The sequence below is a fragment of the Schistocerca piceifrons genome, chromosome 3 (assembly GCF_021461385.2).
Source record: "Schistocerca piceifrons isolate TAMUIC-IGC-003096 chromosome 3, iqSchPice1.1, whole genome shotgun sequence".
Lineage (NCBI taxonomy): Eukaryota > Metazoa > Arthropoda > Insecta > Orthoptera > Acrididae > Schistocerca > Schistocerca piceifrons.
In genome coordinates this window covers 932,567,528-932,639,616 of record NC_060140.1, presented here as the reverse complement: position 1 = coordinate 932,639,616, position 72,089 = coordinate 932,567,528, and positions in this window count along the sequence as shown.

The following is a 72,089-nucleotide window of genomic DNA, read 5'->3' as shown; positions in this document are numbered from 1 at the left end:
TAGTGCTCAGAGCCATTTGAACCATTTTTTTGTCATCTGCAACCGCTTAAACCTTAAAGTACATAAATTGTTTAAGCCAAAATTACGATTTGAAAAGTTGTTATTTCTATTCCTGAAATTATTTAATTCTCTATCTCTGTCTCTCTACCGAGCGAGGTGGCGCAGTGGTTAGCACAATGGACTCGCATTCGGGAGGACGACGGTTCATTCCCGTCTCCGGCCATCCTGATTTAGGTTTTCCGTGATTTCCCTAAACCGCTTCAGGCAAATGCCGGGATGGTTCCTGTGAAAGGGCACGGCCGATTTCCTTCCCCATCCTTTCCTCACCCGAGCTTGCGCTCCGTCTCTAATGACCTCGTTGTCGACGGGACGTTAAACACTAATCTCCTCCTCCTCCTCCTCCTCCTCTCTCTCTCTCTCTCTCTCTCTCTCTCTCTCTCTCTCTCTCTCTCTCTCTCTGTGTGTGTGTGTGTGTGTGTGTGTGTGTGTGTGTGTGTGTGTGTGTGTATGTGTGAAAAAAGAGAGAGAGAGAGAGAGAGAGAGATATGAAGAGAGAGAGAGAGAGAGAGAGAGAGAGAGAGAGAGAGAGAGAGAGAGAGAGAGAAACTGTAGTATTTAGGTTTATTTGTGAGTGTGTGTGAGGAGGGGGGGGGGGGGAGAGGGGCTGGGGTGGTTGGATCTAATACTGACACAACACGCACAAAGTAAGAAAAACTGGTAGTATTACTCTATTATTACTAGTAAAACCAACGTGATAATTTCTTGAATGATGCGTGGGCTTAATAATATTAGTAAGAATCTGTTAACAACACGTCTTAGGATTAGGTTTTCGTAATAAATCACGGAGAACCATAGACTTACATTTTGGGATCAATCCTGTTCCTTTCATGTGCGAGTAACCCTCCAGTCATTGGGTGTCACTAATCCCATTAGAGAGAAAACAAAAAGACGTAAATGTTAATGATGTTTTCAAACTATTTTTAAGTGAAAATAATTCGCAAATTGCGATTACGGTTCCGCATCAGCTGCGAAATGTTTCATACCAAATAAAATTTAGTGCCGGACCGGGGTTCGAACCTGGATTACCTTACCACTTCGGCTATCCAGCAGACTTTCACGAACGGCCCAAACTTGCTGTTGTCCTAGTGTCTGTATTCCCTACTTCTCGCACTATACTACAGTGATTTCTTCACAGGTTGAAGCACTGTGTTTCGATCGTCACATGCGATGGCCTTGCTGTGCTGGTACTGCGAACGGCTGAAAGCACGGGGAAACTACAGCCGCGAATTTTCCCAAGGGGATGCAGCTTTACTGTATGGTTAAATGATGGCGTCCTCTTGGGTAAAATATTCCGGAGGTAAAATAGTCCCCCATTCGGGTCTCCGGGCGGAGACGTCGTTATCAGGAGAAAGAAAACTGGCGTTCTACGCATCGGAGAGTGGAATGTCAGATCCCGTAACCGGGCAGTTAGGCTAGAAAATTTAAAAAAGGAAATGGATAGGTTAAAGTTAGATATAGTGGGAATTAGCGAAATTCGGTGGCAGGAGGAACAACACTTCTGGTCAGGTGAATACAGGGTTATACATACAAAATCAAATAGGGGTAATGGAGGAGTAGGTTTCATAGTGAATGGGAAAATAGGAGTACGTGTAGGCTACTACAAACAGCATAGTGAACGCATTGTTGTGGCCAAGATAAATACGAAGCCCACGCCTACCACAGTAGTACGAGTTTATATGCCAACTAGCTCCGCAGATGATTGATAAAATGTATGATGAGATAAAAGAAATTATTCAGATAGTGAAGGGAGACGAAAGTTTAATAGTCATAATAGTCATGGGTGACTGCAACTCGACATTAGGAAAAGGAAGAGAAGGAAACGTAGTACGTGAATATGGATTGGGTTAAGGAATGAAAGAGGAAGCCGCCTGGTAGAATATTGCACAGAGCATAACTTAATCATAGCTAAAACTTGCTTCAAGAATCATAAAAGAAGGTTGTATACATGGAAGAAGCCTGTAGATACTGGAAGGTCTGAGATAGATTATATAATGGTAAGGCAGAGATTCAGGAACCAGGTTTTAAATAGTAAGACATATCCAGGAGCAGATGTGGACTCTGACCACAATCTATTGGTTATGAACTGTAGATTAAAACTGGAGAAACTGCAAAAAGGTGGGAATTTGAGAAAATGGGACCTGGGTAAACTGAAAGAACCAGTGGTTGTAGACAGCTTCAGGGGGAGCATAAGGGAACAATTGACAAGAATTGGGGAAAGAAATACAGTAGAAGAAGAATGGGTAGCTTTGAGAGATGAAATAGTGAACGTAGCAGAGGATCAAGAAGGTAAAAAGACGAGGGCTAATAGAAATCCTTCAGAAACAGAAGAAATATTGATTTTAATTGATAAAAGGAGAAAATATAAAAATGCAGTAAATGAAGCAGGCAAAAAGGAATACAAACTATCAAAAATGAGATCGACAGGAAGTGCAAAATGGCTAAGCAGGGATGGCTAGAGGACAAATGTAAGGATGTTGAGGTTCATATCACTAGGGGTAAGATAGATACTGCCTACAGGAAAATTGAAGAAACCTTTGGAGAAATGAGGACCACTTCCATGAATATCAAGAACTCAGATGGAAACCCAGTTCTAAGGAAAGAAGGGAAAGCAGAAAGGTGGAAGGAGTATATATAGAGTCTATACAAGTACAATGTTCTTGAGGACAATAATATAGAAATGGAAGAGAATGTAGATGAAGATGAAATAGGATTACGATACTGCGTAAAGAGATTGACAGAGCACCGAAAGACCTGAGTCGATACAAGGCTCCGGGAGTAGACAATATTCCATTATATCTACTGACAGCCTTGGGTGAGCCAGGCCTAACAAAACTCTACCATTTAGTGAGCAATAGGTATGAGACAGGTGAAATACCCTCAGACATCAAGAAGAATATAATAATCTCAATACCAAAGAAAGCAGGCGCTGACAATGTGAAAATTACCGAACTGTCAGTATAAGAAGCCACGGCTGCGAAATACTAACACGAATTCTTTACAGACGAATGAAAAAACTAGTAGAAGCCGACCTCGGGGAAGATCAGTTTGAATTCCGTAGAAATGTTGGAACACGTAAGGCAATACTGGCCCAACGACTTATCTTAGAGAAAAAATTAAGGAAAGCTAAACCTACGTTTCTAGCATTTGTAGACTTAGAGAAAGCTTTTGACAGTGTTGACTGGAGTAGTCTCTTTCAAATTCTGAAGGTGGCAGAGGTAAAATACAGGGAGCGAAAGGCTATTTACAATTTGTACAGAAACCAGATGGCAGTTATAAGAGTCGAGGGGCAGGAAAGGGAAACAGTGGTTGGTAAGGGAGTGAGACATGGTTGTAGCCTATCCCCGATGTTATTAAATCTGTATATTGAGCAAGCAGTAAAGGAAACAAAAGAAAAATTCGGAGTAGGGATTAAAGTCCATGGAGAAGAAATAAAAGCTTTGAGGCTCGCCGATGACATTGTAATTCTGTCAGAGACAGCAAAGGACTTGGAAGAGCAGTTGAACGGAATGGACAGTGTCTTGAAAGGAGGATATAAGATGAACATCAACAAAAGCAAAACAAGGATAATGGAATGTAGTCAAATTAAATCGGGTGATGCTGAGCGAATTAGATTAGGAAATGAGACACTTAAAGTAGTAAAGGAGTTTTGCTATTTAGGGAGTAAAATAACTGATGATGGTCGAAGTAGAGAGGATATAAAATGTAGACTGGCAATGGCAAGGAAATCGTTTCTGAAGAAGAGAAATTTGTTAACGTCGAGTATAGATTTAAGTGTCAGGAAGTCGTTTCTGAAAGTATTTGTATGGAGTGTAGCCATGTATGGAAGTGAAACATGGACGATAACTAGTTTGGACAAGAAGAGAATAGAAGCTTTCGAAATGTGGTGCTACAGAAGAATGCTGAAGATAAGGTGGGTAGATCACGTAACTAATGAGGAGGTATTGAATAGGATTGGGGAGAAGAGGAGTTTGTGGCACAACTTGACAAGAGGAAGGAACCGGTTGGTAGGACATGTTTTGAGGCATCAAGGGATCACAAATTAGCATTGGAGGGCAGCGTGGAGGGTAAAAATCGTAGAGGGAGACCAAGAGATGAATACACTAAGCAGATTCAGAAGGATGTAGGTTACAGTAGGTACTGGGAGATGAAGAAGCTTGCACAGGATAGAGTAGCACGGAGAGCTGCACCATACCAGTCTCTGGACTGAAGACCACACACACATGGGATGGTGAGGGATTAAATACTGTACGGTACTGTAGTATAATGTCTGTGTTGTATTATATAGTCTGTGGCAATGTTCCTTTGGACTATATGATACAAACTAGACATCGTGCTACGCTACAATTTTTATGTGGTTGTCTAAAAATGATCCCTGTCAAAGTTCTGAGAAAACTTAATGCATTCAGTTGTGTACTGAAATTTAATCATACCAACAGTTTACGTAGCACATGAACAGGAGTCAGCAGACTCGGTGAAATATTCCAAATTTTTGGGTGTATATATTGATGAGAACTAAAACTGAAAGTATCATATAATGGACAGTTAAAAAAATCGACTGCTAACCTTGACAGCAAACTAATAAGCCTTTTAATATATTTATTGCTCTGGGGTCGGGTATCTGTAGCATATGGGACGCACTGTACGAACTCATTTCTGGCTTCGTGGATGATGATGATGATGATGATGATGATGATGATGATGGATTTGTGGGGCGCTCAACTGCATGGTTATCTGCCCCGTGCAAATTCCCAAACTTTGCTCAGTCCAATCTCGGCACTTTCATGAATGGAAACCGGTTACAATTAATTTAAAATATGTCCATGCTGCCTTTTCTTTTGTTTACATTTTGTCCACAAAGTTGCTATCTGTCATTAGTTTTCTAATGTCTGGACCGCCAAAGATTCCTTCCTTTAGCTTTGCCTCGGATAAACTAGGAAACTGTCCACAAAGATATCTGAAACACTCCGCTTCTTTTGGCAATGCCTTAACGAATTGTTTCATCAATCCAAACTTAATGTGAAGTGGTGGAAGTAACAGCTTTTTGGGTTCCACAAGGCTTTCCCTTTCAACATTTTTAACCTCTACGAGTAAGGTTTTTCTCAAGAGCTAAGCTTTTTTTATGTAGTGTTGCTTTCTGTCTATTCTCCCACTCACAGAGAAAGCAAGGGAACTTTGTATAGACACTTCGTTGACCAAGCAGCATTGAAATCACTTTTAAATCACCACTTAGTGTCTATTTGTGGTCTGAATAGCAGAGTTTGCTTAAAACCAGTTCAGGGTTTTCGTTACACTCTTTTAAGTGAACCGAGTTTCCAACTGGTATAGAAGCATACTTATTGCCATTGTGTAGAAGCACTGCTTTAAGGCTTCTTTTTGAAGAATCAATCAAAAGTCTCCACTCGTGAGGAGCATATTCCATTTTGAAACGTGCCGTAAGTCCAGGAACATCACTGCAAAACACTAGAGAAGGAAGATACAGACTCCTTTTCCCTCGATCGATACCAAGAAAAGGATGTACCCAGAGCCAACATATGTTTATCTTTCAATCTATATCCTAAAACCTCTGTAGATTCTTTAAAATGGCCTAGGTCCCTAACTAAATAGTTCAATTCTGGCTGTGAGAATAAAATGGGATCGGTTGTGCCAGGATCGTAGCAATCTCTGTGTTCTTCACTATCGCCTTCCTGAGCCAATGGCTCGTGATCATCTATATCATCCAAAGAATCTGGAGGAGAAGGTATTGGTACTTCAGGCCCATGAGGAACAGAGCTAATGGCTGATTGAATGTTAGGTAAGAAATATCCTTTTTGCTTTTCAAAATGAAACCTCGTACGTTGCAAGAACAAAAATAGCAGTCATCACTATGATTTTGCCTCCTCCCCCCCCCTCCCCTCAAAACCATTGGTATTCCAAAACGTAAGGACTGCTTCTTACGTTGAAACCATTGCTTCAGTTCTTCAACACACACTGAACAAACTTTGTGTGGGGGCCCAAGGCTTATCTTAATCGCCTAACTTTATACAAAAATAGGCGAAATACACTTTTTCCACAAAATCTGAAATGTTTCTTTGTTGCTGTTTAACGATATAGTTACCTCAAATGTTGTTGTTGTTAAGGTCTGCAGTCCTGAGACTGGTTTGCAGCAGCTCTCCATGCTGCTCTATCCCGTGCAAGCTTCTTCATCTCCCAGTACCTACTGCAACGTACATCCTTCTGAATCTGCTTAGTGTATTCATTTCTTGGTCTCCCTCTACGATTTTTTCCCTCCACGCTGCCCTCCAGTACTAAATTGGTGATCCCTTGATGCCTCAGAACATGTCCTACCAACCGATCCCTTCTTCTGGTCAAGTTGTGCCACAAACTTCTCTGTAATGTATTGCGAATACATAGAAAGAAGGATCCTTTATTGTATGATTATATGATAGCAGAACAAACACTGGTAGCAGTTGCTTCTGTAAAATATCTGGGAGTATGCGTGCGGAACGATTTGAAGTGGGATGATCATATAAAATTAATTGTTGGCAAGGCGGGTACCAGGTTGAGATTCATTGGGAGAGTCCTTAGAAAATGTAGTCCATCAACAAAGGAGGTGGCTTACAAAACACTCGTTCGACCTATACTTGAGTATTGCTCATCAGTGTGGAATCCGTACCAGGTCGGGTGACAGAGGAGATAGAGAAGATCCAAAGAAGAGCGGCGCGTTTCGTCATAGAATTATTTGGTAAGCGTGATAGCATTACAGAGATGCTTAGCAAACTCAAGTGGCAGACCCTGCAAGAGAGGCGCTCTGCATCGCGGTGTAGCTTGCTGTCCAGGTTTCGAGAGGGTGCGTTTCTGGATGAGGTATCGAATATAATGCTTCCCCCAACTTATACCTCTCGAGGAGATCACGAATGTAAAATTAGAGAGATTCGAGCGCGCACGGAGGCTTTCCGGCAGTCGTTATTCCGGCGAAGCATACGCCACTGGAACAGGAAAGGGAGGTAATGACATTGGCACGTAAAGTGCCCTCCGTCACACACCGTTGGGTGGCTTGCGGAGTATAAATGTAGATGTGTTGAAACCACATCGCCGGCCGCGGTGGTCTAGCGGTTCAGGCGCTCAGTCCGGAACCGCGCGACTACCACGGTCGCCGGTTCGAATCCTGCCTCGGGCATGGATGTGTGTGATGTGCTTAGGTTAGTTAGGTTTAAGTAGTTCTAAGTTCTAGGGGACTGATGACCACAGATGTTAAGTCCCATAGTGCTCAGAGCCATTTGAACCATTTTTTGAAACCACATCCTTTCGCGGTCAACAAGGGATTCATCCTCCAAGAACTGTGGCAGCACACTCGCAGGAATCCAGGTAACATGGACTAGTCAAACGGGGAGGTAGTAAATGAGATTAAGCTCCGTTGTTATTATGCGGTGTATTCTGTGTATGTCAGTAACACAATGAATATGCGTTTCCCTTCCACTGGTTCCTTGTCTCAGTATAATCAGTTGAGGACCCACTATCATATGTTTCAATCTTATCCAAAAGGTTAGGGACACTGTATATACGTATTCTAAAGCGTTTTTGCATTTTAATCCATTTTCTTTTCAATTTTACATGATTTTCTTAGCTGTCTTGTTCAATCAGTTCAATCATTTCACTGCCTTTCCGGCTAGAAAGTCCAGAATCACACGCAAATAACTGTGCTTCACGGTCCATATCGAGCACCTAGCTGAGTTTGGAGAATCCAAAGTTGCAATGACAGAAAGTTAACAAGTTCCTGTGTATCAGTGCCGCTGAGTTTCGCGAGAGAAAGATGTCAGTTTGGCTACAAAACGTGGTTGACGTTTAAAACATTTATGGCAGTTCTCGTAATCATAGAGAATTTTTGTATCGCCCAATTGGAAATAATTTTCTAGTAATGATGTAAACACATACATTATTTTCAGTACTACACACTTCACATAGAGAGGAGGGGTCGTTTGTCTCTATATTTCTTAACAAGATTATGGTTGGTTTCCCAATATGATGTCGCAAATGACCCTAATAGCAGTGTTTGTGTATAAAATCTTCGCCTGTGCATTTCTCCAAACTTGTGATCAGTTTATGTGACGATATTTGACAGCGACTGGATGCTTAACACCGCCTTGGATTAAACGTTCATAGACGCTTGATGAATATCGCCTAAGTGTGTCTTATGGTATGCAGCTTGTTCCTATGTAATAGATATGAATACATCTTAAATTTTGTTAAAATCGTAGCCTCAAATCTGAGAGGAAACATTTCGCAGATCTTTTCGGTTATGCTTCTTGCGCTTTCCCTGACTAGCTTGCTTGTTTATTTCCGCTGTACTGTCATGCAATATTGGTACAGATTTCTCGAGTGCTATCAGCTGTGTTGAGCGAAGACAATTTGAACTAATATATGTATACTTTACAGGCTCGGTCATGTGACTGCGGTCTTATCTATACCTGAAAAATACGCGACACAAATATTTTCAGTTGTGCCGTGGCATCCCGGGAGATTCACTCTAAGACAGAAAACATGCAGTTGGACAGAAACGGTCATGATATCCCTCAGGATGGCACCCAATTACTATTAATGTGTGCCAAGCAGAACAACTGCTTGCATTAAGGGCAGAGGTAAAACAATGCATTGTTGGCTTGGCCAGTTTGTGAAGCTCTTTATCTTGAATAAATCATCATAATTTGGAATTGTAATCATTTGTTTGTACATGTACATCACATCTACCGATTTTTTCATGGGTGTACAATTGAACGAAAAAACTACAAGCCTGAAGGGGAAACCAGATGGCGCTATGGTTGGCCCGCTAGATGGCGCTGCCATAGGTCACATGGATATCAACTGCGTTTTTTAAATAGCAACCCCCATTTTTTATTACATATTCGTGTAGTACGCAAAGAAATATGAATGTTTTACTTGTACTACTTTTTTCGCTTTGTGATAGATGGCGCTGTAATGGACACAAACATATGGCTCACAATTTTAGAGGAACAGTTGGTAACAGGTAGCTTTTTTGAATTAAAATACAGAACGTAGGTACGTTTGAACATTTTATTTCGGTTGTTCCAATATGATACATGTACCTTTGTGAACTTATCATTTCTGAGAACGCATGCTGTTAAGCGTAATTACCTGTAAATACCTCATTAACGCAATAAATGCTCAAAATGATGTATGTCAACCTCAATGCGTTTGCAATACGTGTAACGACATACCTCTCAACAGCGAGTAGTTCGCCTTCCGTAATGTTCGCACATGCATTGACAATGCGCTGACGCATGTTGTCAGGCGTTGTCGGTGGATGACGATAGCAAATATCCTTCAAATTTCCCCACAGAAAGAATTCCGGGGACGTCGGATCCTGTGAACGTGCGGGTCATGGTATGGTGCTTCGACGACCAATCCACCTGTCATGAAATATGCTACTCAATATCGCTTGAACTGCACGCGAGCTATGTGCCGGACATCCATCATGTTGTAAGTACATCGCCATTCTGTCATGCAGTGAAATATCTTGTAGTAACATCGGTAGAACATTACGTAGGAAATCAGTATACATTGCACCATTTAGATTGCTATCGATAAAATGGGGGCCAATTATCCTTCCTCCCCATAATGCTGCACCATACATTAACGCGCCAAGGTCCCTGGTGTTCCACTTGTCGCAGCCATCGTGGATTTTCTGTTGTCAAAAAGTGCATATTATGCCGGTTTACTTTACCGCTGTTGGTGAATGACGCTTCGTCGCTAAATAGAACGCGTGCAAAAAATCTGTCATCGTCCCGTAATTTCACTTGTGCCCAGTGGCAGAACTGTAAACGACGTTCAAAGTCGTCTACATGCAATTCCTGGTGCATAGAAATAGTGTACGGATGCAATGTATGTTGATGTAGCATTCTCAACACCGACGTTTTTGAGACTCACGATTCTCGCGCAATTTGTCTGCTACTGATGTGCGGATTAGCCGCGACAGCAGCTAAAACACCTACTTGGGCATCATCATTTCTTGCAGGTCACGGTTGACGTTTCACATGTGGCTGAACACTTCCTGCTTCCTTAAATAACGTAACTATCCGGCGAACGGCCCGGACACTTGGATGATGTCGTCCAGGATACCAAGCAGCATACATAGCACACGCCCGTTGGACATTTGGATCACAATAGCCATACATCAACACGGTATCGACCTTTTCCGCAATTGGTAAACGGTCCATTTTGACACGGGCAATGTATCACGAAGCAAATACCGTTCGCACTAACGGAATATTACGTGATACCACGTACTTATACGTTTGTGACTGTTACAGCGGCATCTACCACAAAGCAAAAAAAAAAAAAAAAGTGGTCCAACTAAAACATTCATATTTCTTTACGTACTACACGAGTATGTAATAAAAAATGGGGGTTCCTATTTAAAAAATCGCAGTTGATATCAGTTTGACCTATGGCAGCGCCATCTAACGGGTCAACCATAGCGCCATCTGGTTTCCCCCTTCAAGCTAGACGAGTTTCCGTTCTTTGTAGTTTTTTCGTTCAACGGTCCATCCATGAAAATATGGGTAGACGTGATATACATGTACAAACAAATGATTACAAAATGGTTCAAATGGCTCTGAGCACTATGGGACTTAACTGCTGTGGTCATCAGTCCCCTAGAACTTAGAACTAGTTAAACCTAACTAACCTAAGGACATCACAAACATCCATGCCCGAGGCAGGATTCGAACCTGCGACCGTAGCGGTCTTGCGGTTCCAGACTGCAGCGCCTTTAACCGCACGGCAAATGATTACAATTCCAAATTATGATGATTTATTCAAGAGGAAGAGCTTCACAAACTGACCAAGCCAACAATGCATTGCTTTACCTCTGCCCTTAATGCAAGCAGTTATTCTGCTTGGCACACATTAATAGTAATTGGGTGCCATCCTAAGGGATATCATGACCGTTTCTGTCCAACTGCATGTTTTCTGTCTTAGAGTGAATCTCCTGGGATGCCACGGCACAACTGAAAATATTTGTGTCGCGTATTTTTCAGTTACATGACTGAGCGTGGAATGTATGTAAAAACTGATGCCGTATGTCACTGGTACTCTGTCTCTAAATTCGAATATTTTAACATCTTAGTGTGCTTTTGACTGATTGCACTCACTACTTCTGATAGAGTTCATATGCCGTGTTAGGAACTTGCTGCGAAATCAACGATATCTTCACTTCCGATTTGACCGAAGTTAAAGCCTGGTAGAGAAACAGAAGCTGAATGAAGCCAGAATGAGTGGGGGAGAGCGATTCAAGGAGCATTCAATGAATTTCAAAGTAAAATTCGGTCAAACGGTCTAACTAAATATCCTAGGTACTTTGACCAGATCTAAAGTGAGAAAGTGGACCGAAATCGTGACTATACTGGCACCGAAACACAAGGTGACAGAGAGAAGTCCGAAATACTGGATTTGGATTTCTGAAACTTTCTCTGTAGAAGATCGTCATATATCTCCTCCTTTCAGCTATCGCACGAATAGCGAAATGGCTTAGAGTGATATTAGTGATCGCTCTGTAAAGGAAAATTCCATTAATAGTTTCTCGTGGGTCAATGGTGCAACCAAGGATACACTGCGACCGGGAAAAATAGCAGATTCACTCCCCGATGCTCATAATTATTGACATATGTCGCTGAAATGTCAGCCTCCTTTGCTGATTTGTTGCCAGTATGGTAGCTCAGCGTATTCGGCCAGGGGACTAGCCACCCTCTGTAATAAAAATCTGGGAGAATTGCTTGTCGAGAGAATTTGAAAGACGTCATGCGCTACCCATAAAGAACCGCAGACGACATAATGACAAAAAGGCAATATAATGACAGAAGATAAAGTAATCAGCGTAGCTGATTGCCATACGGAGGGACAAGGTTCGATTCTTAGCATTGCCAGGGATTTTTCTCTTTGTGAGAGGAATGGAACGGGATGTGCTGACGCTCGAGGGAGCTACCTGACCGAAAAGTAGCAGGATCAGCCCTGCTTACTCGACAGCGATCGTGAGGACAGCTACCGTAAAACACCTAGGAGTAACCATCCGGAGTTACCTGCAAAAGGAATGACTACAGAAAACGAACAATAGGAAACGAAGGCGCCAGACTGTGATTTATTTGGAGAATCTTACGGAAACCAATTCAGCGACTGAAGAAGTGGCTAACAAAGATTCGTTTCACAAATTCTTGAGTACAGATCATCAGTCTGGGATCCTAATCACGTACGACTAACAGAAATTAAAGATAAGAGCGAACGGAGAACGCCGCTTTTTGTCACGTAATCGTTTAATAGGCGGGTGTGCATTATGAAGATTCTCAACAAACTCCATTGACAGACGCTAAGATAGAGGTTTACTGTTGACATTTCGTGAGGCTATGTTCCAAGAAGATCCTCGCAACATATTATTTCCTCCCACCTACGTCTCGCGAAATGTTCACGACGAGAAAATTAGAGGAATTTGAAGTCAGACGGAGCTTTAACGACAGTCATTTTACGCATGCGTCACTTGTGAATGGCCGGCCTATGTGGCCGAGCGGTTCTAGGTGCTTCAGTCCGGAGCCGCGCGACTGCTAGGGTCGCAGGTTCGAATCTTGCCTCGGGCGTGGTTGTGTGTGATGTCCTTAGGTTAGTTAGGTTTAAGTAGTTCCATGTTCTAGGGGACTGATGACCTCAGAGGTAAGTCCCATAGTGCCCAGAGCCATTTGAACCACTCGTGAATGTAAATACCCAAGCACCACTGACAACTTTTGACGTCACAACAGCCCTTTCGCCTGTACCTCTTTTATAAAAATCGATGAAGTTCTCCCACATGTTTTGCGGTATGAAATATGCTTCCCGGCTAATACACAAAGTTGAAATATGCTCACATTCTTTTTATTTACTTAAATTTGGCATATTTCGTGACAGTACCTTTTCCGTTAGATGTTTACGAGGCGGAATTGGTCTTGGCTTCAGTTGTCTATTGAGAGTATGATTCCACAATGCGTCTTTGTCGGCTGCAGAAATGACCTGGTTCAATGTGTTTGCCTCATTTTTTGTTGCTTCAGAATACCATTTCTTCGAATGTAGTTTCTTCTTATAGTTTGTATAAAAAAATAGTAACATAATTCAAAATTATTTATGACGGCGACCTGCACATTCTTCTACCGTCAGCACACACCAAGAGTTAACTGCCGACTGACTATAGTCAAAGACGACTCCAGCGTCAAAGACATTTTACACAACACACAAGCTTCCACTTTTAATCAGTCTCTTTGCTATTCTTCGACACATTTACTAATAGTAATCAATATGCTTTCACTCACAAAAATATAAGTAAATTAACATATAATAAGGCAAATCATAATAAAAAAATTCTGACAAAAAATATAAGAAAACATTTACAATTTGGTATCGACAAATCCAGTAAAAAAAATAACAGATCTCCCAGATCCATTACAGGTACTAGCACTCCCCCAGAAACTATATTTCCACAGCGTAGGAGACTGTTTCTCGAATAAATTTTAACTTTTCAGCAAAGAGTGCACCAGTTTGAGACTTCGTAGCAAATGAAAACCGCGTACCGGACCGGAGCTCGGAAGGAAAACGTCTCACGTTCGAGTCCCAGTTCGGCACACTGTTTTCATCTTCCAGCAAAAATCGGCGCACACTCCGCTGCATAGTGGAATTCCATTAATTATGAGAATGTTTACAGGCCTGAAGCCATGAAAATTAATCTACTCTGTACATATATTCTGCTCTTTTCACACCCCTAACCGTGAGCTACCGTATATGAGTTATCTTTGGGAAATCGTCAGTTTTGTGTCCTGCTCAACATACCCTGCAGATGCATGTGCATTGGCAAATAGAGTGCATAATAAATTAGAATACTGAACACAATGCGAAGAGTCTTTGGCACCACGGTATATAAATTATGGTTCCCACAACACCGAAGCTACACATTTGCACTATGAGTATCCACTTGAAGCATTTCCAGTTTACCGTTGTGTACAACATACTCTGAGGTAACGGGCGAATTGTGGCGCAGTGGAAAAATTCTGAGTTCAGAGTTGACGTGGCCGAGAAGGGCAACCACGTGGTACCGAACATTTTAGCTGAGCATCAGGTTTAGCCCGAGCGCGTGGTCCATCGGCCACGTGGCTGTGCCGACGAAAGAGACTTGTATGCCGAGAGTGCCAAAGAAGGCGGACATTGTGAAACCATCATGGTAGACATTTAACAGTTCAAATGTGTGTGAAATCTAATGGGACTTAACTGCTAAGGTCATCAGTCCCGAAGCTTACACACTACAGGGCTATTACAAATGATTGAAGCGATTTCATAAATTCACTGTAGCTCCATTCATTGACATATGGTCACGACACACTACAGATACGCAGAAAAACTCATAAAGTTTTGTTCGGCTGAAGCCACACTTCAGGTTTCTGCCGCCAGAGCGCTCGAGAGCGCAGTGGGACAAAATGGCGACAGGACCCGAGAAAGTGTATGTCGTGCTTGAAATGCACTCACATCAGTCAGTCATAACAGTGCAACGACACTTCAGGACGAAGTTCAACAAAGATCCACCAGGTGCTAACTCCATTCGGCGATGGTATGCGCAGTTTAAAGCTTCTGGATGCCTCTGTAAGGGGAAATCAACGGGTCGGCCTGTAGTGAGCGAAGAAACGATTGAACGCGTGCGGGCAGGTTTCACGCGTAGCCCGCGGAAGTCGACGAATAAAGCAAGCAGGGAGCTAAACGTACCACAGCCGACGGTTTGGAAAATCTTACGGAAAAGGCTAAAGCAGAAGCCTTACCGTTTACAATTGCTACATGCCCTGACACCCGATGACAAAGTCAAACGCTTTGAAGTTTCGGCGCGGTTGCAACAGCTCATGGAAGAGGATGCGTTCAGTGCGAAACTTGTTTTCAGTGATGAAGCAACATTTTTTCTTAACGGTGAAGTGAACAGACACAATGTGCGAATCTGGGCGGTAGAGAATCCTCACGCATTCGTGCAGCAAATTCGCAATTCACCAAAAGTTAACGTGTTTTGTGCAATCTCACGGTTTAAAGTTTACGGCCCCTTTTTCTTCTGCGAAAAAAACGTTACAGGACACGTGTATCTGGACATGCTGGAAAATTGGCTCATGCCACAACTGGAGACCGACAGCGCCGACTTCATCTTTCAATAGGATGGTGCTCCACCGCACTTCAATTATGATGTTCGGCATTTCTTAAAGAGGAGATTGGAAAACCGATGGATCGGTCGTGGTGGAGATCATGATCAGCAATTCATGTCATGGCCTCCACGCTCTCCCGACTTAACCCCATGCGATTTCTTTCTGTGGGGTTATGTGAAAGATTCACTGTTTAAACCTCCTCTACCAAGAAACGTGCCAGAACTGCGAGCTCGCATCAGCGATGCTTTCGAACTCATTGATGGGGACATGCTGCGCCGAGTGTGGGAGGAACTTGATTATCGGCTTGATGTCTGCCGAATCACTAAAGGGGCACGTAACGAACATTTGTGAATGCCTAAAAAAACTTTTTGAGTTTTTGTATGTGTGTGCAAAGCATTGTGAAAATATCTCAAATATTAAAGTTATAGTAGAGCTGTGAAATCGCTTCAATCATTTGTAATAACCGTGTACTTAACCTAAATAATCCTAAGAACAAACAGACACACCCATGCCCGAGGGAGGACTCGAACCTCCGCCGGGACCAGCCGCACAATCCATGAGACCGCTCGGATAATCCCGTGCGGCATTTCACAGTTCATAAAGAAGTTAATAGTAGCCAGATGAATCATGTCAGCTCAAAAAGAAACATATATATTACCATTATTTGCACGACGATTCTGATGGTGTAACCAGATTTTCAATATCTTTATTAGTTTAAAGTTTAGTACCTGACAGTAAATTTTACAAGTAACACCCAGCAACGAATTTCCTAAATATAAACGCTTCATCCGATTTCGTCGATCGACGTGTCTTTAGAAAGCTATTAGTGTAAACCTAAATTGGTATAATTTACAGGCATGTAACTTGAATAGTACATGAGTTATTGGAGGCCAAAGTGGGCGGCAACTATCGATCGCGTCAGGCCGTAAGTACTTCACAGTTATACGAAAAAACGGTAGCAGCATGCTTATAAATATATTTACTCATCTACAACGGGCACATTGCGTGAAAGGTGCGCTGAACATGTTCACCGCACTCACCTTTCGCAGGCCAGTAAGTCATAGCCATAGCCGAACAGTGTATCTCCACAGGACATTCCATGAATTACTCTGCCACGGAAATCTTGGTTCAAAAATGGTTCAAATGGCTCTGAGCACTATAGCACTCAACATCTGAGGTCATCAGTCCCCTAGAACTTAGAACTACTTAAACCTAACTAACCTAAGTACATCACACACATCCATGCCCAAGGCAGCGTTCGAACCTGCGACCGTTGCGGTCGCGCAGTTCCAGACTGAAGCGCCTAGAACCGCAGGGCCACACGGGCCGGCTATTTTCTGTGTCTTTGTTTACATCCGATATATACAATTCATGAAGAAATTGGTCAAATATTTACTGTGTTTTAGAAAGCACAGAGACATTAGGCTACTGGCCTACTTTCGCTTGCTATTCTTTTGATATAAATTTATTTAATCAGTTTATGTATTTAATAATGTGTTTTAGAGCGTGTTTACGGTCCATCTGTAAGAATATTTATTTAATTTCAAGTTATTTTAAATGTAAATGCAGTATTTCGAATGTGTGTTAATATGTTTGTGAGTGTGTGTTGTCTTAAACACGTGGCGGGAGCACTCTAGCCAGTCCCCGCTTTTCTTTAATGGAGTGATTGTAAGGAAGTTGGGGAGGAGCATGGAGTACGGGAGAGGACTCGAGAGGGGGTTGGGGACAATGCGGCGCGAGGGACGTTCGCCCAGGACGCGGAGAGAGTGCAGGACGTGACGGCTTGACGGACGCAGGGTCGCGGCAGAGACTTGGAGAGAGTGTGGAGCGGTTTGCGCGTGGTCACGGAAGATATAAATAGTTCGGAGTGCCGACCTGTCCACTTGTGAGATTTCCGTGGCTTCTGCAGTGAAGACGTAGTGTGCGTTTAGAAGTGACATCTCGCGCTATGTTGTTGTTGGTGATTAATTTGGTGAAGTAGGAACCTATTGTTTACCTGTTATTCAACTTATATTTTATTTAACTGCTGGACCATCGACACCAGTTGTAACGCCGGAAATGCATATCCTCCTATTTCCATCTGTTGTACTATAATTCTTTTTCCTTGTTTTGTTACCTCAAGATATGACATTTCTGTGTCTCTATATATCGTAATTGTTTTACTATTTGTATATATATGCATTTATGTCGATGTATAATTGGTTTGTTTTGTGAATATTATTTGTATTTATACGCTGGGTCTGGCCTAGGGAAAACTATGCTATCGAACGAATTCATCGATAGGTCGTGTGGAGAACCAAAGTGTTTAGGATCTTTGGTAGTGTTAACTCTGTCGCGTGGAGCGCGGGCAGAGAGAGTCTGGCTGGAGTAGGGCGTTGGAGCAGGTGTGTTGTGTGAAGCTCCCGCGAGTTGCCGCGCTTTCGGGGTTTGGCAGTATGTAATTGCGCTCGACTTGCTATGATAGTTTCTGACACGGTGTCGCGGACGGGAAGCATTAGCTGGCGCACATCAAGAGCCCGTTTCGTCTGGTGACCGTGTCGAGAAGAAGGCGTGCCAACATCCAGCTTCTGCAACAGCGACGGCCGACAATGAGTGACTGTCGCCACCTCCTTGATCGACGGCTTCAAACCTTCAATCAGCCAACAAGGAAGACTAAAAGCACGTAAAGTTTTAGAACTGTATGGCAGACCTCAGCTTTTCAAACTTTTAAAATTGTTGCATCACAAAATTACAGCAACTTAGCATGAACGTTTGTTGCTCATTGTCCCAATTGCATTACCAAGCAGGGTCCCTTCCTTTTCTGGAATGAACCCGAGTGTCGTTGAAATTCAAACGCCAGCATCATTCGATTTCACTGCTTTAATTTCAAAGTTCAGTTAAGGTATTCATAGCTGGCTACAATATTTAGATTACACAAGCCCAAATTAAAAGTGTGAGTTTTGTTACCGTATTTTAGCTTACCTGTGACTGCAGCTCAGCTTGGTACGTACTAAATTTTACTATTGTCAATTGTTCAGAATCATTTAATTCAAGTTCAAAGTTAAATCTCTTATTTCTAAATTGCGTAGATTCAAGTAGCTTTTGAAGTGATTGTTGAGGTAGCCCAAGAGTACCCGTATTTCACTGAATTTCGATGTGCTTCAGAAACAAAGCTCACTATTAATTTCAGTCACTAAATTAACTTTCTATTTTCCGGTTTTATTAATTCTTTTGCTAAATTAAGTCAGAGTGTAGCGAAATTTATTACTTCTGACAAACTTTCAGTTTTCACACTAAACGTATCAACCTTCAGTTGCCATGCTTCTAGTGCTAATTATATGTGTAATAATCTTTCTTTTTCAGTTACTATAGTAATTGTCCTTAGGACTGGCGACCGTAATTTTCCCCAAATCTCAAATATCTAATTACCGCTAGTTAATTGTTAACGTAACGGCCGCACATTTACTTTCTTTATTAACTTTACCCCTTTTCAAAATTAATTTCCACCAGTTTCATTTGTATTTTTCCTTTCATTTAGATGTAACCCTTTCCTCTCTCTTTACCGACAGATTGACTTCGGTGACGATTGCTTTTCCCAAATTTCCATTAGGTACACGCGGTTTAATTTTTCACTGCCATTAAGGTCGATAAGTGAGGGGGAGGTTACACAGTAAGTGTTTTGCAGAAATATACCGCATTCTCAAAAGTACTTCTACTATCCTCCTCATCGTTTAAAGTCGTTAAGATAGTACCTGCAGATTTTATTCAATTGCAATCTTTCATTTATAAACGTCTATATTACGTTAAAAATCCGCAATTGCCGGGTGATAGGAAACCTTCGACCATTCGATTCATGTGGATATTCATATTGTATACTGCAGACTCCGCAGTGTTTGGCCTGTAATGTTGCAACTATGAATCCCAGCCCCTAGACAAGGAAATCAGCCACATCTATTAATATTTCAGCTTTGAGTCAGAGGGTGCGTAGTTGAGGGACACACCACACCATTTCATTATTTTGAAAGCCCCCAGTACTGTGAGATGACTGTGTTTTAATGAGACGCTCTGTGTACAGAAATAAATACATTTTGAAAGATCTACGCAATGAGACGAACAGAAATTACACTTTTATTTACTGACAATAATTATGCTGAAGTCACCATGGTTCATGATGGTTCCCTTGTCACTGCGAATGTCAGGACATGGTACATAACAGGGGTGTGTGAGAGCAGCTGGGTGGTGGTCGTTGCACGTGGACGTGCCACAACATATCTCTCCGACGCAATCCACAGGTTCACGATGGGATGTAAGTCGAGAGAACGTGCCACCCAATCATTGACCGAATATAGCCTCTCATTTCAAGAGCACCTGCACATGTTCGACGCGGTCGCTACTGTCCTCCACAAAAATGGAGTTAGAAACCCATAGTTCCTGAAAAGACACACGTGGGGAATGAGTACAGTGCCACGGTAAATCTGACCGGTTAGTGTGCCGTATTCAAAGATCTGGGGGTCAGTATGCCCATGCAGCTTTATACCTTCACACACTGTAACACCCGGCCTCCAAAACTTTCATGTCGACAATGTTCCTTGGTGAAATGCCCGGGGATGGTGGTAGCCTCTCACCATATGAGGGCACGTCGAGAATCAATACTCAGACTGAATCTGTTCTCATCCGAAAAGAGCACGGGGCTCCACTTCTCGTTGGTCTCTTGACACCATCGCAGACGGTGCTGCGGACATGCATGTGTCAGAGGAACGCAACCTACTGTTCGTCGGGAAAAGAGACAGAGCCCCGCTGTGGAGCGTCAGACTGGTGCCTTGTAGTCGTGTTGAATCTGGTTGCAATTGCACCAGGAGTTTGACGTGATTCTCTGCTGCACAGCGTAGTGGTCAACTGCTGTTGTAGTTGACCGTGGACGACAATTTCCTCTCCTTCAGGCAGCGATGACCGTGGTTCGGAGCGCTCTCCATGCTCGTGAACCAATGCTGTGAGCAACACCAAACTTTACCAACATCAGACTAGTGGACTACACTCGTCACACATCATCCTTTTTCCCAGTTTTCCTGTCATTCTTCACCGTGTGAAGTCACCCAGATGCTGTCCCCAGGTCATGTTGTAATCTACACCACCATTGCGCACCGTAACTGCTAGATGATTGACACACATAGTCTTTTCCCGTTCATTCCACTGCCTCCTTTGGCGACGCCAGCCCGATGTGGCGCCGCAGTCACGCTGACGTCACGCCACTTGACAACTGAGCAACATGCTCGTTCGCTTTCATTGAAATGAAACGTCGTGTGGCTAGGGCATTCCGTTGAATAGACGCGTCACCTGGTGCAAGTCTTCTGAGTTGACGCCACTTTGGCGACTTGCACTTCGATGAGGATGAGATGATGTCGGTAAAGGCACCACAACACCCAGTCCCTGAGCGGAGGAAATCTCCGACCCAGCCGGGAATCGAACCCGGGCCACTTAGCATGGCATTCCGTCGCAATGACCACTCAGCTATCAAGGCGGACGCTTTCATTCATTTTCACTGAGTAGTAATTCTATAATGTAACTTTATTTCTTTTATCGATGTCGCTCTGAGATTTTGCAGAACAATATATATTTGTGTCTTTCTGATCACTGGAACTTCCGATGTAGGCTTCAGATCTAACCTGAGCACACTGTTTGCTCGATTTTGAATCAATATACGTTGCATTTCATTTCATTCACTGCATTTTTAAAGACCTCATACCTATCAATATACAATTTAATTACATTTGCTGTTTGTCATTTTTACTTTGATGTTTACTGTATAAGGAGTATGCTTCGCCGGCGATGGGAGAAGCATGACAGAATCTCTGACCAGAGAGTAGTTTATTGTTATTGTTGCTTGTCGCGAGTCTGCGCTAGTCTGCGCGAGTCGACAGTAGTAGACAGTCGGATACAGTAAAAGCGAGTCTGCAGTGGTAGTCAGTCGGATACAGTAGCGAGTGGACAGGAGTAGTCAGCGGGAGTCGGCATGCGTCGGCTGTGTGCTCTGGTCGCGACGCTGGTCGGGACTCTGGAGGTTGAGTATTGTTGTAGAAGGTAAAGAAGCAGCATTGCGCATATTTAATAATGTATGTTAATTGTAATTAATTTGTTCAAAAAAAATTGCCCCAATAATAATTTTTTTATAAAGTAATTTTTTAAAGAAAAGTATTCATTTCAATTTAAAGAATTTTTCCAATGCATTATCATTGCTTCCAAGAATCCAAAAAAATATATAGGCCAGCATTGCACGAAGCTGTGCTAAAAATTTTTACATAAGAGCAGATATATTCGCAGTTTTATTGAGGTAAGAATTTTTGCTTTTTTTTATTCAGAATACAGGGCCGAAGGTCAGCGCTGCTGTCCTTATAAAATTTACCAGATATTATTATTTCTGTTAGGAGGTTACATTTGGCTCATGGTTCATTATTTAATTAATATTATTGTGGATTCATGGTCAATTATCATTCATTAATTTTTATGTTAGGAGGTTACACTTGGCTACATTTCCATTATCATTTATAAATTATTGCGGAGAGGTTACAACTGTACACTTACGTATATTTTGAAGAGTGCTTTCTCTGCCGCCATTTTACGTTCTCATGTTGCTAAGAACCATTGTTGTCTGTTTAACCGCGGCGCATGACACGAAGTCTTTCAGTTCTTAGATAGCTTTCCCCTGTTTCTAGCTATAATGATCCCGTTGTGTGCATGCAAATGTTTCAGCTGTAAAGCGGCTGAGGGAAGAATTTCTGTTCACAAAACTAACTTTCACGTAATTTAGTACGCCTATGTGTTCAGCACGACGTAGTAGTTTATGTACATCCAATCCTTTCCAGCCGCATCGTCATTCAAATGACTTGGAGAAGTATTCCCAGCAGTTAGTCATGTTTCCTGTTGTATTTACATAAAGGTGCCCCAGTATCCACAATGGTTGGCTATAACTTGATTAGTATTACATGTATTAAGTTAGACAGGATCTTTCAAGTGACTTTCACATCCACTGATGTTTAGTTATAAATGCTACATCTGCCATTCATTTACTGCGCGATTTACGCAAATGTGAGCTACCTACTTAAATTTCTTTTTCATTGTCGAAGTCAGCCAGCGTTACAAGATTGGCTATTGGGTGATGTATTTGTTTATAACAAGACATAGCTTCCCTAAATCAGGGCGGCTTAATAATAGGGGCCTACTACTATTTGTGGTACTAGTGAAATTTCCAAAAAAACATTTCCGCCCAGAAAATTATATGTCCAGAAAGGGATGTCTATTAAGTTATGGGCCCAGTAACTTGTGAAAAATGGTATGTAGTTTTCGTTGAGGTAGGCGCTCTGCACCGCGGTGTAGCTTGCTCGCCAGGTTTCAAGAGGGTGCGTTTCTGGAGGAGGTATCGAATATATTGCTTCCCCCTACTTATACCTCCCGAGGAGATCACGAATGTAAAATTAGAGAGATTAGAGCGCGCACGGAGGCTTTCAGACAGTCGTTCTTCCCGCGAACCATACGCAACTGGAATGGGAAAGGGAGGTAATGACAGTGGCACGTAAAGTGCCCTCCGCCACACACCGTTGGGTGGCTTGCGGAGTATAAATGCAGATGTAGATGTAGATGATTCAGAAGAAATGACATAATAAATTAAGACAATACGTAAGTGTGGGCAGATGAAAAACCTCGAGCAATCATTGAGGTGAGGTTTGAGTATTGCTTCAGTATCAATGTATGGCAAGGTACTGAAGACGACAGATTTTTAGGACCGTGCACTTGACCAGAAAGATTAACAGGTGCTGCGTGTCAAATATTCCTGTCACACTACTGGAGAACGTTACCCTTGGAGAATGACAACGACCGTCGTTTCTCCGCATCGGAACACCATCTCATTTTCTACGAATCTTGCCACGTCACCTCACTACAGTTTTTCTTGACGTGATGGATTGATGGAGGGGGTTCTGTAGCATGGCATCTCCGTTCACCGAAGTCGAGCCCGTTGGATTTCTGGCTATGTGAACGTTCCAAGGCATGGTTTACACCCAACCCATCAACAATGTCCAGACTTTTAGTGGAGCGTGTGGCCAATGCATATAAAGCAATCTAATTGGAGGCAGGTTTATTTGGAACAGTGCGTGACTCGCTGCAGAGAAGGACGGAAGGATATGTAAGGATGTGTGGTAACCACAAGCAGCAGTGCCTATAGTGTCTGCTTCTTCGCAACAGATTGACAGAAATGAGAGGACAGATTGGTATTTGTATTGGTTTCCGGATGTATAATTATAGGAACTTTTGTTCTAGGTTTGACCGATACTACCTCCTGCAGGAATGTGTGACCTTTTTTAAAACAATCTGCAAAGTACGTTTATACTGGCGTCATAACAGCTTCAGAAACCCTGCTTCCCAGCAATTCTGGTAAGACGAGCCGACCATGATTGCTGGGTAGCGGCCTCACCGGACATTGGTGCAAGCGGATAGAGCAGGGGTTCTCAGAAATTTTTACTGTATACCGCTTGATATTTCTAGAAATGTGTGGTAACTCTACTACTTGACAACTTTTTGACGAACGCATAATAGGTGTGAGAGGTCGACAGTGCAGAAGGTCGACTGACAACTGCAACAGGGTTAAGGAACGGTACACGGAAATAATTTAGGGCCGGTCGCTGTGATCGAGTGGTTCTAGGCGCCTCAGTCCGGAATCACGCGGCTGCTACGGTCGCAGGTTGAAATCCTGCCTCGGGCATGGATGTGTGTGATGTCTTTAGGTTAGTTGGGTTTGCATACTTGTAAGTCTAGGGGACTTTTAGCCTCAGACGTTAAGTTCCATAGTGCTTAGAGCTATTTGAACCATTTTTTGAAATAATTTTCGCCCAGTGCTGACAATACACATAACGCTTTTGCTTCACGCCGATAAGCTACTACGTATGGTATAAATCTGACGTACACACTCACAAGTAATTAGGTTTCGTGGAAGTACTTTTTTTACAGAATTGTCCATGTTCAGATGTGGTACTTATTTATATCAAGTAATATTAAATTAAATTAAGCCGCTTCTGACATAAATATATAATGAGTAAGAGAGGAACGACATTAAAAAGTTTTACATTACAAATAATATAAACCTGTTACATAAGATCGTAATAAACTGAACATGGTGTACAGTAACTTAGAGTAAAAAAAAAGGTAAAAAATAAAATCATAGTCGAATCATACTTTGGCAGTAAATCAGAGTCGAATCATACTTTGGCAATAAATCAGGTTCCAGAATCAGCAATTAATCAGTTTTCAAATAGAGCTTCTAATGAAAGAACATCTACATGTTTCAGTTGGAAGCATGTTGCTGTTCATCTTCGATTAGAACTCGATTGCGCTCAACATACTCTAAAGTCTCCAACACATAAGCCTGTTTTTCTATTTATTTTTAGTGTACGTTTCTAAAAATAATTTTTTCAAGGGTTTTATCGAGTTAATATTAGTGTTAGTAAAATTTGCCTTTCATTTGGATTCTCTTTTACAAAACGCAGATTTCCTCTCAATAGAGGCACTACTGAAGTTAACTCAGAGTGATTCGAATTTTGATGACGTTTTAATAAAGAAGACTTGTAAGGTGGCGTGGTCTCCTGACCTTCATTTATTACATACCCCGTCCTCACAATCGTATTCTGCACATCAAGACGCTTCATTGGAACCCAAACTCGATAAGGTAGAGCACCTGCCCGCGTAAGGCAAAAGTCCCGAGTTCGAGTCTCGGTGGGGCACACAGTTTTAATCTGACAGGAAGTTTCATATCAGCGCACACTCCACTGCAGAGTGAAAATCTCATTCAGGTAGAGTCAATTTTGTATTAATTCATGTAAGCAAAATGCAAATCTAATAAGTAAATCGCAAGTGTGCATCGAGATTGAAAAAGTCAAGGCTGGTGTACACAACATGATGGCCACAGGAATTTTCGTTCTAAAGGGGCAACCAGTCTGCTGGGAGGCCCATCCCTTCAGAGGGGTGAGTCAACATACCTACTTTGGCTGGGGCAACCACCCAGTGACAGGACAGCTTTTGCCAGAGCGAAGGGATAATGACCCCTGTGTTCGACTTCAAAGAAAATTCTGCTACATTGTGTGGGAGCGCCCAGAAGACGCATTTTTTCACAGACCGACTGCGTAGTTATGGAGTTCTCACAGGTGGACACTATATGCCTAACGGATATGCTACAGATTTCCGCATTGGTCGACTAAAACGAAACGTCGTTCTCTCGTTTAAAAGAGCAACACTGATTGACAGAATACTTCTGATGCAAAGAGCGAGAGGAGTGAGGGAAGACATTAGATGATATACTCTTGCAATTTTTCCAGAAAAAGGGACTGCTCCGTTGTCGCCCTTGGAGCGGGCACACGTAATAAGAACGAGTGCGCTCGTATATGTACGCAAAGAGCGAGCAACAAAGTCTCTCCTCAGTACTTCACTGGGAGGGCACCTCTGTCGTTAGTGAATCAGAGTGACACTCTATATTGAATCGCTCGCGATTAAGCGTTGTTCACTGTGTTGGCCACCACACTTATTGTGCAGTGTGAACACAGACAGAGTACTTGTTAAATGCCTGCGAGCGAGTATTGAGTGGCATTGGGGTGGACTGGTTATCTGATGGGTGTACCACGCCAATAGTTAGACTAGGGGTGGATAGGAGTCCTTGACTTCGTCAAGGCATAGGGAGAGTTTGGTTGGAGAAGGTCAATCCAGATAGAAAGAGATAGTTGTGTTATTTGTTAGCAGTGAGCAACGCAGGCAGCAGTCGTCGCAGCTCATGGTATTGTGCGCTACAGTGTATGCGAGCCCCATCTGTCCTCCATAACAGTACCTCCATTACATTTCTCACCCGACAGCCTTGACTGTACCTAGAAAAGTTATTCAACTTGTGTAGGTGCAGCTCTCAGCCATTCTGCTGAGTAAATAACATTCTTAAAGAAAAGGCAGAAAAGAACCTTTCCATACTTTGTAAAATAATAGCATTCCTACCCATAAGAGGCAATCTACTGTTCTGAAAAGAACCCGGCCCTGAGCACTATGGGACTTAACATCTGAGGTCCTCAGTCCCCTAGAACTTAGAACTACTTAAACCTAACTAACCTGAGGACATCACACACATCCATGCCCGAGGCAGGATTCGAACCTGCAAGCGTAGTGGTCACGCAGTTCCAGACTGAAGCGCCTAGAACTGCATGGCCACACCGGCTGGCAAAGAACCCAGAAAGTTATTATTTTATAAGAAAAAGTTTCATTTGATTTCTCAGAATTTTTTGCAATAAATAATATTTTTCGATTGTTTAAAGTTTTTCTTACAGTAACTAGCAATACTCCAATACCCAAGTATTCCACTAGTTATGTAAGAATATAGAATCTTTTTGTGTCTTTTCCTTATGGCAGACGACTCCAGAAGATATTTGTTGCTGAATGTTTTTCAGGCAGTTCTTGTTGGTATATTCGGAGCGTCTATCTGGCTTCTGTAGCAGTGTGAGGTGGAAATTGTTTCTTGCAGGAGCCAAAGGGTACTTGTTGGGTCAATCCATTGCACAACTTGACAAAATAAAACCCACACACTCACAGACTTCATGCTTTTATTTGAAACAGTTTAACGCACACAACACACTGGGGAATTGTGTTATCACTGGTTTCTGTACCGGCCATTACTGTAAAGCCAAATTGTAAGTAGCTTTCATCACACTTACAGTTAGGTGCTAGTTTATATTTTTTAAGTATGCCCTTGGAGATAGAAGGATCTTCTCTTAAAGATCACTTCATGGTTAACGCAAAACACTATCACGTATAAGTCAAAGCATTAAGTTAAAATTCATAGCAAGACAAGGACGGCAATAGCCAGGGGCAAGGGGTCCCGTGACACCCCCTCTCCCTCTAGCTCTCAGGGAAAGTGAAAAGTGCTGTGCCCAGGTCTTTTTCCGTCAATAAAATAATTTAAGAAAGTATTATGCAGGTTTTTAACAGGGTCGGAACTGGATCATTTTACTTACAAATCGCATTTCGTCTTCTAAAATATTGAAAATACTCCATACCCCCAGGCAGATCTACTACCCCCCCCCCCCCCCCCCCCCCCGCATCCCGTTTGCCCTTCTACAAACTATCGTATGTGAGCCGTTGATCACAGTCACAGTATTCAAGATTCATCTTGCTCCAATATGCACACTCCGGTTCTAGAAGTAAGGTTTCTTCGTATCACGATGCCATTTAACGTAAGGTCCACAAAGGGAAAATAACAACCATAAATATTTCACTGCGTAATGACTACCGCAGCGCTACACATTGGTACGCCGTGTAAGTTGGCAGAAGTTGGCAGTACTTGCAAAGCGGAAAAGTTCTGGATTACCACCGATAAGACCCGTTCAAAATATCGCCAACATCAAAACAAGGTGAATCATTTCCGGCCAAGGCAGCGACGACTAATGAAGCGATGGGTGGCGAGGATATAATCCAACCTTCCTGTACCCTGCGCACAGTCTGAAACAGTTATTCTGCGGTAAATCCATTTTGTTTAACATTATAGAGATGCTACTTTCATCAGTGTTTTCTCACTGCAATTTTATTTTAGAAACAAAGTAACGTAAGGGAATAATTTTTCTCACATCAGTACGTGCTTTGTTTACTTTGTATGTGGACCACCTGAAATGTACTTGCGTGGCGTTGTCTGAGAACCCTTGGGATAGACAAACAGCGCATGCACAACTGGCATCGTTTGTCCGGGACTTATGGCAGGAAAACACGGCCCCCCACAAGCTGGTCCCGGATACACAGTGCACAACCAACCACGAGCAAGACAAGTCTCCTACAAATAATCTCTCATACATCTCCTCCCCCTCTCCTAATAATAAGCAGGCCTAATGAAGTGTAAGAATTGTGACGACGGGACACTGTTATCACACTGTCAGAAAATGTAAGTAGCGGGGTTTTTGTTCGTTTCGCGAGCTTGCAAACAATTCTTCCGGGCAGTGATAAAAAAAAAGGTTCAAATGGCTACAAGCACTATGGGACTTGACATCTGAGGTCATAAGTCTCCTAGACTTAGAACTACTTAAACCTAACTAACCTAAGGACATGTTAGCGGCAGCGCGATCCCAGACTGAAGCGCCTAGAACCGCTCGGCCACAGCGGCCGGCGCAGTGATTTACATTCATGAATACCTGGCAGTTATTATCGCGATATCTGATGCTGAACTGACCAGTTATGGCTCCTGACAAAATATTGTAATGGTCTCAAGAAATCAATCGCTAAACCTGTGTAATCCAGCTGTGAGATGGGTTTTAAAGTGTTTATAATACTAACAGTGCAGGCAATTGAAGTAACATTTCAGAATATATTAATGTTGATCGAGAACTCTATTACCTTGATTAGTGCAGTTGCATCCATTCCCTTCATGTTTAAACTGTTCGCTTGTACGTGAACATCGCAGTATTTCTAGCATCGGTGACGACAGGGAGGACGAAGCAGGGAAATAACTAAATAACTACAGGTGCCTGACGTCGTCGCCATTTGCACATTACTTAAAACGCGCAACAAATCGCACGCTAAAGCAAAAAAGTCTTAAGACAGCCACAAAGCGCACATCTGTCCCGCATGCGCAAGAGCAAGCGACCATGGCAATCGAGTGATAAAGGAAAGCCAGCAGTTCTTGTTTTCTCTGCGCTGTGCAGTGGATAACACGAATATTACAAAGCGTCTTGTACGTTTGGTGTTGTGCATCGTAGAGGAATTGTAAACAACTATTAATATAACGAAACTGCAAGAATAAAACCATCATTACTAGTGAAGAGCCGGTCCTTGTGGCCGAGCGGTTCAAGGCGCTTCAGTCCGGAACCGCGCGGCTGTTACGGTCGCAGGTTCGAATCCTGCCTCGGGCATGGTTGTGTGTGACGTCCTTAGGTTAGTTAGGTTTAAGTAGTTCTAAGTCTAGGGGACTGATGACCTCAGATGTTAAGTCCCATAGTGCTCAGAGCCATTTGCACTTTTTTTGCAGTAGTGAAAAATTTAACAGCAGATGCGAGGAGAAATGAAACTGGAAATGAGGATGAGCAAGCGGAAATTTTGATTCCTACTGGACCATATGCGGTATAAATTAACTCAGCAAGACACTGTAATGAGACTGCCAATTACTTCTGCCGAGAATTTATCGGCTATTGTAAGTTTGCATGCCACTGCTGCACGAATGTCTGTCAGAAAACGATACGTTTGGTATGTAAACATTCCCACTTCACTTCGAGGTCACAATGACATGATTTTCTCAGAAGTACAGGGAAAGCAAGGTTTCTGTTTTCTTTTTCATTTCTTCCACTCGTTACTGTGGCCTAAACTCGCCTAAGGTACTGCATGTTTCGTTTTAAGGCTGTATCATGTTTGTTCCTGTTGAGATACAGATTTGGTTCATATTGTTGAGTTTCAACGATCACGTGTTCTTTTCTCCAAGCTACCACATTAAACCCTCTTTTTCTCGAAGTCTCTTTGTCAGCGCGCCTCCGGGGCTGTGCCTGAAAGCACACTTGTGACTACACACTAACAAAACTACTCTTCGGTAGTTTTGGTGCAATGCATAAATGACATAGTAAATTGTATAATTACAGGTACTATTGGTAGCATTGCTAAGAAAAGAAACATAAATAAATGTTTAAAAGAGAAACTAGGAACTGACGACTTCTCTTTCTTCTGTTGTTTATTTTGCACGTAATTAGAACCCTACAACATTTAGTATAAATCCATAGTGCGTTTTATATCCTTAAAGAGTGTAAATTACACTTTATAAATAATAACAATTAGTAGATCGCGTATCTTCTGTGCTTTACTTTTAATGCAGGTACAGTTTACATACACAGACATTACATATTGTACCCAACAAAACATTCACCATCGTGATCCAGGGCAAGAGTTTCTTGCTATTACTGATAAATGCGAAAGTTGTTTATGAATTACAGAGACGTGTATAAATTCGACGAAGTACTGAAGCGATACATGATATACATTTGTTTTACTGCTTTCTTACGTTACCCTTTCGTTCAGGAAATTGCGTTTTCTAGCGCTGTTTGATATGTCTGTATTGTTTTATTTATTTTGACCATATCGTAAAACAGTGATTGCGTCTGTAAAGAAAGTAAATCATTGTGAAGAGTGCCTGATAGATACGTTACATACTCAAAGTGCAAGTAATGCAGGTACAACCATAAGTGACCAAAGCTACTAGGAAAGCTACAGTATTCTACAGGTACTTCCGATAGTCTTCAGTAGTCTGCCGTAGTTCTCCAACTCTGCTTGTGACTGAACACTTCGACATCGATCAGTAGCATTCGTGTAACATCGTACACTCTTTGACGCATGGATACAGACTTGCCTTAGGTTCTGAGCAACATGCAGCAGCAAAATGAAGAAAAGAGTTTTATGGAATCTGTGCGACACTGCGGACTCTTTCTATGCAGTTGGGTGACAGTCAAGACCATCCCCATCGACTTCTTGTGCAGTGAAAAGTGAGAACTTTTTTAATCTTACACATAAAGGACGGACAACATAAAACTGGCCTAGGAAACAGTTCTGTAAGCTTGGCGTTGAACTGACCTACTGACCTTCGTTAAAGACTAGGAGACCTGCTGGAATCGTGACTTCAGCGTATCATTCGGTTTTTGACAAAGCATGGGCACACTCACCATCATACTTTGTCTGCATTCTCATTTCATGTACTAAGGTCTATATAAAATTTTCGCTGACTTCCTTTTCAAAATTTCGATGTTAAATTTCCTACATTAAACTCATAGTATCCAATTTATCCAAATTGTAGAAACAATTTCCCCCTCCAAAACTCTGTTACTCATATCACGCAGTTGGTTGCCCAGATTGCAATGAGAAAATTACTTTCTCCAGAAATGATCGCAATCAAAACTTACTGCAATTATAAAATTCTGTACATCTAGCCATTAGAGGAATCTAATGACCTAACAGGGAAATTCGGATGGAAATACCTATTTCAGATTAAAGAGCTGTTACTTCTCTTTCCAGTGACGTATTTACGTTAGCCTAAACTTAATTTGTTCAAAATATGTTATTAATTAAAGATTTCACCTGGTCCAAACTTTCAGTGCCAGTTATAGACAAACTACTGTAAATTTTCGGGATCTGTTGGTATACTTTTTACTGCCTAGTTTTTTAATCTACTAACACCCGTAGTAGTCAGCAGGAGTCCTTAATTAAACATTACCAAATTTTCAGTAACTAAATTTTGATATACAATATGAATCCCATGGTCATAAACCCGGAGTTCCCATAGCGTAGGCATAAATTAGTATTGCATACCTTAATAGGTTCTGCTCATGAGAAATAACAGACGACCGGCCGGAGCGGCCGAGTGGTTCTAGGCGCTACAGTCTGGGGCCGCGCGACCGCTACGGTCGCAGGCTCGAAACCTGCCTCAGGCATGGATGTGCGTCATGTCCTTAGGTTAGTTAGGTTTAAGTAGTTCTAAGTTCTAGGGCACTGATGATCTTAGACGTTAAGTCCCATAGTGCTCAGAGCCAAATAATAGAGAAACAAAATATAATGACAAAATTAATAGCCAATTAAAGACGAACGTTTTGACTTATACGACTGGTAAGCTATTATAAGTTAACAAATTTCAGTAACATCCTGGAGCAAGTCCTTAGAAGGCCAATGTTCGTCCCATTTTCAATCACTCTTGCTCTAGTCTGTTTTTAGTCTGCCCTCTCGCTCATTAGTTCTCATTGCGTTCAATCTCCTCTTAGTTTTAATGTGGTGTTGCTTCGGATTAGCTGGTCTGTATTCTAGATCAGCCTCTGGGACCGTTGATGTTGCCTCTACTTTCATTGCATTCAGGCTGAGAAAATGTATTTTATAATTACGAGCAACAGACTTCAAAATGTGTAATTTGAACGATTTGTATAATATTTGTGATTGTAGTAACAGTTCTGTGACTTCTGCTTAATGACGTGTAGCACGTTTTTATCACTTCATCTGTACTGTGTGTTGTTTTAGATTCTGACGAGAGAAGAACCATCAAGCTCCGCATATATCCGTAATAACTACCTGCTTGTAATCATTAGAGACTGCAAGAGACCTGGTCATCACTGGAAGGATTTTAAAGATGTGATTAAATATTAGTAAACTTTCAATTTCCTACTTAAAAAAAGCTGTTTCTGGCAATCCATTTTAAGGACAAGTCCTACAACAGCAAAGACAGGACATGTTGCTGGTTGCTGCTACATGTGTGCACAATAGCATCCCCCACATGCTCTGTCCTGTGTGCTTCGCTGTCCCATTACATTTGAGTGAGGAGGCAGACGTGTTTAGTGACACAAAATGATGCTCTCGATAAAATAGCGCCTGTTGATTGCCGTGTGTTATGCGAAGCAAGATTAATAGCGAACTGCTTACCAAAGAGTTTAAGACTGGAAATGTTTTGGTGAAACCACCAGAAAAACCTACAGTGCAAAACCTAATGGCAGAATGGTGTGAAATGCGCTTTATGGCGAATATAAACAGTAACTATTCGAAAAGAGCTCGAACACCTGAAAAAAGAGGTTTAACATCACTCAGCCTCAGCGCTGTATCTGGAGCCAATAAGTCACATGATAATATTAAACTTCGACTTTTCATGGAAAACAATCGGGTGACTGAATTTCGTTATTAATTATGCGCACCAGACAAAAGTGCGAGCGAAGCACACTATAAATGAAAATGCACATGGAACTGACGGCTCGTTGTTGAAATTATATTTGAATAGCTGAAAGCTATTAATTTGATTACATATATCACAGTAGGTGATACTGCAAGTCAGTCGCTAGAATATGGGTTTAGGTTGATTACTACTTCTCATTATTAAGAACACGAACGAAACACTACCGTTTTTATTATTTCTTTAAACATCGCACCTGAACAATCACAACGATAAAAGTGATCGTAAAACTGGATACAACGAGAAGTGAAGCTTCAAACCCTGTTACGTGTTATTTTATAACACGTAGAGAACCAGAGAGCCCGCGGCATTACCGGTACGGAACTTTACATTGCCACTATTTACAGGCTGGCGCAAATAAAAGTCACCCTAACGAGTGGGTACGACTGGACCTGGATGTATGCATACAACCACACCCCGTGACCTAGGTACTTCGGACAGTATGGACCAGCTGCCCATACAGCCACCGAACCTTGGAGCACATTTACGCAATCTTCGTGTCTGACCGAGTTGATAGCAGAGGTCGGTCAGTTCGCGGCCCTAGCTGTCTAGCCAGATCACTCGATCTCTCACTGTGTGATTACCTCCAAGAACATTTCGGATGAGACTGTAGCAATTCCAGCATCCGAGTTTCGACCTCCCTTGAGAAGCTTGCTGACCAGGGCCCAGAAGGGCCAAAAGATTAACTGTGGCCGCTTTCAGCATCTGCTGCATTCAGGTTAGTACTGTATTTCCTTTCCGCTGCTGTGTTTCACTGTATGCTGGAAATCTGTGCTTCGGGCCTCTTTCATTCGTCCCATCCTGCACAGTCTCTTTGGATGCCAGCCGCTCTCACAAATATATCTATGCCGCGCTACTTGCGCATTTGTACAAAAATTTAAATAAAAGTCAAGCACAGAAGTATATATTACAACTGCTAGAGTGAAAGAAAGCCTGAAACAAAGGCCGATGAAATCTCAACGTCGTTTATACGTTTAAGAGCGTATTAAGAGGTTGGACGCGATTTTGATTCTGCAGACACTATGAATCGAGGAACAAATTAAATTAAAGAAACATCATCTGCGAGTGGGCATTGATTTATATCAATGGGGCAAGTTTAAAATTTGTACCGAAACGTGGTTAGAACCCTGTTCTCCTGCCTGTTAGACAAATGCGCTGACCACTTCGCCATCCGGACACAGTAGTCGCGACAACTGCAAGGAATACTATAGCACGCCTCCCGCCATACCCAAATTCTCAACTTACAACACACACTATCGATGTTGTGGTCCTAGTCATTAGCCTCATTACTCACGTCGTCTCGCCAGTTCCCGGAAGAGTTCCTGCTTGGTGTGTATCTGCTCTGAAGGGATCATTGGCAGACCCCACCTTAATCATATAATGTTGTTTGTGTTTTCTCGGACATACCTGGGGCTAATGAGCAAGGGAACTATATCAGTAGTGTGTGGTATAGGTTGAGAATTTGGGTCTGACGTGCTAGGGTAGTCTATACAGATATGGTAACCACTTTGTCCGGATATCGTAGTGATCAGCACTGTGCCTAGTAAGCTGGAGATCTGGGTTCGGTCCTAGTCTAACACAAATTTTCAACCTGATCCTTTGATATAAATCAGTGCCCACTGGCAGTTAACGTCTTTCATTCCTTTTGTGTCTCGAACTAAGATATCGTCGCGTCAAAAAAATTATCAAAAAGTATTTGCGTCTGTACCATTACAAATTTACTGTTGTGCATGAGAAATTGTCGTAACGAACTTTCGTGCGTTACCTTTGCACGCTTACATCCCAGAGATGTTGGGGCTCACATGCGGTTCCCCTTCGTCGAAATGTCTTGGCTCAAACTCGTCTAGGGGTTCAACCGCACGTGTCGCATTACACTTTATGGAGGATGGCAGACTAAAATTACTGTGGCTTGATTCCCTGCATTACTACAGAATTAAATAGTTTCCATAAATGTTTCTCTTTGTGGCCGATCTTAGGTCTTCTTGGCTACAAAAGCCTTCTACTGGGTTTCCCCATGACGTCGGTTCTCGTCTGTCTCACTCGCACACTACAGTGCTTAGGCCTCAACAGACAATAGACGCCTGAGAGTTTCCCCACCTCGTGGTGAATCTCGCTCTTTCTGGCACCTGGTTCTGGACGACAGGGTTCATTTCACAATTCTTATAGGCTGACTGTTTCGGTCATATATTTAAATGACAGCGCAATGCTCGTTAACTCACAAGCTCTGCCACTGGTTTCTGAGTAAAACGCAATCAGGATTTTCGGATGCTCAGTTTTTGATTTCTTCTGAAGAGATCTGGTTCAGCCTGTCAGGACATGTGAATTCACGGATCATGGGCAATTATGTATCAAAAAATCCCTTTCTACGACCCATTATATAAACTCAAGGATCGTATTTGGTGAGCTCTGTCTGGTGCTCGTATCATAACACGATTTTTCACGAGTCCCTTAATGTTAACATGCATGTCCAGAAACAGTTTAATCCATAAGTGCACCAACTGACAAAAGATAAACGACTGCACAGATATTTCCAAGAAGACAGAGCGGCAGCACACACCACCTCGACAACTTTGTCACGAGTGATGAGGTGTTTGGTGAGGAGAGCATAACCAGCAGAGGCAGTGCAATCTCCTTGCCACCTCGATCGCCTGATCTCTTTCTCCCTGTGCTTTGCACCTGTGAGGCAAATTGAATGGTCAGTTGCATTCAAATAGAACCCACGCATCCGAAGAGCTACAGCACAACAATCAAAACGCTCAAATGTTTTTCATTCCTTTCCTTGATCACAATATCAATTCTTTTGACGATGGCCGGTTTCAGTCCGTAATGACCATCCTCAGATCTTTTTTACACTACTTTAGGACATGGTGTAAAAAAGATCTGAGGATGGTCATTACGGACTGAAACCGGCCATCGTCAAAAGAATTGATATTGTGATCAAGGACTGGAATAAAAACATTTGACAGTACTGGCTCACTGTTCATATACGTGACTATGTAGCAGCTGGTGAAACTGAAAACGCTATTGCTGCTGCCCCTCTTGCAGATCTGTTACGCGTGTCTCACAGTTTGATAAATACACATAGCGTTGCATCGACGTCAACGGCGGCCCTCTCCAGCAGCTTCTGTGATGTTCGTTAACGTGGACCAGTCCTCACGTCAATACTTTCTGGGCCTGTTTTTCTTTGCCCGCCCTCTCTATGGCCGTTTATATTGGTGCGGGTCGTTCTCAAAATGCAGTATACTGAAGCGTTTATGCCCCTGTTAAAGCGTTCTGAGTCCAGAGAAAGGCACTGCAACGCGACCGAAACGCCAGATGTTTCAGTACTGCAGCATCACGAGTACTACTGTGAGATAGCGTTTATTACGAATATCTCGCGCAGTGCAAAATTCCAATTGACTGGATAAAATCGCAGATGAATCCTGTTCATAAAAAGGGCTAAAGCACCGACCCACCACGTTGCTAATATGTCTAACATTGGTTTTCTTTTGAATCCTTGACTATATTCTGAGTCTGAAAGTAATAAATCTTCTTGAAACCGAGAATGTTATGTCCACGAGTCTGCATGGTTTTACAAAGCACCGCTCGTGCGAAACTCGGAGGTCCCTTTTTCCATATGATATACAGGGTGTTACAAAAAGGTACGGCCAAACTTTCAGGAAACATTCCTCACACACAAAGAAAGAAAATATGTTATGTGGACATGTGTCCGGAAACGCTTACTTTCCATGTTAGAGCTCATTTTATTACTTCTCTTCAAATCACATTAATCATGGAATGAAAACACACAGCAACAGAACGTACCAGCGTGACTTCAAACACTTTGTTACAGGAAATGTTCAAAGTCTCCTCCGTTAGCGAGGATACATGCATCCACCCTCCGTCGCATGGAATCCCTGATGCGCTGATGCAGCCCTGGAGAATGGCGTATTGTATCACAGCTTTCCACAATAGCAGCACGAAGAGTCTCTACATTTGGTACCGGGGTTGCGCAGACGAGAGCTTTCAAATGGCCCCATAAATGAAAGTCAAGAGGGTTGAGGTCAGGAGAGCGTGGAGGCCACGGACTTGGTCCGCCTCTACCAATCCATCGGTCACCGAATATGTTGCTGAGAAGCGTACGAACTCTTCCACTGAAATGTGCAGGAGCTCCATCGTACATGAACCACATGTTGTGTCGTACTGGTAAAGGCGCATGTTCTAGCAGCACAGGTAGAGTATCCCGTATGAAATCATGATAACGTGCTACATTGAGCGTAGGTCGAAGAAACTAAAATGAGGTCTAACATGGAAATTAAGCGTTTCTGGACACATGTCCACATAACATCTTTTCTTTATTTGTGTGTGAGGAATGTTTCCTGAAAGTTTGGCCGCACCTTTTTGTAACACCCTGTATTCTGAACTATAGGTTCAAATGGTTCAAATGGCTCTGAGCACTATGCGACTCAACTTCTGAGGTCATCAGTCGCCTAGAACTTAGAACTAATTAAACCTAACTAACCTAAGGACATCACACACATCCATGCCGGAGGCAGGATTCGAACCTGCGACCGTAGCGGTCACGCAGTTCCAGACTGAAACGCCTTTAACCGCACGGCCACATCGGCCGGCGAACTATAGGTGAAGGGTAATAGGCACATAACGCATTTGTAGATTTCCGCGAAGCATTGGACACAATGCCCCGCTGCAGATTGTTAACGAAAGTACGAGCATATGTTGTTTCCTGTCAAGTTGCAAAACGATGTGAAATGAAATGAGCATATAAGGAGAAGGCGAATGGTCGACTTCGGTTAATTGGGAAGATTTTGGGAAAAACGTTCAAGTATGAAGGAGACAGCATATGGGAGACTAGTGCAACATATTATTGAGTACTGTTCCAGTGTTTGAGATGGTACAAGGTCGGATTGAAGGAAGACATCGAAGCAATTCCGAGGCGGACAGCTAAATTTCTCACCAGTAAGTTCGAAAAACACACAAGTGTTACGGAGCTGCGTGAGGAACTCATAGGGAGATCCATGGAGACAAGGCGAAGATATTTTCGAGGAACACTATTGTGAAAATTTGGAGAACTGGCATTTGAAGCTGGCTGTAGAAGGATTCTATTGCCACCAACGTATAATTGGCATAAGGGCCACGATGATGAAATTAGAGAGCTTATGGCCTGTATGGAGGCGTATAGACTGTCGTTTTTTCCTCATTCTATTTGCGAATGGAACACGAAAGGAAATAACTAGTTGTGGTACAAGGTACACTCCACTACGAACCGACCGGTGGCTTGCGGCGTATGTACGTAGATGTAGATGTAGACAAAACCGTGGCGGAGACCATCGAACCTGCCCGAAGAGCGATGACCGCCACCCCCACCGCCTGCCCCCAGAAGTTATCACATTGCTGGCCATTAAAATGGCTACACCACGAAGATGACGTGCTGCAGACGCGAAATTTAACCGACAGGAAGAAGATGCTGTGATATGCAAATCATTAGTTTTCCAGAGCATTCACACAAGGTTGGCGCCGGTGGCGACACCTACAACGTGCTGACATGAGGAAAGTTTCCAACCGATTTCTCATACACAAACAGCAGTTGACCGGCGTTGCCTGGTGAAACGTTGTTGTGATGCCTCGCGTAAGGAGGAGAAATGCGTACCATCACGTTTCCGACTCTGATAAAGGTCGGATTGTAGCCTATCGCGATTGCGGTTTATCGTACCGCGACATTGCCGCTCGCGTTGTTCGAGATCCAACGACTGTTAGCAGAATATGGAATCGGTGGGTTCAGGAGGGTAACACGGAACGCCGTGCTGGATCCAACGGCCTCGTATCAGTAGCAGTCGAGATGACAGGCATCTTATCCGCATGGCTGTAACGGATCGTGAAGCCACGTCTCGATCCCTGAGTCAACATATTGGGACGTTTGCAAGACAACAACCATCTGCACGAACAGATCGACGACGTTTGCAGCTGCATGGGCTATCAGCTCGGAGACCGTGGCTGCGGTTACCCTTGACGCTGCATCACAGACAGGAGCGCCTATGATGGTGTACTCAACGACGAACCCGGGTGCACGAATGGCAAAACGTCATTTTTTTCGGATGAATCCAGGTTCTGTTTACAGCATCGTGATGGTCGCATCCGTGTTTGGCGACATCGCGGTGAACGCACATTGGAAGCGTCTATTCGTCATCGCCATACTGGCCCTTCACCCGGCGTGATGGTATGCGGTGCCATTGGTTACACGTCTCGGTCACCTCTTGTTCGCACTGACTGCCCTTTGAACAGTGGACGTTACATTTCAGATGTGTTACGATCCGTGGCTCTACCCTTCATTCGATCCCTGCGAAACCCTACATTTCAGCAGGATAATGCACGACCCCATGTTGCAGGTCCTGTACGGGCCTTTCTGATTACAGAAGATGTTCGACGGCTGCCCTGGCCAGCACATTCTCCAGATATCTCACCAATTGAAAACGTCTGGTGAATGGTGGCCGAGCAACTGGCTCGTCACAATGCGCCACTCACTACTCTTGGTGATCTGTGGTTTCGTGTTGAAGATGAATGGGCAGCTGTACCTGTACACGCCATCCAAGCTCTGTTTGAGTGAATGCCCAGGCGTATCAAGGCCGTCATTACGGCCAGAGGTGGTTGTTTTGAGTACTGATTTCTCAGGATCTATGACCCCAAATTGCGTGAAAATGTAATCAAATTTCAGTTCTAGTATATTCGTCCAATGAATACGGGTTTATCATCTGCATTTCTTCTTGGTGTAGCAATTTGAATGGTCAGTAGTGTAGATGACGCGGCCGCTCACTTAGGAGGAGAGAAGTGTGGCCCTGTGGATTGTCATGACTGTTGTGCGAGTTTGGCTAATAGCAGCGGCGTGTGCGTTTGTCTTGGACTGCGCCCGCACCACGGGACGGCGTGCAAAAATGGTTCAAATGGCTCTGAGCACTATGGGACTTAACATCTATGGTCATCAGTCCCCTAGAACTTAGAACTACTTAAGCCTAACTAACCTAAGGGCATCACACAACACCCAGTGATCACGAGGCAGAGAAAATCCCTGACCCCACCGGGAATCGAACTCGGGAACCCGGGCGCGGGAAGCGAGAACGCTACCACACGACGGCGTGCAGCTGGCGCCGGCGACGCCGTGTGTTCGCCGACACGTCTGGCTGCCGAGGGCGGGAATAGTCTCGCTGGCTGGCGCGCTGCCGGCGACGGGCGGCGGTCGGTCGGGCCGTGACCCGGGGCGCTGGCCAGCGGGCAGCTGGACGCGTGGGAGTGGCGCGCCCGCCTCCTGGGACACGGCGCGACACGCCTAGCGGGGCCCTGGCCCCTCCCCTCCCCACCTCACCACTGGCAGAGCTCCCCAACCATCAGAAAACGGGACTCCACGTTCTCATCAACACCGTTTTGTTACGTGTCGGCACTTGTGAGAGCGCGCCCTCTGAGACTCCACGAAATGTGTCTAATATTTGCGGAACGAAATTGCATGGCTCTGGAGATCTCTCCAAGTGTCAAACATACACGTTGGATGTATGTAGACTGGAAGCAACGAATAAAAATTTGTTCCCACGCTGACATTTGAACCCAGGTCTGCTGATCACTAGCCAGATGAACTAACCAATAAGCCACCGTAAGGGTGAATACCAAGTGGGCTGACACGTGAATGGGAACGCGGATTGAAGCCAACGTGCCACGGTGGTGTTGCAACTACCGCATCTGCCTAGTGAGCAGGAGAACCGGGTTCAAGTCTAGGCCTCGGTTCAACTTTTAATTCGTCACTTCAGCCCGTATACAGGGTGGTCCAGTGATAGTGACTGGCCCAAATATCTCACGAAATAAGCGTCAAACGAAAAAAATTCAAAGAACGAAACTCGTCTAGCTTGAAGAGGGAAACCACATGCCTCTATGGTTGGCCAACTAGATGGCGCTGCCATAGGTCAAACGGATATCACCTGCGTTTTTTAAAATCAGATACAGAAAGAGCTCCAGTGTGTAGTCCAGTGACTTTTTTAATTCGAGACTTACATATCCCTTCATACTGAGTCATTCTCGGTTCTTTTTTTCTATGGCATTTAGTACGTCAGATCTTACACTTTATTACCTAGCGACTTCGTGTCGTGATTTGTTGGCGCTGTTGTACAGAGCGTTCGAAAAATCTTCCTCCAGTAGAGAAATAGTGGGTGGAAGTAATTGCCGACGCGTCCAGCAACCACCGCTTCTAGAGAACCAGCTCAGGAATGTGCCACTCTGGCGCTTCGTGGAAATCCTCACTGCCCTGTATGCTCCACACAGATCCCGCGAACTCGTTACCTGGCAAAGTGTAAACATGGTACAGTCAGCACACTTAAGCCTCTACGAAAGTTGATTAACTTATCACGGTGAAACATTTGAATGTTTGCTCTCCTTATAACTTTCGTATATCTGTTTGCGTAGCCTTCTACTTGTACAATATTTCTGTATTAATATTCTGAATGTAGAATGAAAGGCTCTAATTGTGATTGCAATGCAATCTTTAGCTGTGTAACCCGCCTCCTGTGATGTGAACATAGTATGACTGAGTAATTTTGTGAATAAGAAACGTGACCATGCAGCCCTGTGAATCTAGAACGCTAAAGTGAAAGAGCAAGTGTAAAGTAACATCTGAGACCGATAAGGTTTCAGCTATCGGGACTGTAATATTACATGACGTATAGAACGACCATACTCATATTCATTTACTTATATTCATCTAAGTTTATATAGAGATAGATAAATGTCTACCGTCTCTTAAATGCACCAAATAATGTTTTGTTATGGCCCTAACATTAATTCTCGCTTATGCAACAAGATTAACGAAGCTCGGTTCTTCACTGCCACCCTGCACTATGATGCAAACCGAAATAAAGAACGCGGGTTTTTGCTAAAAGTATTGTTAAGTAGTATGAAGTAAGTCACGCAGGATGCAAAGCGTGTGTCCACGTTCCAAGCCACGCAGTAGCGCAAGGCCCGTGAGCATGTCAGTAGTCAGTAGACATGAAAACTACAAAAGCAATACGTGAAGGCCCAGTATTAAATAAATAAAAAGCCATATTTCTAATAAACTACTACATTTTAACTGAGAAAAAAAATAAACGATTATAAGATTGTTATACACGCAGACTCAAGCGACGAATGAAAATTTGCAAGAAGGCCAGGATTCGAATCCGGGCCTCTTGTTCACTAGGCAGATGTGCTAAGAACTATGCCACCTGGCCCAGTGGCTTTACATAACTGCACGGACTGCAATAGGACGCCTCCCTTCCCACAAGGGAACCTCCCCATCGCACCCCCCTCAGAATTGGTTGTAAGTTGGCAAAGTGGATAGGCCTTGAAAAACTGAACACAGAACAATCGAGAAAACAGGAAGAAGTTGTGTGGAACTATGAAAAAAATAAGCAAAATATACAAACTGAGTAGTCCACGCGCCAGATAAGCAATATCAAGGATAATGTGAGATCAGGAGCGCCGTGGTCCGGTGGTTAGCGTGAGAAGCTGCGGAACGAGAGGTCCTTGGTTCAAGTCTTCCTTCGAGTGAAAAATTTTTTATTTTCAGACAATTATCAAAGTTCAGGCACTCACACATTATCAACTTCGCTCTCCAAAATTCCAGGACATGTTCAGATTTGCATAAACATATGTTTTGATAGAGCACAGGGAAAACTGTGAAACTGTTGCATTCATTTGTTGCAGTTAATGTGACAAACTCTTATGTTTTCGTCACTTTTTTTGGGAGTGATTATCACATCCACAACAAAACCTAAATCGGGCAAGGTAGAAGAATCTTTCTACCCATTCGCCAAGTGTACAAGTTAGGTGGGTCGACAACATATTCCTGTCATGTGACGCACATGCCCTCATCAGTGTCATATAGACTATATCAGACGTGTTTTCCTGTGGAGGAATCGGTTGACCTATGACCTTGCGATCAAATGTTTTCGGTTCCCATTGGAGAGGCACGTCCTTTCGTCTACTAATCGCACGGTTTTGCGGTGCGGTCGCAAAACACAGACACTAAACTTATTACAGTGAACAGAGACGTCAATGAACGAACGGACAGATCATAACTTTACGAAAATAAAGAAAGTTAACTTTTCACTCGAGGGAAGACTTGAACCAAGGACCTCTCGTTCCGCAGCTGCTCACGCTAACCACGGGACCACGGCGCTCCTGAGCTCACACTATCCTTGATGTTGCCTATCTTGCGCATGGACTACTCAGTTTGTATATTTTACTTATATTTTCATAGTTCCACACAACTTCTTCCTGTTTTCCTGATTGATCTGTGTACAGTTTTCCAAGGCCTGTCCACTGTGCCAACTTATAACTAAATCTGAGGGGGGTGCGATGGGGAGGTTCCCTTGTTAGTCCCGTGGTCGCCTCAGCCCAGTTGGTGTTCCCCTACACTCGAACAGCACTGCAGAGGTTCTCCAACTGTATTGGAATGACACCTCAGCATCAAACGAAATGGGAATACTGCCTGAAACACAGGAAGAGGAGCTTTGAATCAAACGAAACGATGTGGTTCCAGAAACCTTTTCAAGTCTTAAACATCTGTGATGCATAAATGAAGACTGAACTGACGAATGAAAATTTGTACCTGGACCGGGATTCGAACCAGAGAGTCCTGCTCACTAGGCACATGAGCTGATCGCTACACCACCCTGGCACACTCACGGACTACCCTAGTACACCTCCCTCCACAATCCAAGTTCCAATTCACGTCTCAGCCCACTTGGTATGCCCCCAAAACACTAACAGCAGGTTGTTTGAGACTTGAAAAGATCTCTGGAATCACATGCTTTGTACATCAATATGTCCGCCCCTGGCAGCTGAGTGGTCAGCGCGACGGAATGTCATACCTAACGGACCGGGTTCCATTTCCGGCTGGATCGGAGATTTTTTCCGCTCAGGGACTGGTTGTTGTGTCGTCCTAATCATCATCATTTCATCCCCATCGACACGCAAGTCGCCGAAGTGGCGTCAACTCGAAAGACTTGCACCAGGCGAAGGGTCTACCCGACGGGAGACCCTAGCTCACGGCATTTCCATTACATGAATTTGATTAAAATATTGCTGTTTGAAAATGTGAACATATCTCTATTAAACACTGTGAACTAACAATTACTAAGACACGAGCATGGAAACATAAAACTGTTTTAGTACATTCAGTCAGTGCCTGCGTTATGTGAATTTAAAAAAGTAGAGAGTGATGTAATGTCCCATTGAGTGTGTGTGTGTCGTGGTTGCGAAATAATTACCAAAACGATGCTCTGCTAGCCACGAACGGAATTTCAATATAATGACCCGCCAAACGAAAAATGTTTTTCTAGCCACATTCCTCGATCATTTGTGTCTACAGCCAATGTAAAATTGGAAAATTTGGAAATTTGTGGTAAGGTCTTGTGGGGCCAAACAGCAGAGGTCATTGGTCACTAAGAGCTTACACACTACTTAATCTAACTTAAACTAACTTACGCTACGGACGACGCACACACCCATACCCGAGGAAGGACTCGAACCTCCGACGGGGGAAGCAGCGCGGACTGTGACAAGACGCCTCAGACCTCTCGACTACCCCACGCGGCTTTCAATGTAAATGCCTTGGCAGTTATTACCTCATTCAGCATGCCCAACGACGCAGAAAACGGCATCTAGACAGTTGAACTCCACACCGTCATTTACAAAGGAACAAGCCAGAGTAAAGCAGATGCCCGACAAGACGCAACACGGCCACCAGTCTGAGTTGTCTACCCGAAACAATGTTTGCTGTTGTAATCGAAATAGATCTCATTCACATCTACTCAGGAACCAATCTGCTGTGCCAAGGATTACAGAAACTACTTCCACTTCTCCACGTACAGCCATCTTACAACCTAAAAATGGAAGGTCAGGCTGCAAAAACGAACCTTTGTGTTTGGTTGGACCTCCATTACGTATTCACCTTTCAATGTGACACATTTTTTCCAAAGAAGGACGTCTTGCTGGTGGCCTCGGTTGTAAAGGTCTGCAATTCGGCTGAACCCGTTGGCACTCTGGAAATACCTGCCTCGCAATGGTTCCTTGTGATATTTAAAACTTTCCTGGCGTATAGACTATTTCAGAAGATTTGGGGCGAACTGCTGGAGGTCAGTAACTTACAGCTACGATTTTCCGGTGCAGAGCCTTTTGTACACCTTCAGGTGTAGACTAGCAACAGCCCAACGAGCTCCCCTATTTAAGACCCCACACCCAGTTGTCAGTGCGGAAGTGTTGCTTGAGCGTACTTCATTCTGTTCCGAGGCTGCGTACTGCTGAGAGTGTCAGCCGTGGTGGAAACTCGTCTCAGCGATGTCAGGTACATCTACATCTACATCTACATCCATACTCCGCAAGCCACCTGACGGTGTGTGGCGGGGGGTACCCTGAGTACGTCTATCGGTTCTCCCTTCTATTCCAGTCTCGTATCGTTCGTGGAAATAAGGATTGTCGGTATGCTTCTGTGTGGGCTCTAATCTCTCTGATTTTATCCTGATGGTCTCTTCGTGAGATATACGTAGGAGGGAGCAATATACTGCTTGACTCTTCGGTGAAGGTATGTTCTCGAAACTTTAACAAAAGCCCGTACCGAGCTACTGAGCGTCTCTCCCGCAGAGTCTTCCACTGGATTTTATCTATCATCTTCGTAAAGCTTTCGCGATTACTAAATGATCCTGTAACGAAGCGCGCTGCTCTCCGTTGGATCTTCTCTATCTCTTCTATCAAACCTATCTGGTACGGATCCCACACTGCTGAGCAGTATTCAAGCAGTGGGCGAACAAGCGTACTGTAACCTACTTCCTTTGTTATCGGATTGCATTTCCTTAGGATTCTTCCAATGAATCTCAGTCTGGCATCTCCTTTACCGACGATTAATTTTATATAGTCATTCCATTTTAAATCACTCATAATGCCTAATCCCAGATAATTTATGGAATTAACTGCTTCCAGTTGCTGACCTGCTATTTTGTAGCTAAATGATAAGGGATCTATCTTTCAATGTATTCGCAGCACATTACACTTGTCTACATTGAGATTCAATTGCCATTCCCTGCACCATGCGTCAATTCGCTGCAGATTCTCCTGCATTTCAGTACAATTTTCCATTGTTACAACCTCTCGATATACCACAGCATCATCTGCAAAAAGCCTCAGTGAACTTCCGATGTCATCCACAAGGTCATTTATGTATATTGTGAATAGCAACGGTCATATGACACTACCCTGCGGCACACCTGAAATCACTCTTACTTCGGAAGACTTCTCTCCATTGAGAATGACATGCTGCGTTCTGTTATCTAGGAACTCTTCAATCCAATCACACAATTGGTCTGATAGTCCATATGCTCTTACTTTGTTCATTAAACGACTGTGGGGAACTGTATCGAACGCCTTGCGGAAGTCAAGAAACACAGCATCTACCTGTGAACCCGTGTCAGTGGCCCTCTGAGTCTCGTGGACGAATAGCGCGAGCTGGGTTTCGCACGACCGTCTTTTTCGAAACCCATCGTAGAGTGACACCGGCTATGTAAAGCACGAAGTTCTTCTGTAACTGGATTCCATGGAGAACCCGAATAGACACTGCCATCCTGATTGAAAAGAGCCGCAGACAGTGGTATTTATAATGATTCATTGATAACGGGGTTCCTGAAGTTTGAAGTATGCGCCACAGCTTTGTTGCAATGTACGAGGGCAGTTCAACAAGTAATGCAACACATTTTTTTTCTCGGCCAATTTTGGTTGAAAAAACCGGAAATTTCTTGTGGAATATTTTCAAACATTCCCGCTTCGTCTCGTATAGTTTCATTGACTTCCGACAGGTGGCAGCGCTGTACGGAGCTGTTAAAGTGGCGTCTGTAACGGATGTGCGTTGCAAACAACGGGCAGTGATCGAGTTTCTGTTGGCGGAAAACCAGGGCATCTCAGATGTTCATAGGCGCTTGCAGAATGTCTACGGTGATCTGGCAGTGGACAAAAACACGGTGAGTCGTTGGGCAAAGCGTGTGTCATCATCGCCGCAAGGTCAAGCAAGACTGTCTGATCTCCCGCGTGCGGGCCGGCCGTGCACAGCTGTGACTCCTGCAATGGCGGAGCGTGCGAACACACTCGTTCGAGATGATCGACGGATCACCATCTAACAACTCAGTGCTCAACTTGACATCTCTGTTGGTAGTGCTGTCACAATTGTTCACCAGTTGGGATATTCAAAGGTTTGTTCCCGCTGGGTCCCTCGTTGTCCAACCGAAAACCATAAAGAGCAAAGGAGAACCACCTGTGCGGAATTGCTTGCTCGTCATGTGGCTGAGGGTGACAATTTCTTGTCAAAGATTGTTACAGGCGATGAAACATGGGTTCATCGCTTCGAACCTGAAACAAAACGGCAATCAATGGAGTGGCGCCACACCCACTCCCCTACCAAGAAAAAGTTTAAAGCCATACCCTCAGCCGGTAAAGTCATGGTTACAGTCTTCTGGGACGCTGAAGGGGCTATTCTGTTCGATGTCCTTCCCCATGGTCAAACGATCAACTCTGAAGTGTATTGTGCTACTCTTCAGAAATTGAAGAAACGACTTCAGCGTGTTCGTAGGCACAAAAATCTGACCGAACTTCTCCTTCTTCATGACAACGTAAGACCTCACACAAGTCTTCGCACCCGAGAGGAGCTCACAGAACTTCAGTGGACTGTTCTTCCTCATGCACCCTACAGCCCCGATCTCGCACCGTCGGATTTCCATATGTTTGGCCCAGTGATGGACGCAATCCGTGGGAGGCACTACGCGGATGATGAAGAAGTTATTGATGCAGTACGACGTTGGCTCCAACATCGACCAGTGGAATGGTACCGTGCAGGCATACAGGCCCTCATTTCAAGGTGGCGCAAGGCCGTAGCATTGAATGGAGATTACGTTGAAAAATAGTGTTGTGTAGCTAAAAGATTGGGGAATAACCTGGTGTATTTCAATGCTGAATAAAACAACCCCTGTTTCAGAAAAAAAATGTGTTGCATTACTTATTGAACTGCCCTCGTACATTCATGTTCAGAAAAAAAAAATAAGCGAGGGCACCTTGAGCGCCTAGAGATAGGACGTTCAGTTTCACTGGAAACGTACAATAGTACATTCTACAGAAATGATTAGCATTTCAGTGACCTCGTTTCAGCATGCGTCTTGTTGCCTAAATAGGCAAAGGGACCACCATGGGCCCTGCTAACTTGTTCGATACGTGATGGCATCGACGCGTAAGGCGCGAATGGCGCCCTGTAGTATAGCCATCCACATTGCATATACCTGGTTGCAAAGTTCGTCTGTGGTGGTTGGCATTGGGTCACAGCACTGGTGCCCTCGTTTCACCATATCCCAGACATTTTCGACTGGCACCAAGTTGGGCGTAAGGGGCCAGGGCAAAAGGCTGACATCCTGTTACACCAAGAAGGCACGTGTTAGTGCAGCAGCATTTGGTCGTGCATTGTCTTGCTGAAAAATGTCTTCTGGGGTGTTGTGCAGTAAGAGTATGGGTACGGGTCGCAGGATGTCATTCACGTAGGTCACAGTGTCTTGGATACGCACCAGCTCTGATTTGCGGTTATACCCAACAGCACCCCACACCATAATGCCTTGAGCTGGCGCTGTATATCTTGTGTGAATGGAGTCACTGTGATGCCGCCTCCCTTGTCTGCGGCGAACTAAAATGCGACCATCTTTCTCAAACAAACAGAACCTGGATTCGTTCGAAAACAGTCTCTGTTGCCATTCCTATCGCCATTGACGTCGTTCCATACAACATTGCCATGTAGCATATTTCTGCACATTCGTCCAAAGGTAGGAGCAGAAGCGAACGATGTGCACGTAACCCATGCCATGATAAACGACGATGGACTGTCACACCTGATAGTGTACGGTGTGTTACACTGTTCCACTGTTGCGCTAGAGCCGAGGAGGACGTAGATCTTTCCTGCAATGCCATTCCGATAAGATGTTGATCTTCTCGGGGGGGAGGGGGGGGGGGGGTCTGGGTGGTGCGACATGTCCCATCTCGTCCTGTTCTACGACCTTCCTGAATCATTCTGCACGCATTCGTTGCACTGCCGAAACACTTTGTCCCACACGAACAGCAATTTATCGGACAGATGTATCACATTCTTTCCTGACAATAATGCCTCCTCTTTAAAACTCACAGATTTGACGATATGGTTCGCGCATTTGTCTGCCAGGCATCTTGTACGTCTGCTGGTGTCACACTGATCCATTACCTTCTCTTCAACGAGTGCTGTAGTCACATTTTACCGGTAGCTGATGTTGTGCCGCAATGTCTATGTTGACCATGAATCCACGGGCTGACATGGACCAAATGCTAATCATTCCTACAGAATATACAGATGTACATGTCCTGTGAATATAAACATCCTATCTCTAGTCATCCAAAATGTTCTGTCTTTTTTTTCTGAACACGAGTGTATCGCATGGACTTACCAGTAGATAAACAGTAATCCGCGATAGCAGATTTGTTGCTGAATGTGTTCCCCAACCATGCACTCCGTTTGCCGTATGCTTGACTTTCCTTACTCACAAGGAATATGAACACAAGTGGTTCTGCAACATCTAAACTACATAAATAAAAAATCAGATGTACCATGGAGACGGAGAAAGAATATTATTTGTCGTTTGTATACTTCTTAGTGCGACGAAAGGCGATGACACATTGCACATACGGTTTTTCGAAAGGCCACTCACTGAGGTACTGAACTCGCGTGGTGTATGTAACATGTAGGGTGTGTACGTATGGTTGCCTAATGTTGTCTCCGCAATGAAATTCTCTCCTATAAATGATTAAAAGGACTCTGCCGTTGACAATCTACACCTAATGATTTACATAAACTTTGGTATCATGCTGTGGTTCATTCAAGCTTGTTTGACCACACAAACTTGCTTCACCACACAGAAAGCGAACAACCAGTTTAAGACTCGTAGGTAATGTTTGCAAAATATTGACACGAATTATATGAGAGAAAGTACCACCACAACTGTGTGTTGAAAGCCTCATTATTCGATCTCAAGAGTATTTTCGGCGGCACAATACTGCCATTCTTAGGTCCCACCACTAACAAAGGAGTATTTGATTTGCTTGGCGCATTCACTATGGGATCCATGTTACACGGTGTCGAGTATAGACTCCTAATGAAAGCTAGTCCACGTGTGCTGGTAACAGAGATCCCACAGTAAATACTCCAAAAAAAAAAAATCAACTGTTCTTTTGGCAGTGGTGAGACATGAGGATGGTTGTAATTTTTCCACGAAACTAGTCGTGTGAGAGAATACAGACATTTCCAAGAAACATCTATGGTGGTACCTTTTCTCATATATATAATTAGTTGTAGTCCCTTGTCCATGTAATAAAATGTAAATCCCGAAATTGACACGAATTATTTACAGAAGCATAGAAAAGGTGGTGAAAACCAATTTCAGAGGATATAAGTTTGGTTCCGGAGATATGCAGGAACACATGACGAAACACTCACACCTTACGACTTAATTTGCAATAAAACTGAAATAAAAGCAAGCCAAACCTATGTTTGCAGGATTTGTAGATTTAGAGAAAGTTTTTGACATTGTTGACTGGAATGTTTTCTTTGAAATGTTGGAAGTCTGTGCGACTGCTACGGTCGCAGGTTCGAATCCTGCCTCGGGCATGGATGTGTGTGATGTCCTTAGGTTAGTTCGATTTAAGTAGTTCTAAGTTCTAGGGGACTAATGATCGCAGCAGTTGAGTCCCATAGTGCTCAGAGCCATTTGAACCATTTGTTGGAAGTCTGAAAGTGATAGTGGTAAAATACATGGAGATAAAAGTAATTATAATTTGAAAATAAATACATAAATTAAATAAATAATTAAAAGAAAACAAAACAGTTGTTATAAGAGTCGAAGTGCTTGAAACAGAAGCAGTAATACGGAAGGGAGTGAGAAAGGGTTCTAGCCTATCCCAAATGTCATTCAATATCTATATAAAGCAAACGTAAGATAAATCATTCAGAAATTTAGAAAGAGGGTTCAGTTCAACTAGAAGAAATAAAAATTATGTGGTTTCTCGGTAACAAGACGGCAAAGGACTCGGGAGAGCATACAAATTGAATGCATATTTTGTTTTTTGAGTCATTAATGTGACTAGTGTGATACGGGACGCCACGAATTCCTCCCTATGCCGACGTTTTCATCTCAGAAAAGGAATTGCAACATAGGTCCTCAATTATTTGCTGGATGAGTTCCAATATCTATTTTCCCTACAGTTTTTAACCTCTATAGCTCCCTGTAACATCATGGAAGCTATTCCCTGATGTCTTAAAAGATAACCTATCATCCTGCCCCTTCCTTGTCAGTGTTTCCCATATACCTTTCCTCGTAGATTCTGTGGCGAGCCTCCACATTTCTTCTCTTATCAGTCCACCTGACCAGCTTCTCTCCAACTGCAAATCGATATAGCACCTATTTCGCAATGTTGTATCATATCGTAAATTATTTCTTGAAACTCAGCTGTATTCGTAACGCACTACCAGTTTACATCCGCCACCCCTTGCAACACAATGGAGTTAGAGCACCAATAACTGATGGACGGTTTAGGTGTGTGTCCACGCACTCATTCTGCAATCAGAGGCTCCTGGACTCTGATATACCGTTGTCAATAGTTAATTCCTTATCAATCATCGACTTCGTTACATAGGACTGGCAATTTCGCCACTTTGTTCTGACTGACTGCTCGACGAACACCGACGGGCATCGTCTTACGTGCCCTCTGAGAAGGGCGTTTGGCTCCTCATCCAGTGCATTGTGGGCTGTTACCTCCACGTCCTACCTACAACGGTTGCCTCGGAGTTCCTGCTATTGTGACAGAACTTAAACTGATGATGATGATGATGAGCGTTTGGCGTCATTGGCCGGGAGGCCCCTCGCGGGGCAGGTCCGGCCGCCATATCGCAGGTCTTATTACATTCGGCGCCACATTGGGCGACCTGCACGCCGGATGGGGATGAAATGATGATGAACACAACACAACACCCAGTCCCTGAGCGGAGAAAATCTCCGACCCAGCCGGGAATCGAACCCGGGCCCAGAGGACGGCAATCCGTCACGCTGACCACTCAGCTACTGGGGCGGACAGAACTTAAACTAACTTCTTGCGAAACACCATACACCTGCGTAATTTCGAGGGCAGGCTTTAGAATGCCTCTTTCATAATGATCCACATACCTTTCTCAATTTCTTGTGATCGTGTACAGTACCTTCGCCTTCTCGCCCCATTACACACACATCTTCCCAGGATATATGCGCAACGTCTTCCTCGCGTCCTCCCACTGTTGCGACATGCCCTGTCTCCTCATTTCATGACACATCCATGATCACCTTACATGGTACGGTGCTCCGACACGTACAGTCCAAAGAACGGAGATAATACAAGGGGGAAAAATCCTTCTTTCCTATCCCCCTTAAGGGGCTCCGGAACGCCCTATACTTGCAATGTTAAAATAACGCTTATAAATTACATCTTTCCTCACAAAGTATTTGAGGTAGGAAGTTGAACTTTTTACAGATTATTTATTGGAATATGGGCTACAACTTAACACAGGAATTTTACAAAATTTTAGTTCAGTTATTAAAGATGATTTTTTTTCAATTGTAATGAAAATTCACAACATTTTTTGCAATTTTTTATTTATATATTCAAAAATATACAGTTTTTTTTTGGAAAAAGGCTGTGTTAAATTATGCAGAAGGTACTGTGTAACATTTACTGAAAGTTGGAAACAAATATGTTTGGAAGATCCTTAGAAAACATGTAATTAGTATGAGAAAATAAAAGTTTTGGGAATCGAGCGACAAAAATTGGATTAACTTTTTAGTGCATTCCAGGTCCATAGGATGGATTATCTTCATCCTCTGCAAACTCCTCCTCCAGCTTCCTCTTGTTCCTCCTCCTGTTTACTCTTGCTTGTATTTCTAGACTCTTTACAGCCCTGTCTGCAGCCCGAAGGCGTTCCTTGTCTAAAGCAAGCATCGCTCGTTGTTGTGTTCGTAGATTTTGCTACCATTTTCTTCAGTTGCAGTTACTGCAACACTGTTCCAAAAGGTGGTCATGTATGAACACTTATCACATTTCAGTTGTATTTCACTAGCAAGTCCTACGTGCTTTATTATGGAGAGTTCCAGACCAACTTCACTACAATGAATACATCTTACACAGTTTGAAAAAATTTCCTTGAGAACCGACATATCAAATATTTCATTCACATCCGATTCGCCCATAAAACATTCATAGTTTTCACTCATTGAACCAAGCTTCTTCTGTGAAGTATTTTCTTTCCCACTTTGACTGCTATGGGCAGATGTACTTGAGAGGTTAGGTTCACTCACTTGGTTATCGTCTTTATTGTTTACAGTAATAACACATACCTTTGGCTTTCCAACATTTCTCCTTTTCTTAAAAGCCTTCAGAGGATTTCTAATAACTTTACTTTTACTCATTATTATACTTCAACAAAACAGAGACTCAAGAAACAGAATTAATTACGAATATTTTCGAGATAACGACAGAGTAAATAAACATGAAACAATCAACAATCACACCAGCGATATATATTGAACCATCACAGGTTAGCCACAACACACACTTTTTCTCACATCACTAAAATGTACCTGATGAACACGGGCGTTAATAATAACACCATTTGACAGCAGTTTAACAGCGCCACAGTGGGTCACGCCCATGTAGAACACATTTCAAAAGAAATTAAAAATAGTTGCAGTCTTCGGAATTGAATAAATTATATATCTATTAAAAGGTAATAGTCTGCAGATTCAGAAAACGCAAAAAAGTAAAAATTGAACTTTTCATGATTTTGAGCCTTTCCGGAGCCCCTTAAGGATTGACGCCCGAACAATTGACGCTTTTAGTTACACACACAAAAAGAACTTTTTCATCAACCCAGTTCTCAGACCTCCTGAAGATAGACGTTACTGTGGATAGTGTATCACACACACACACTCCCTTTAACAGTTCAGCGGTGTCACTAAAGCCACCCAAATACGTAAACAACCATGCATGAGCAGCACCTATTAGACGGAGGGGGTCCGACATCCAATCAGTTCCAGTCATTCCACCAGAAAGGAGGTACACGCCTCGTGTTGTCTATAGTTCAACCATGCTTAGACGGTCAATACCGCGGTTAGATCGCGTCCGCTTTGTTACTTTGTGCCAGAAAGGGCTCTCAACAAGGGAAGTGTCCTGGAGTCGGAGTGAACCAAAGCGATGTTGTTCGGACATGGAGGACTCGCTCAGGCCGCCCAAGGGCTACTACTGCAGTGGATGACCGCTACCTACTGATTATGGCTCAGAGGAACCCTGTCAGCAACGCCACCACATTGAATATTGCTATTCGTGCAGCCACACGACGTCGCGTTACGACTCAAACTGTGCGCAATAGGCTGCATGATGAGCAACTTCACTCCCGACGTCCATGGCGAGGTCCATCTTTGCAACCACGACACCATGCTGCGCGGTTACAGATGGGCCCAAGAACATGCTGAATGGACCGCTAAGGATTGACATCATGTTCTCTTCACCGATGATTATGCCTTCAACCAGAAAATCGTCGGACACGTGTTTGGAGGCAACCCAGCAGGCTGAACACCTTAGACACGCCATCCAGCGAGTGCAGTAAGGTGAAGGTTCCCTGCTGTTTTGGGTGGCATTATGTAGGGTCGACGTACGCCGCTGGTGGCCATGGAAGGCGCCGTAACGGCTGTACGATACGTGAATGCCGTCGTCCGACCGATAGTGCAAACACATTTGCAGCATATTGGCGAGGCATTCGTCTTCATGGACGATAATGCGCACCCCCATCGTGCACATCTTGTGAATGACTTTCTTCAGGATAACGACATCGCTCGACTAGAGTGGCCAATATGTTCTCCAGACATGAACCGTATCGAACGTGCCTGGGATAGATTGAAAATGGGTGTTTACGGACGACGTGACCCATCAACCACTATGAGGGATCTACGCCGAATCGCAGCTGAGGAGTGGGACAAGATGGACCAACAGTGCCTTGATGAACTTGTGGATAGTATGCCGCGACGAATACAGGCAACCATCAATGGAAGAGGATGTGCTACTGGATATTAGAGGTACCGGCGTGTTACAGCAATCTGGATCGCCACCTCCGAAGGTCACACTGTATGGTGGGACAACATGCAATATGTAGGTTTCATGAGCGTGAAACGGGCGGAAATGATGTTTATGTTGATCTCTATTCCATTTTTCCGTACAGGTTCCGGGACTCTCGGAACCGAGGTGAAGCAAAAATTTTTTTGATGTGTGTTTTAGTTTCCTTAGGTGGAGGGATAGAGCGTATAGGTGTGTGTAGGATGGTAACGCCTGAAGAGAGATCAATTTATTTTTGTTTGGTAGGCACCCCATAGAATTAGTCTTGCATTTATTTTTCTTTTGCTAAAACCTTAATGTACCTTAAAAGATAAAAAATAAAAAACAAAAAAGAACAAAAATGTCCCTAGCCAACTGTGTGCACATGACGAATAACAGAGGCCAACTTGCCACGAATAAGTTCCTCCTCATGGATTGATGATGAGGGCTGGTGGGCCAGTCAGCTAAAATAAAGTAATGGTCGTGCCTTTGATCAGTAATCAAATCGTCCTCAGTCCCGAGTTCGAAACTTGCCACAGCTTAAACTTTGAATAAAAATCACCAGCAATGGTGGCTGATGACTTCTGGCATAAGAAGTTACCATCGTTCTGCCAGCAGCCATGTCAAACAGGGCAGAAGTGAGGACAGACGTTGAGAACATTCTCTTTCCCTTCAGGTGGCAAACTGCCCCTAAAGGTGGAAGAATCAGCAATGATCAATGGCAAGAGGATTCAGAAGTTAATGGAAAGCACTGAATTAAAGACACATGATGTTTATCCACAGGATATGTGGCCTGTAATTGAAAATTTTTGGGAGGGGACTGCCAAGTGGGAAGTGTCTAATAGAAAAAGACTGAATAACCAACGAAAGCTGGCGAGTGAATGTCAAAAGTCTGAACGTGGTAGGAAAGCTGAAAACAAAAATTCTAAGGCTCAATCTAGGTATAATGGAGGTCAATGAAGTGAAAAGGGAGGAAGAAAAGGATTTCTTGCCAGTCAAGTATAGGGTAATATCAGCAGCAGTAGGATTCGTTATGAATAGGAAGGGGGGGCCAGAGACTGAGTTACTGTGAACAGTTCACAGGTAATGTTGTTCTCACCAGAATCGACACCTAACCGACGCCGACAACAATAGCTTAGGTAAATAACGGAACAGACAGTGTTTTGAGTTGTTGTAGTAAGATGTATGTGAATTAAGTGTAATTGAAGGAAGTCGAATTAAATCAAGTGATGCTGAGGCAATTTAAATAAAGAAAGAGGAACTAAAAGTGATTCGATGAGTTTTGCTATTTGTGGAGCAAGATAACTGCTTATGGGGAAAGCAGATATATACAAAATGCAGACTGGCTGTAACACGAAATACGTTCCTGAAAAAGAGAAATTAGTTGGAATATAAATTTAAGTGTTAAGAAGTCTTTTCTAAATTTATTTGTTTGGAGTGTAGTCATGTAACAAAGTGAGAAATGGATGGTAAGTGGTTCAGACGAGAAGAGAACCTCATGGAATGTAATGCTACTGAACAATGTTGAGAATTAGATGGGTGGATAGAACAAAATATCACGAGGTACTGTATAAAATGGGGTAAAACGTAGTTTATGGCACAGTATGACTAAAAGAAGGTTGAAACTTCCTGGCAGATTAAAACTGTGTGCCCGACCGAGACTCGAACTCGGGACCTTTGCCTTTCGCGGGCAAGTGCTCTACCACAGAGCTACAGAGCACTGAGTGGTAGAGCACTTGCCCGCGAAAGGCAAAGGTCCCGAGTTCGAGTCTCGGTCGGGCACACAGTTTTAATCTGCCAGGAAGTTTCATATCAGCGCACACTCCGCTGCAGAGTGAAAATCTCATTCTAAAAGAAGGTTGATAGACGACACACCTGATGCATCAAATAACCGCCTATTTCGTAACGAAAGGAAGTGTGAGGGTAAAAATTGTTGAGGCTTGAATATAGTAAACAGGTTCGGATGTAGGTTGCCGTACTTATGCAGAGACGAAATGTCTTGCACGGGATAGTCATCAGACAAATGTTTGGATTGAAAACCATAACAAAAACATTTTATATATTAGAAAGGCTTTTCTGAAGGCACTTGCCTGGATCATTACAACGTTTTGTAACTGAATACAAAGATCCCAATAGTTAGTCAAGTCAGATCACCAACACTGCAAGAAAACTGAAAGAAATGTTCGTTACTGCCAGTGATTGCATTTCTAATTATTGTGCTGTCTCCATTCCTCTTGGTATTATGAGGGACTCTTGCTATTTTAGCAGCGCTGGGGCTTTTAGCTGCCTCTCCAAAGGGAAATTCACTTAAGGCATCGTAAAGTTGTTTTGTGCTGAAAGCCATTCTCGAGTGTGGAAGACAGTCTGCCGTCCCAGGCCAGTCGGAGTGTTGAGAAGGCAGGGCAATTCGCCATAAAACTGCATTGTGCGAGAAACGCAAGCAATTCTTTTTAACAGAGAGTCTGAAAGGCATGGGAAAACATGATGTGAAGCATAAAAGAAGCCGTTAATCCCAGGCGTAACCTGTTGGAACGTTCATTCAGAGTATAGTAAGAGGTTCTGTGGCTGGCGTTTAGTAATTATTTTGACAGCAGTGGTGAGTTACCAGGTGTGCATACATGTACAAATTTTGGTTGCCCATGATGCAAAATTGGTCATTTAGCAGGAGAGGTCTTCCGTTTTCTTCCCCATAGAAGAAATACAACCTATTGGGTAACCACAACAAAACCTGCAAGAGCAGAAAGTTGTTAAATTTGTTTCTTAAATTATCATTGATTAGAACTCACAAGGTCTGCTGCAATTGGCTGTTGAGTTTCAGACGCTGTCAAAGTTTTGTAGGGTAAAATTACAACACCCTTACTTCAGGGCTGCTGCAGACGATATTTGTTCCAGGGCTTGAGGCAGCGCAAGACAGTCGTCTTCTAGTTAAAGTAGAGTGTAGAGAGTGAACTGAACTTAGAAATTTCATCAGAATTTGTGGCCTACGAACGTTGAAGATTCTGAACTCCCGTTTGTTTGAGGTGGCGCCGTACGGGGTGATGACCGCCTTTAAACTTTACGGCAACGTCGTCAGTCAAAATGCTGAAATGTGGAAACATTCAAAACTTGTGTCGTCAGTGGTGTCTGTCAGATAAAAATTAAACTGAACAAACATGTGCCTTCTTACACGCAGGGCGTTCGTCACGTGTGATGGCCAGCCATGCACTTGTTCAGGTTGTGGCCAGGAAGGCCATGTTCATTCTGAATGTCTCCAACGTTGACTGGTTCAGAAGCCGATCGGACACATCGCTTGCGTCAGAGGTGGTGTCTGCCTTTCTGAGTCTTATGCCGTCTATGTTCCACTGAACTGGCCTGGTAAGAAGTCTGTCTCCTGGGTGGATGTCGTCGATGCTGAATATGGACGTTCTGGAGGTGGACAGAGCAATGGAATCTCCTTAGTGGGGTCGGCTCCCTCCCTGACATAGTGATGTGCCCTTCCAGTTCCTTCCACGGGGAGCTCCCGATGCTTCCTGTTTGTTGGCATCAAGAGGCAGCTTTTCAAACTTTTCGCATAGCCACTTCAGTATCCATCGTGGATGTCATAAACTGGTAGTACTTCGTGAAGTGCTGTGTGTTGCGGATGTTGATGTTGCCCTGCTTCAGGAGCGGCATATTACAATCTTTTGTGATCCCCTTAGCTTTACAGCACATATCTCCCATGCTTCCCCTGCTGATAGTGGGGTGGCGGTACTCTAATGTGACGGTATCCCCACTGATACAGTTACCTATCTCCCTGATACCAGAGGAATGGCTGTTACATTTAGTGGCATCAACATCATCAACGACTGTGGGTCATCTGGTTTTGGTCGCCACCATGAACATTTCGCTTTCCTCTCCGAGGCAGCCATGGCTCCCTTCCTAGGTCAGCAGGATGCATTGATCGCGGTGTACACTTGAACTCCATCCAGACGCCCAAAGATCAATTCCCGCATCACTCTCCGCGCATGACACTAGCGCAAATTGCTTAGAATTTCAACATTGTGGACTCTTGGGAGCATGTTCATGGCTCATGATGATAGTCTGGAGTTTACTCATTTCATTAGCTATTCTTTCAGTCACCTCGATCATGTTCATATCTCGTGCGATATTGTCAGTAGGTTGCAGGCAGCTAAAGTCTTGGCCATCGCGTGACTGTGACACATACGTCTGTGCCGTCAAAATCTGCCACCAAAGGCTATGGCGCAGCTGGAGATCATGGAAACTGAACACAATCTATCCTATTACACCGCACTGCCCACAGCTCTGTAAGGCCACGTGGACAGCTTGTCGTTGGCGCTGTGATGCATGTCAGTCTGCGCTCGTCACAATGGGTCATGTGTGAAAGTCTGCCCTCCCTTGTTAAAGAAGGAAGGTCGCGTTGTGTCGGCGATGAACCCAGGATTTCTACTTCACCGTTCTCCGGGAATATGCTATGATACCATATTTGCCAGAGCGTCAGGAGATGGTGTATTGTGCCAAGGCACAGCTCACTGCCTTTTCTCAATGCCACTTTGAAGGAGCTATGGTCAGGGAGTGCCCACATGATGGACTAGCCCTGGAGAATCCGTTTATGTATCACTTGATAACGGAACGGCGACATCATCGGAGGACGTTGATTAATGTTCTTATGACTGATGGTGGGCAGCACTCAGATACCGAGCGTGATATAGGGTCTGTCTTCCATGCACACTATGTTAAGCTGTACTCTCCACGTCACCACACTACCAACATTACGGCAGTCTCCCAGCTCTACTTTGGAGCAGTCCCTTGGGATGCAACAAAGGACCTGCTTGCAAATGTTTTGGAGGACGAAGTCAATGATGCTATCCAGGTGGCGTCTATGAACAAGTCGCCCATCCCTGACGGCCTCCCACTAGAGTTTTATCCGACATTTCCTCCCCTACTGTCGCTGGTGTGGATGGAAATTTGTTGGGACTTCATATCACCTATTGTGCAGATGTGTTCAAATGTGTGTGAAATCTTATGGGACCTAACTGCTAAGGTCATCAGTCCCTAAGCTTACACACTACTTAACCTAAATTATCCTAAGGACAAACACAAACACCTATGCCCGAGGGAGGACTTGAACCTCCACCGGGATCAGTCGCACAGTCCATGACTGCAGCGCCTTACACCGCTCAGCTAATCCCGTGCGGCTATTATGGAGATGCAGATGGTTTCTTTGACAGTCTCCTTATTACCATCCTCAAGCCTCGGGGTGTGTGATGGATACGTGATTACTGCCCTTTGCCATTGCTTGGCAGCAACACACTGTGATCTTTACCTGGCTGTTGGATGCACGGCTTAAACAAGCGGCCCTGCACATGGTTTCCCCTGATCAAACCTCCTTGGGAGGTGCCAGTAACATCCGCTCTGCAGTCTGTCGCTACCGAAATATAATCACTCTTGCTCAACCTCATCATTTGCCTGGATTTTTATCCACTCTCGACTTCAGCCAAGCGTTCGATCCGGTTGATTACATGGAATAACCTGGTACTACCGTCGACGTCGTAGTGTGTCTACTTTGTAGAGCAACATCCTAAGTTCTCTACAATGGCCATCTCACACCTCCCCACTTCTTCTCCGTGTCGTTCATTGTGTTGAGGCTGCCCGCCCTTTGCTCTGTTATATGCTGCTCTGTGGACTCTGTCAATGGCTTTCTGGAATGTCTCTTTATGGCCATGTATTCAGTTGCACTGCTTGTGCAGACTATCTGGTCCCTGTTCTTCGTAGCAGTACTGAGGTCAGGGAGTCATTGGGATGGGTTATCACCTATGGGGGAAGCTTCTGGAAGCTGCCTTAATGTCTGCAGTTCGAACCCTCTGGCTATAGCTTTTGATGGGAGGGGGGGGGGGGGCACTTCCTTTCGACAGTACCGTTCCATTACGTGTAGCTGCTACTATCCGATGTTTCACGAATGATCTGCAGCACACAGTTGCCCTCAGTTGTTGGCGCCTACTGTCTCAATTACGAGCCCTTGATCTTCTGCCACAGACACAATATGTATATGAATATTTGGCATCACATCTCCCCCACATGGCACAGACACTCCCTGCTCTACTGTCCACGGCCTGCCACATGCTAGCTGCATTGGATCATATGTTTGCCATGGCTTGTTGATCAACACATGGTATGAGACGCTCACCCTCCCATAGTGCGGGGGCGGTTTAGGCGTGTGTCTACATCTACATCTACATTTATACTCCGCAAGCCACCCAACGGTGTGTGGCGGAGGGCACTTTACGTGCCACTGTCATTACCTCCCTTTTCTGTTCCAGTCGCGTATGGTTCACGGGAAGAACTACTGTCTGAAAGCCTCCGTGCGCGTTCTAATCACTCTAATTTTACATTCGTGATCTCCTCGGGAGGTATAAGTAGGGGGAAGCAATATATTCGATACCTCATCCAGAAACGTACCCTCTCGAAACCTGGCGAGCAAGCTACACCGCGATGCAGAGCGCCTCTCTTGCAGTCTGCCACCCGAGTTTGCTAAACATCTCTGTAACGTTATCACGGTTACCAAATAACCCTGCGACGAAACGCGCCGCTCTTCTTTGGATCTTCTCTATTTTCTCCGTCAACCCGATCTGGTACGGATCCCACACTGATGAGCATTACTCAAGTATAGGTCGAACGAGTGTTTTGTAAGCCACCTCCTTTGTTGACAGACTACATTTTCTAAGGACTCTCCCAATGAATCTCCACCTGGTACCGGCCTTACCAACAATTAATTTTATATGATCATCCCACTTCAAATCGTTCCGCACGCATACTTCCAGATATTTTACAGAAGTAACTGCTACCAGTGTTTGTTCCGCTATCATATAATCATACAATAAAGGATCCTTCTTTCTATGTATTCGCAATACATTACATTTGTCTATGTTAAGGGTCAGTTGCCACTCCCTGGACCAAGTGCCTATCGGCGGCAGATCTTCCTGCATTTCGCTACAATTTTCTAATGCTGCAACTTCTCTGTATACTACAGCATCATCCGCGAAAAGCCGCATGGAACTTCCGACACTATCTAGTAGGTCATTTATATATATTGTGAAAAGCAATGGTCCCATAACACTCCCCTGTGGCACGCCAGAGGTTACTTTAACGTCTGTGGACGTCTCTCCATTGATAACAACATGCTGTGTTCTGTTTGCTAAAAACTCTTCAGTCCAGCCACACAGCTGGTCTGATATTCCGTAGGCTCTTACTTTGTTTATCAGGCGACAGGGCGGAACTGTATCGAACGCCTTCCGGAAGTCAAGGAAAATAGCATCTACCTTGGAGCCTGTATCTAATATTTTCTGTGTCTCATGAACAAATAAAGTGAGTTGGGTCTCACACGATCGCTGTTTCCGGAATCCATGTTGATTCCTACAGAGTAGATTCTGGATTTCCAAAAACGACATGATAGGCGAGCAAAAAAAATATGTTCTAAAATTCTACAACAGATCGACGTCAGAGATATAGGTCTATAGATTTGCGCATCTGCTCGACGACCCTTCTTGAAGACTGGGACTACCAGTGCTCTTTTCCAATCATTTGGAATCTTCCGTTCCTCTAGAGACTTGCGGTACTCGGCTGTTAGAAGGGGGGCAAGTTCTTTCGCGTACTTTGTGTAGAATCGAATTGGTATCCCGTCAGGTCCAGTGGACTTTCCTCTGTTGAGTGATTCCAGTTGTGTTCTCTGTGAGCTCCGAATGGTGTTGGGCCGCCATTCTCCCACATGCCTTACCAGCCTTGCACCACTCTCAATCTCAGACTCTATCCATCTTTTAGAGGTCCCGCCATCCTTCTTTTACTTCAAAATTTTTTTCCTCGAACTGTGCTACGTCCATACTGCCATACTGGCAATGCGCTTGATGTCCATGAAGGCGGTCTGTGGCTTTCCTCAACAGAACAGGTCATCGAATGTGGTTGGGGGGAAGAACCCCTCGTCAACGCCGTGCCATCTGGCGATCAGTGTGTACTCCCTACCTTGCCATTGGCATCTAGTCTGCACGGTACCTTACAGTCAATGGAAAGGAAGTATGCCAGTCAAAACTTCACGGAATACACCTTGGAGACACTCTGTTGTGTGTTGCCTGTAATGTTATGGACACAAGAAGCATTGGCTGGCGTGGACATTGGCGATATGTGTGTGGATCTTGGTGTAAAAGTTTCTGCCCTTAATTACCTGTATACAACTCCTCATCAGAGGAGATACGTCCCATAAACGATGAGAAACTTCATGAAATGTTTTGTGGACACGCAGTTGACTACTTGTTTGTTGATGGCGAGAAAAATGTCTTGATTTTTGGCACTTCCTTTGTGAGCGTGTGGGTGCTGCTATTCTGTCATTCTGCACAATGGATTAATCTGAGATGTACCCTTTACCCTGTAGCTCCTGCAAGATGCAATTTCCAACCCCACACTTCTACAGAAGTCAAACAGACGCTCCTAACATTCCAAAGAGAAATGCTTGAAAAACTTTCAGCAATAAATATCTTCTGGGGTCGTCCAGTGTAAGGAAATGACACAAAAATTCACAAAATTTCTTATGTAACTAGTGGGATACTTGGGTACTGGAGTAGTGCTAGTCAGTGTAAGAAAAACGTGAAACTAACGAAAATTATTACTTATTTTTTTGCAAAAATTCTGATGAATCACAATGGCACTTTTGGTTATGTACTTAATACGTTATTCCCAGGTTATTTTCGGAATGTGAAGTTATCTCTTAAGTATAGGATTCGCTAATGAAATTTCTATACAAAGTTTAAGATTGTTATTGACTTGGCAGAATGGATGAGAGCCGTGCCTACTGAACTTGAATAATTATCCTTTAGAATATTGCTAGGCGCGGTCGAGGCTGTTGCATGTGAAATGCAGTGAAGGTTACTGTTGTGGAGGAAATATGGGGCTTGCAAGGGCTGTAGCGCACAATACCGTAAGCTGCGATGACTGCTGCCTGCGTCGCTCGCTGCTGACAAATAACACAACTATCTCTTTCTATCTGGATCGACCTTCGCCAATCAAACTCTCCCTACGCCTTGATGAAGTCAAGGATTCCTATTCGCCCCTAGTCTAGCTATTGGTGTGGTACACTGGTCAGATAACCAGTCTACCGCGATGCTACTCAAAAATTTTTCTCGGAGGCATTTAACTATTACTCTGTCCGTTCACACCGCACAATAAGTGTGGTGGCCAACATAGTGAACAATGCTTAATCGCAAGGACTCAATATAGAGTCGCACTTCGATTCGCTCTTGACAGAGGTGCTCTCCCAGTGGAGTACTGAGGAGAGACTTGTTCCTTGCTCCAAGAGCGACAACGGAACGGCCCCTCTCAACTCCAGACGTGAAGGGGTATATCTTTCGGTCTCTTCCATTACTCCTTCAGCTCAAGGCATCAGAAATATCGTCTGCCAATCAGCATTGCTCTTCTAAAACGGGAGACTGACATTTCGTTTAAGGCGACCAATCCGGAAATCTGTAGTATCCGCGTTTGGCGTTTGCTGTCCCCCTGTGAAAATCTCTGAAACTGCGTGCTATGTGTAAAGAACGCGTAGGCTGGCCGCTCCCACGCAATGTAGCGGAATTTGCTTTTAAGCTGAACACGGGGTCGTTCCTCCTTTCCTTCGGGCGAATGCTGTCCGCTCCACGGGCGGCCACCGGGCGACATAGATGGGTTGGGACCGGCCTCCGGGCGTGCGATTGCCTCTCTGGAACTAAAAGCTCCTGTAACCGTCGTGTCTGGAATGTGTGTACGCCAGCCTCGAGTATTTCAACCACGGTGCGCATTTGCGATTTATTAGTTATTTGCATATCGTTTACATGAATTCATACAACATTGACTTTATCTTATCGAGTTTGGGTTCGAATGAAGCGTCTTGATGTGCGGAATATGATTGTGAGGGCGGAATATGTAAGCAATGAAGGTCAGGAGACCACGACGTCTTACACCTTAATGAACGACAGTTGCCCACAGTCCCAGATGTAGCTGCGCGGGATTAGCCAAGTGGTCTAAGGCGCTGCAGTCATGGACTGTGCGGCTGGTCCCGGCCGAGGTTCGAGTCCTCTCTCGGGCATGGGTGTGTGTGTTTGTCCTTAGGATAATTTAGGTTAAGTAGTGTGTAAGCTTAGGGACTGATGACCTTAACAGTTAAGTCCCATAAGATTTCACACACATATGAACATTTGAACAGTCCCAGATGTAAACAGCTTTTCTCCAAGTTTTCTTGTAGTGTCTTTCTTAACCTACCTCAGAGTTGGGGTGTTTCTGCAATGAGGCGCTGATCCACGCCTTTTCTACTCCTGGTACCGGTTATTCGGTGGTAATTGGAAAGTTCTTCTTTGGAGAACAATATGTCAATAGTCCCACCGAGTATGACGACTTCCCACTCCCTCCTTCTCGCAACACCTGTTTCTTGCTATGCTCGATTTTAAAAATTTAGTAAACAAAATAAATAAATAATAAGGCAAAGGTCCCGCGTTCGAATCTTGGTCCGAAACATGGTTGTAATCTAACAGGAAGCTTCATATCAGCACTCACTCCGTTTCAGAGTGAAAATTTCATCCTGTGACCGTTCCCCAGGCTGTGGCTAAGCCATGTCTCCGCTACATGCTTTCTCCCAGGACTGCTAGTCCCTCAGGTTTCCCAGGAGAACTACTGTGAAATTTGGAAGGTAGGAGACGAGGTACTGGCGGAAAAAGAGCTGTGTGCAAGGGTCGTCAGTTGTGCTTGGACAAGTCAGTGGGCAATCCCTCTCCAGCAGCGAAGCAGCCCTGTTGACTACTTACATTTTTCCCTGATTTTGATTTCAAAATCAGGGAAAACAAGAACTTCCGATTCATCAAGTGACGCAACGCGTAACTGAGATTTAGTTCAGACTTCAACCGCAGGAGCGTCCGACAGCACAGTCATTGCCCATAGCGCACCCGCGGATGGCCTCTCTGCGGCTCCCAGCAGGGGGCGCCACGTGCGCTGCTTTCCTCCAACTACGAGCGTCTCCCTGCGCACGCGTATTGCCTGCTCCCGTCGTGATAAATTCCGACCTCATAAGAGAAGGTTCACGGTTGAGCTGCGAGCCAGGAATGCACCTCTTCTTTCACTGCTTCGTCCGAGGCAAATCGACTTCCCCATAATGCCTGATTGAGTGGAACAAACAAGTGATGGTCAGAAGGGGCAAGATCGGGACTATATGCAGGATGACCCAGTACTTCAAATTTGGCTTTGGCTTTAGCCTGGCAGTAAGCATCTCATGGTAACGTACATTTTATTGTTGTGCCCCTTTCCCTATAATGTTCCAGTACTGGACCTTGAGCATCCCAAAAAACCGTAGTTTTTCTGCGGACGGTTGGGTCTTGAAATTTTTCTTGCACAGCGAATTTGGATGTTTCCATTCCATACTCTGCCGTTTACTCTCCGGCTCCTAATGATGGATCCATGTTTCGTCACCAGTAATGGTCCTGTGCAAGGAGTTGTCCTCTTCGTTTTCATAGCGATCCAAATGTTTTTAGCAGATGTGCGAACGCGTTTGTTTGTACAACTGTATGAGTTGTTTGCACAAACTTTATGAAACCCAAGTCTGTTGTATGTCCGAAAGAACAGATACCATCTTCATATAGTTAAGGCTAACCGGCCATTGACCTTGTTCTTCTGCGGTGGATGCACACGTATTGCCCGAACTCTTACGGGTCTCGGTAATATTGTCTGCTGCGAGTAATGAGTGTAATGGGCAGGGGTACAACGAATGTAATGTGTGGACATTAAGTTGGGAATGTGTGTCTCACGGGGAGCGTGCAAGGGATAAATCCGTGTAGTCGCGCTATTCATCTATGTCCTCGTTGGCTCAGATGGACAGTGCGTCTGCCATGTAAGCAGGAGACCCCGGGGTCGAGTTCCGGTCAGGGCATACATTTTCAACTGTCCCCGTTGATTTACAGGTATATCCACGCTTGTCGCCAGCTTAGGGTCTTGATTCAATTATCATTTCAAGTCTGTTGTGGATGATTTCGTAGGCAGAACCGTGAATAATTTGCAGGCGATGTGCCACTTCGTCAATAGGTAATCGTCTAAGAGAATCATTTCACGTGAACGCTCGATGGCTTCTACATTTGTGGCGGTAAACGGTCGTCCGGCTCCTTCATCGTGCTTAACACTTGTGCGACCATTTCGGAAATTTCCAATCCATTCGTAGATACACCGTTGTGGCAAAACACTGTTCCCGTACTGTACCGAAAGTGTTCGGTGAATTTCGGCCCCACCTTCCGACCACAAAATACGGATCACTGAACGTTGCTCTTCTTTGGTGCAAATAGACAGCGGAGCAGCCATGATTAACAGCACGGCAGCGCTAACGGAACTAACCTAGAGGCTTGAAAATAGCAAAGATATAACATCAAATAAACAAAGCATGCGTCATCAATGTCAAACGACAGTACTACCGAAATAAACAAAAATATAACTAAATTGCGGATAATAATTGACTTACCCACGTAGGTGATGAGGTACTAGCGGAAGGAGTCGTGCTTGGGTAACTCAGTTGCTAGAGCACTTACCTGTAAAATGCAAAGGTGCTGAGTTAGAGCCTTGGTCCAGCACATAGTTTTAATCTGCGAGGAAGTTTCAAATGAATTGTTAATGGACTAATGGAGAAAATTAGATTGTAATAGTTATGTACAGGTGAAGGATAGACTACCACGGAAGGGTGTATCAAACAGTTTAATGCTCACAACGACTACACCACATGAGACTTACACCTTGTGGATCTAGATATAACTGATAACGTTCGACAGATAGCAACGTTTTAACTTGTGGTATTGGATCGTGGTGCTCCTGCAGAGGTGTGTGCTGACAACAGCCTGGCGTGCAGTATCTGAAGCTTATTGTTGCTGTGATCTTCAGTCCTGAGACTGGTTTGATGCAGCTCTCCATGCTACTCTATCCTGTGCAAGCTTCTTCATCACCCAGTACCTACTGCAACCTACATACTTCTGAATCTGCTTGGTGTATTAATCTCTTGGTCTCCCTCTACGATTTTTACCCTCCACGGCGCCCTCCAATACTAAATTGGTGATCCCTTGATGCCTCAGAACATGTCCTACCAACCGATCCCATCTTCTAGTCAAGTTGTGCCACAAACTTCTCTTTTCCCCAATTCTATTCAATACCTGCTCATTAGTTATGTGATCTACCCATCTAATCTTCAGCAATCTTCTGTAGCACCACATTTCGAAAGCTTCTATTCTCTTCTTGTCCAAACTATTTATCGTCCACGTTTCACTTCCATACATGGCTACACTCCACACAAATACTTTCAGAAATGACTTCCTGAGACTTAAATCTATACTCGATGTTAACAAATTCCTCTTCTTCAGAAACACTTTCCTTGCCATTGCCAGACTACATTTTATACCCTCTCTGCTTCGATCATCATCAGTTATTTTTCTCCCCAAATAGCTGAACTCATCTACTACTTTGAGTGTCTCATTTCCTAATCTAATTCCCTCTGCATCACCCGACTTAATTCGACTATATTCCATTATCCTCGTTTTGCTTTTGTTGATGTTCATGTTATACCCTCCGTTCAAGACACTGTCCATTCCGTTCAACTGCTTTTCCAGGTCCTTTGCTGTCAGTGACAGAATTACAATGTTATCGGCGAACCTCTGAAGCGTACAGAATCTAAATCAGGAATGTTTAAGGCTGCTTGCTTGGTACTGCGAGTCCGGAGTGTTAGGGACGGGTCAGCTTGTTTAGCGGCGCAGCCTCGCTTGTAGGGAGACCTTGGAGGTACGGCAGGGAGCGGTGTGGGTCGCCGCGGAGCAAGCAGGCCGGCGGGCGCCGCAGATAGGGCGGTAATTAGGAGCGGGTCTGCGCTGTGTTGCGCAGGCAGATGCGCCAGATAGCGCCGCCATTAACCCGTGGGCTGCCTGCTGTTGTACACGAGGCGCCACGCAGCCGCCGCCGACGGAGCGCCGCAGCAGGTACCTGTTATAAGCCTCCGTACGTCGAGAGTCCAAAGGTAGGGAGAGGAGCTATTCTTCTATACAAGTTTGAAAACTATGGGATTCGGGAAAAGCCTAATAACGGGTCACTTGTTATATGGAAGGTTGCCTCCCAGCATCAACAAACGGGGAAGGGATTTGAATGTCATTTGCGTCATGCTGTAACGGAACCTATTAAAGGCTTTATTATAACGAAGTATGCGATACCCTCCTAATTGAACGAGTTTAACTAGCAATTATGATAATAGAAAAGTAATTGCGTATGTTAGCAGTGATTGCATAACATGTCTACATAAGCAGTCAACACATTAAAATATCATTAATAACTCACCCACACAAAAGTTAACATCACTTGAACGCTGATACAGCAGATGTCATTATGTAAAAACACTAGATATAACTGAAATAATTAATATGAAATATGAATAATATTGGTCAACTTACGTATTTTGGATCTCCTTAAATAAAAATTACCCAGTGAAACCTATTTATTCACCAGAACTGTTTTCACTCACTATTCACGTAAACACATCAATTTTAAACGAGAACCACTGTAATTTTTAATAATTCACGTTATTTACTTATGTATGCAAATGAGAGAAGTCAATAGATGTACCTTAAGAAAACTGCCTTTTTGTAACAAAGAATTGTTCTGACAAGTTGACCTGTTAAAGTATGTCACTTGGTGTAAATTAATAACTGTTTTGCACAAATTACGATAACAGATGAATGCCCGACTTATAATCCACATCTCTTCTTAGTAGTTCTTTGACAAGGTTATAAATACAAGCAGCAAGAAGCCTCGTCAGCTCAGTCATGATAGAGCTTTTGTAAAGCGTGTATGTTATTGTCATATGTGGAAAAACAATGCAAAGATGTTCTAAAAGAAGTGTTACTCTGTACTGTGGCAACATGTTTGGGTGGTCAGCGGAGTTAAGATGGCTACCATGCCAATAAGTTGTTGAGGTTCACTTATGCTGTCGTTCATTATTTATCAACAAGCACATCAACAACACGGGACCTCATCTTTTTACCCCTAGACGAATACTTATTGGACCAACATTAACATCAAGATACAGCAGTGAACCAGCCAGCAGCAGCAGCAACTACTACAATACAATTTAATGGCGCCAACCCAATTCTCTACATCAAGTGCTAACAAGCTTCGTATATTTGAGTGATATAGTGCAAATATAGGAATATCAACGATTGGGCGACCGTTATAATGTGTTGTGGGGGTGCCACAGGGTTCTGTTCTAGGCCCACTGTTTTTCTTGAAACATGATGAGTGGTATCCCATAAATTCTAAGTTCCTTTTTTTTCACAAAGTCGATTTCGGTGCTGTTGTGTTCTCGGCACTCCGTTGTATGTCCCTAGACTTAATACACACGTCGAATCATGGAGAAAATGTTTGAACATTCACTACAAGACGGCGTACAGTCTTTGTATCACGCAGTCCTTACCTTTGGACTTCCAAGGGCTATCATAAAGCTCTTCTACATTTAGGCTGACGTTGTTTGAAGAGGTAACACACACATTTTTGGTGAGTAGGCACAGATTTTTGACATTTCGTAGATACAGGGAAACGAAGGAAGGCCAGCAAGGCCTTTATGCCACAAGACCTACACAGGATTGTTGAATCATCTGAAGCTATGAAGCCAGTCTACACAACTCCAATGTGTACAACTTACTTCTTTCATTCTAAAAGATGCTGCTAAAACACTATGGTCAATGCAAGCATGTGAGTTCTCCAAATGCAGTGTGATCAAAGCGTCTCATACTCACCCTTCTGAAATAGTTTTTACAAATTCTTTTCTGAAACGGAAGAATGGAACAATGACAGCGTATTCAAACTAGGAAAAACACGACTGCCGTATGCCATGCCGTGATTCATCTGAAACAGCAGACACGTTTATCAGGTGCAGAACGGGAAGCCCTGCTGGTCGTGTTGCCGTTCTCCCTCAACAGCACACCGAGTTCTATAGGAAACTTTCCCTAGATTAGAGCTGTGTGCGAATCAGAAATGAATACTGAGAGATTTTTTCTTGGCTCTAATTTTATTATTCTCTTGTAAATAAATTTAAAAGTTGTGGGACATAATTTTTGTTTTATACTAGTTAAAACATTACTGCGGTATTTCTGTACATGAATTATCATGAATAAAGCGTTGCGCCTCAATATTAATCGTACCTGAAATAGAAACTTCCTTATTGATACTCATAACCAGTCACAATCCTCGTCCGGCATTTAGAAAGGTCTTAACAAGTTATTTATTTTCAAATTTCTCTCATTGCTTTTTTTTAATTGACGAGGTGAGCAGCATACATCTGTAGAATCAGAATAACGTCTCATTTTTTTAGATACAAATAAGATATGTGCAAAAAAAAAATACATTGCTTTGAGTGTCCTGACAAATGTGAGATTTGGTACTTCGAACATTTGACATTTCCACTCTCCGTATGTTTATCAATTATCTGCCAGTAAACATGACAGATGATTAAAAACAAATTTTCTTCTCAAATAGCAAAAAAACGATACTGTTTATAGGGAATGTGATGCAAATCATCCATCTAATGGCATACCTTTAGTAGGTAACATAGGTAACACGTAACTTCAGAGAGCTGATTAAGTATTAACTGAGAAAAGAAAAACAAGTAGTATATGAAGTTTCTGACATGAAACTCTTGGGGAAGAGAAATTTTAGTGTCTCAAGATTTTGATAGAGTGAAATCGACAGTGTTTCTTTCCTAGGACTGATGGAACATAAAACGCATGCTTAGAAGTATCACTGTCAGGATCATGCGCAGAAACTAAATGTTGCGGTCTCCACCACAAGAATGATGTCCACTCCTTTTGATGTTGACTCCAGAAGGTTTCATCCTGTCAACTCCTGCGACATCATAG